Genomic DNA, 72,089 nt, shown 5'->3' with positions numbered 1-72,089 from the left:
TTTTTATCCTTCTTATATTCCTCAAATACATAGATAAAGTCATAGGTTGGTCACATCCGAATTTTTTTAACATAAAGTAAATGTAATTGGAGTTTTCTTTTATATTACGTGGATTGTTTCGATGAATAATTATTTGAATACAAACTATTTGTAAAAAACGAACGGAAAAAACGAAAAACGAAAATTTTAAGAACGTAGCCAAACTCTCAAAATTAGTACGCCAATATGGGAGTATTTTTTGCGTGAAACATCAGGAGAGTTTTCAAAGTGAAATTGAACGTTTTTGAAATATTAAAACATGCAATTGAACTTTTTTTCTAATACATTTGAAATCCCGGTGCTAGCACTGGGATCCCGGGATTGGAAATTCCCAGCACCGCAATCCCGGTGCTAAAGTAACCTTCCGGGATTGGAAGCACTAGTGCTGAATAAATGAATAAAACAATGAAAAAAAATTATTAAAAAACACAATTTGGAGTTTCATTTGTCCAACCAATGCGACATTCAAACCGCTTGTGTTATACATATATTATATGTATATATTTGACGACTTATCTTTAGACAAATTTCTTCTTGAATGCCCACCTTAACTATTAAATAATAAAAAAGAGCATAAATAATTTTCAGACTGCGCTCGTATATCGCAATCAATGACACGAATAAAACGGACATATTAATAATATGAAAAGTCTAAATTTACGAACGCGAGTGAGATTTCACATATGTACATATGTATGTATGTATGTATGTATTTTTTTATTGGGAAAATTTTAATCTCCCGTGTCGAATCGGTTGGTTACGCCTGATTCGCGTAATATTACGCCGTTCATACGAAAGTATTCAATTTAGTAATCACAATATTTTACGCGGAGCAAAGTTGTTAACTGGACGGACATCACAGGTGAGTTCAACGCGTTGGTTCGCTTTTGATCCCGAGCTCACTCACGTACGCGGCCGGTTTAATCATACGGCGTTTGCCTCAATTATTCACTATTTATTACGGTTTGCTCGCCTTTAATTTATTCTATTTACTTTGCCGGTTGTGTCTGATGTGTTTATGTTTGTGTAATTCAATTGAAAATCCGTCATTTTTGGTCGTTAAATGTGAAAGAAGTCGATTTGAGTTTTTCTCTCTATGGTCATTTTCATTTGCTATGTATATATGTCCTCGTTTCGATTGGTGTGTAGGTGGTTTCATCATATCATAAATATTGCTTAAATGTATCTAGATTTTTTATATACTATTAAATATATATTTTTTGTAACAATTTATCCAATAAATACAAAAAAACATTACTTAAAGGTAATACAAAGTCTATTCACCAAAAATGTTCACTTATTTGACTTATTTGCGATGGCTTCAATTTTCATTTTATAACATTAATTTTTAATTATAATTTATACACAAATCTAAAAAAGAATAGTAATTTTTATAATATCAATAATATTGTTACATATTCAATTTAAAGTAATAAAGTTTTTTTCATACATATATAGGTATGTCGTGTTGTAAAATTCTCGGTAATAATCTTTTTGAGAATTTTTTTTATTTTTTTTATTTTTTTACATACATATATACAAATATACCAGGAAGGCTTAACAGGTAAACCCCAAATGCGCCTTCCTGGTCCACATAATTATTACATAGATACGTGTAAATCTAAACAATATCTGACATCTATCGTCAGATATTACAAATATCGTATTAATACGATAAATAACGATGAATAAATTTCATGTAACAATACGAATTTTATATTCGATAAACAACCACAGAGACATCTATGGTGAGCAATATGGCGAAACCTAAGATATAACAATAACTAAAGGTTCGCAACAGAAAATTGGGAAGGAAACGCCAATTTTACAGGAATCGTTTCAATGAAAATCAGAAAAATTGGCAAATTCTGATCAGAAACGATCGACCTTGACAAACCAAGGTCTGGCCAATAGCGAGACTTGGCGGGAATCGAACTCGTAACATCAAGTACGAGATAATTCAACATTCACCACTAGACCACGCTACTGGTTATAATATGGTAGAACTGGTAGAATATTCTCCAAACCGAGAATTTTCGAGAATATTATTTTTTAGAGCGTCTGGAAGGGTTTTATACTATCCCGTTGCAATTTCAAAAAACGATCGGATAAGAGATAAAAATGACCACTGACACGAAAGCCATGTGAAACGTAAAGGAGGTATGTAAAAATGGATAAATTCATGTGAACGGTAAGATGAGGGAAGACACGAATAAAATTAGCTAACTAATGCAAAAAACTAATTAATAATAATTTTTAACATTTTGCATTTCAAATGTACAGAGAGAGGGTAAGCAAATGTGACTTTTGAGCAGTTGGCGAAACACAATAGAAATGTTACGCCTATTATGTAGTTTGTGTTAAAAGATTTAACGATTTCGGAGAAAAGCTCAAAGCTTTATTTATAGATCTGGAAGCAAAAAAAAAAACCAACTGACATTTTAGTGTTAATGGTAACTCGCATTGTTTATTTACCAATTTTTATCGTTTCTAAACTTAATAAAGTTACGTTTTCATATTATGTAATGTGTTTAAAAAGTACGTAATGATGTGAAATAACAATTAAAATACCCAAACTCATACAAAATTTGTGTTAAAAAAATATGTATAATTTATTGCTCCCAAAATTAATAAGCATTGCATTCCTGTAAGAATTTCGCGTAGTGCGCGTATGTTATAATTAAATGACGAAATGACCCATTCAGCGTCGTCAGAATGAAAAAATGTCATTCAAAATGCTCACAGACATTCTAGAAAGTCCTATTACTCCTATTATAGGGTCCTGAAAATATCCTAGAATCATCTAAAAAGCTAATTAACTATCTAGAGATGTTTTATGACCAAGAAAAAAGAAAATTATCGAAAATTCTCGGCGAATAATCTTTTGGAGAATATTCTCGACTTACAACAATTTCATTTTGAATTTTTAATATTTTCACTTTATAATTAATAATACGAAAAAAAATTCAATATATCTATTATATCCATAGAGAGTTTAATATAACTAAATATTTACATAGATATATATTGTTATATTTAAGTAATTCCGTTATGTAGATTACGCCAAGTTAAAAAATGAATAAGAAGGTATAATGTTTTCATGTATTTATTTCTTAATGTAACTATTTATAGTAAAATTTTATTTGAATAGATTAATTAGATATGTATAATAAAGCAAAATATTAATTATATACATATATTATGCTTAATTTCACAATAGAAAGCTCATTGGAAAATTCAATAGAAACAGTTACATCTAATCTTGTTGGAATATTTTAAAAATAATTACACAAAACTTAAATTATGGTATCCGATGGTTTTTTTTGTTGTAATTTTATATGAATATTAAAGGTATTGAAGTACAGTAATGAAGGCATAAAAATTACCTTTGCGGCTTTTGGCTTGAAAAATCAGCGGTTTCGTTTCGAAACTTCTGCCTCGTGTAAAGTGGTTTCGTTAAATTATAATTCGACTATAAAAAAATCCATTCTGTTTGGGGGAAAATCTAACCCGGCCATCGGAAGATAAAAAGTGCGTAATAAGAGCGTCGGTGATAACTATTTATTTGTTTTTGTGCGGGAAGCAACACGTCCGAAACCGCATGTTTTATACTGCGTAAAAACGTACTAATACTAATAATAAAATAAAAAGAAATAGATACAGATGATATGGCTGATCGGAGACATTCCAGATACAAACCGCGGACCTCCTACAAAGCGCGTTTTTCCCAAACCAATGATTTTTTGAATTACGAAATTATAAAAAGAAAAGAAAACGCTTCCGATCGCGCGTGTTCTCGCGTGAGCTGTAATTTTATCGCTTTTCTAATTATCATTATATCTAACGCTCGGACGTTGATGTGTTAAGTTGTTGTAATCGACTTCTTGCCTACTTGAAACAGTATAAATAATTGAATTTCGTATAATTTCATGCGGTCATTTTTTATATTTTATTTATTTCAAAAAGGGGAACTTTGAAGTAAGAAATATCGATTATATTCAAATTAAAAGTAAATAGCAAATTGTGCAAATTCAATAAAGAATTACCAAATTTGGTGGTTAGATATAAAGTACATACATATTGTGTGTCCAGTGTCTCTAACTTACATGTGTACATGATATTTTATTTTCTTTGCAATTTTATATTTTCTGAAACTTTTAATCAAACAACCCAGGAACTTTACACGTTAATATTTAAATATTTATGTATAGTTATGAATATTCAAAATAATCAAGGCAAAATAAATAATTTATAGGAAAAACTGAAAAAAGTTTGATCTCCGTTATGTATAAATATGGGGTCTCCGTGACGAGCCAGAATGTTAAATTACAGAAAACACAAATATCGGAAGGCAAAGATCGAAAATCGAAAGATCTTAAGTCGAAAGATAAAAAAAAGGGTGCATGGTAAACGGTACATACTCACTTAATTTGCGCGAGCAGGATACAACAGGAACAAGAGGAACAGGCTTTTCCTCTCGTATTAATGTACGCGCGCAGAATACGAGCTGCCACTCGCGAAATATTTTATCTTTACTTTGTGGAGTGCGATGGAAGAGAGTTTTATCTTTTAATTTATACCAGGAAGGCCTAACAGGTAACCCCAATGCACCTTTATGGCCAGAAACATTGTACATTTGATACAAATATTATTAGTACACTCTGATAGGAAACGATCGACCTGGAGTCACAAATCCAAAATCTGGCCAGCAGAAACCAGTGGGATTTGAACCACTCTGTTCAAAGTATTATATGCTAACCACTAGTCTATTCTGTTAGTTCACACGCTTCCATTCGCCTCTGTTTTGAGCAACTCTCATTCATCTCATTCCACCATTTTTTTTTATTTCATCCACCCATCTCCCCTGTGGCCTTCTTTGAACCCTTTAACATTCTCTCGGGTACCATTCGAGCACTTCTTTCTTCTATCGTTCATTTTTCTAGCTAGGTGACCCACACACCGCCATTTCAATTGCTTTCCTCTCACCGTTACATCAATCACCCAATGATATTCCAATCTTAATCATTTGAAATTCATTTTTCACACTTTAAAGTTTTAAAACATATTTTATGAATATAATTTCTTTCAGAATGGTATTATTCACCTTTGATGAGAAGGCTTAATTATGAAAATTAAAATTCAAAAATAAGTGCAATATTTTTCCATAAGATTTTAAACATTACCATTTACTTCAACTCGTATCACGACATAAAATCCAACGACAAGGGCACCACGAAAGAAGATCCATCCGATAGGATGCCCACCTGATAAGTAGAGGTACACCTGTTAGGTAATGCCCACCTGATAACTAGACACCGGATAGTCACAGTGCTCTCCATTGTTCCATTGTTGTAATTTTGTAAAAAAGGTTCGGCAAACCTTTAACAATGCATTTACAACCTTTGAACAATACGCGGCACCTTCTGGGTCCGGTGACTACTGATAAGTGATCCAGACGATAAAAAGCCCAGATGATAAAACGTCCGACCGAAAATCGTCCAACCTGTTAAAGGTCCAGCCACAAAAAATCCGAAAACAAAATACAAAACATAGATAAAGTAATAATGTTTAATAAAACGCTCCATATTTACATAAATCGGATATCGAGTCAATTTTAATCGATACTCGATTGAATACTCGGCGACTCGATTGAATACTCGATTGAACCCTTTAACAGGTTGGACGATTTTCGGTCGGACGTTGTATCATCTGGGCTTTTTATCGTCTGGATCACTTATCAGGTGGGCATTCTATCGGGTGGATCTTCTTTCGTGGTGCCCTTGTCGTTGGATCTCATATAATTGGACCTTATGTCGTGAAACCACTTGAACTATATACATTTACATACATTCAAACCACGAATATTTCAAAATACTGTCAATCAAAAAAACCTATAAAACATTTAAGCACGTCATCCACAAAGCGAAACTTTGCAATTGTACAAACTTTTATTACCAAATAAAAAAAGTAAAAAATCCATCACAAACATACAATCGCAAACACATTCGCTGAATAATGAAAACATTTACCATTGACCGTTGCCGCACAATAGCATATATAATATAATAAAATACGTACACATATCCCACAAGCGTACATATTTATTTGAAGAAGTTCGTACCTATTGGGTTCAAATCGATTTATTATCGTTTTTATCGCTTTTGTCGGATTGAATTTTGCCAGTGAAATCGTTTTCCATGTCGAATATGGCTATTGAAACGTTGATCGACCATAGTAGACATGGACACGCTCATTGAAAAGTTTAAACACTGGCTTTTCATAGCCGATTGTTCTCGACACGCGCGTGAAAATGTAAAGAAAATTCAACACTGGAAATTTTCCACATTATAACGTGAAAATATTCCACTTTTACGGCCGTTTTACCCACTACTGGTGTATTAATCAATTTAACGTGCTGTGTGTGTATACCATTCGTCTTGATAGCACTGTCGTTTTATGGTTGTCTTATCTTTATTTCTGTATGTTTTTAAAGCTGCCCGAATAATCCTTTTTTTTCGGTACAAAACGAAAGTAAAATATCAACGTTAGGCATTATCAATATTGAGACCCTTTGTTGTTGGCCGTTTCTATTTTTTGTTTATTTTTTCGTACAACACTATTCGTCCATTATAATTATGTGCGGTGTAAATCATTCGAAAGCTCTTCGTGCAAAATTTTATACATTTGATATGAATATATATATATTGTATGATGTTCAAGGTTGGTATTTAATTGTGTTTTTTTATTTATTATTATTACTTCGAGTGTGCAATTTTTGTCTTTAGTAAAGTGTGGTGTGTAATTTTAAATTTGATTATATGATTAAATGATTAAAGTCTATTTATCATTCGGTGTAATTATATGGATTCAATTTCTTTATCGTAAAGGAAAATCTTCATTAATTGGAAATTTTTAATTTCCTACTGAGAATCATCCTTAATTAATATTCCATATATATGTACATATTTTAATGAATAGTGTTGTGCCCGTTGATGGTTTGACGGCTGGTTACTTTTTGTATATTTCAATATATTATATAATATAAAATACATAAAGCCGGTTATTTATTTGACATATTTTATACGAACGTACATATGTCCATAAAATACTCTACAGTTTGACCGTTTATAGTTCAAACTGAGTACTTAATGAATACAATCTTGCATAACATGCTAAAAATGAATAGCCGACATGGTATATCTGAATTCAATACATACAATATGTAGTAATTTTATACCTTATTTTATTTTATACTTTTTAGTTTGATCAATTTATTGATTTTTTAATTTTGATTTAAATTCACCACTTTCTTGCAAATATTTGAATATGTCTAAATATAAAAATTGAAAGTTTATATAGAAATCTATTCAAAACATTCGTTTTGAGCTTAAAATTATAAAATGTTATGAATAGACTTATGTAGGATAAGGATCAAGGCGGAAGGTTTTTATATTGCTAATTTCGTAGAAAAACCTTTTTTTTTAACAATCTTTGTTGCTCTTTTGCTTTAAATACTTATGGAACGGTCAACTGTTATTTAAAATTTCCCCAATGAGTTATGAAAAATAAAACGTGTGAAAACGATTTGTGTTCAGGAATCGATACTTGAATACAAATCAGTCAAAATATAATATGAAGGCCGTAAATATCTATCATTTTTTTATATTTAACTAAGGCGAACGATCTGTCCAGGAAATGATCAAATCGTATTAAGGCGCAAACAAATCGTACGGCATGGCATACTTAAGTAGACTCCAGCTGTAAATGGGGGTGTCTTCATGTCATTCTTAATTCGCACAATCTTATTATTTCGACAAGTTTATCATACATTTCTTCAAATATGGGATTCACCGTTATCAATTACTGTCAAATCTATGTCAATAAAAGGATAAAATACCACCGAAAACACTCCAGAGGGTGAGTTTTGGGAAAATCGCAACGGTACAGACTAATCACGCGAGAGCCTTTGTTTTGCATATGCAAAATTATCTAAAAAATACACGTACCACGATTCTGTGTTTCTTCACCTTTACTATCTCATCATCTACAGCCATTCACATTCAACACTGGATTTATTTATTTTACATACATATATACCATGAAGGCCTTACAGGTAACCCCAATGCGCCTTCCTGGCCAATTACAAACATTGCAGCATTTTTTTTTTCTTATTATACAAGTCGCTGAATTACGAAACACTGAAAAACTCGCAAATTAACGAGACATCTGTGAATTGTACATAAATTTTATTGTACGTTAATCAATCTCAAATAGTGGTGACATAGTAGGTAGGAAGGATATTTAGCCAATTTTACCGGGAACCGTTTCAACAATGAAATCAGAGAAAATTGGCAAACTCTGATAGGAAACGATCGACTTGGAGTCACAAATATTCAGGTCTGACCAGCAGCACTACAGATATACTCAGAAAAATTCTTTTCAATCAAGGTCAGATCATGGAATCGAAGCTGGCGCCTCTCCACGCTAAGGGCCGGGCCGCACCGTGCAACTTTGTCGGCTGACTTGTTGCGCGACACGAAAAATGTATGGAAATGTGTGCGACAAACAAGTTGACGAATGCGGCATGTCCCATCTACCTGCATGCATTGGTCTGGTCGCCCTCAACCAAGTTGTTCGCGAGTTGAGCGGTGCGGCCCGGCCCTAAGCAGAAGCTTAAAGACCGAGTTATGCTGCTGGATGAAGGCTTCTCCAACACGCTTCGTTGTATATTTGTTTTGTATATTTGTATATTTTGGATACCATTTACATATTTTGACCATTTTTCGTCCATTATTTTAGCCCCATTGCCATTTCAATATCTTTACTCTATCCACCACTATCTAAATGCGATTAAATTTCAATTAATTCAACATTCAAATAAACCGTACAATATTTTTATTTCGTTGACATATTTTCACATTCACAATCAATGTGAAATAATTGCATTTTAGATACAAAAAAAAAATTGAAATTTATCAAAACAAATACTTCGTTAGGAAAATCAACATATTTTAGTTCACACAGCGTATAATCATCATATACAAATAAAACGAATTCGCAGATCATCATCGGTCAAGGAATAATGAACGGTAATTAGCCAGAGTATACCTACTTACTGAGGCGTGCGGGCAAAGGGTCAAATTGCATTAGTCACCGCTGGAATGCAACCCCTGCTCGATGATGCAGGTCAACGGTCCATTCCGACAAAAAATTACCCAATTCCCAACTTTTCAAGACTTTTATTACGTACTTACATTCATACAAAAACAACAAAAAAAAAACAGCTCAATAATAAAGATATGTACACAAGCGACGAAAATCTGCATAAATATGACACACATATGCGTATTGAAATGTGCGAGGAATTTTGTTGCTATTTTTCTTTTATTTTTTTTCTTGTTATTTTCTCTCCGTCAATGTGTGCACAAGTGATTTGACAACGTAATCGATTATTTCAACTGTGTACGTGTATATTTGTTTATTGTACGTGAATGTGTGTATGGTGTTTGTAGTGCTGTTGTATGGGAGCGTTCGCCAGCTTGGGTGGTCCGAACCACCCGTCCAAGAACGAACGGTGCTCTACACACAAACACACACATACACGTACATAAATTCAAACGCAAATTAGTGATAATGCAAGCTATTAGCATCGGGGAATCACTCTGTGTCCCAAAATTCAAAAAGCCATTCGAGCCGACAGCGCGCTGGCCGAACGTGTGGCTTATCCAGTACAGGTGCGGCAATGAAACGGGCGATTGCTATCGTATTGATGTTTTTTTGCACCGATGAATATGATTTCAATAATTAATTATTCATATTTAATCAATTTGGGAATTAAATTGTGTTTAAATTGCGCCATTTTGTCGTAATTATTGTATAAATTTCGACGGACTCTAGCAGGAAATAGTACTGAAAATGTGTCACATTATTGAAATTAATTTATCAATAAATCAAATCGACAGATTTGACATGATTACTTATTAAATATAAAATAATATATATTTAACATTAATAAAATGCAATTGTAAAAAATATAATGTAGTATATAAAAAATTAAGTAATTTAATATATTTTCCCATTTCTTTGCCGCATTTTCGACACTATCACGTACTGATCAAATAAAATTCAAAGGCTTTAATATCCACTTAAAAATAATTATTTTATATAAAATATATAATAAATAAAAAATATATACTTATGTTAGTTTTTAAGGTGTAATTTCAAATTAAAAAATAATTTTTTTATAAAAATGCTCGAATCACTGTTTTTGCCCATTTCTTTGCCGCACTTGCGCATTACGCGATATAGACATTTATAATCGTTGCGGCAATGCTATCGTCTAATTTGCTTTATTTTCGTGCAAAACTGAAGCATTATGTGACTTTTAACAAAATAAAACAAACAAAATTGCGTTCAAAAACATTTAAAGCAATTGAGAACGAAAAAATTTCAAATACAATCAAATATATCGTCTTATAAAATCATTCCATTTTTCTGCTGCACTTACGCATCATTAATGTAATGCGTTTATTAAGACAATACTCATTCGATTCCGCCAATCTGCATACCGAAATAAATTGCAAGATGACGGTTTATGGATATACATATATACATATGTATATATGTATAGCCTCTTCGAATCATCCAGTGTGCATTCCACCTTGGAGGGAAATTCGACTCACTTAATTGCCTCGTTAAATAAATAAACAAAATCGGAGCATCCCAATTATGGGTATTATTTTGTGTTTTATTTTCAGTCAAAACCAGCTCTACATGGTTTCGCCTATGTATGCTCGGTGTTTTGATTGATTTTATCACGTCAAATGATATAGAGACAATCTGGCGAACGACTTCGCGGGGAATTACAGTGGAATTAGAGGCGACAAATCAAAAGAGAACGCATTCAGTATGAGCCGATGCAAATTGTCATGCAATTTTGTATTACTTATCAAATTTGCAACGTGCGCAATAACGTTATTGTGTGCGCGAACTGCAATGCAATAATGCACGTGTCGTGTACCGCTCGATCGTAATAAAGTGCTTAAGTGCTTACGCCACTGCCAATAGGTTTTACAGGCACCCGTACACGTTTGTATGTACCCTGTGTGTATTTGTGCACTTATGTGGGTATACTTCGACTTTTGTATAATCTCGATATGCGATTATAATCCGATATTATTAAATGAACATGTAACAAAGTTGTAAATTTTTCATTGATTTCATTATAAGGGTAGCGCATCATTCATATTCATATTGCAGAAAACTTTAATGTTCATATAATTGTACAAAATGCATCAATTTTGTTTAAAAATATTATGCAGTTTAATTTTTTGAATCAAATCATAACTTTTTTTAATTTATGTGACATTTATTCATCTTCGAATTCAACAGTCAGTATTGCGTAATTTTCAATAGTAAATTGACCGTTCTGGCTAAGAGGCATAATTTTGTCAAGAACAGACTGTGTCACCAGAAAGTTGGAAATTTCCAACTAGAAACTATTTTTATTAAAAAAAACTTACTTTTTATCGAGAAAAGTGGCAAATTTTGAATGAAATGACCATCATTAAAAAGTCGAAAGTATTCCATATCAGAAAGTTTTATAGTTCAAGAAAAGTAATGGTCGAAATTTAATCCTAGCTGTAAGTTAAGTGTGTAACAATTTCACTAGCGGTAGTAATTCTTTATTTTTACTATAAAGATCTATAGCAGTGTTTCTTAATCTTTTGTGCCTCTCCCCACTTTAATGTCTCAAAAATCTCCATGACATCATGATTATACATATATAGCTCGCCAAATTCTAAAATAAATGTAGTCATTAATACAAATAAGTCATCAATACAGTCTCACTGTCTCGTATAATAGATTCATCCATCTGTATTGAGAATTTCCAATAAGTTGTTCTGTATCCAGGGCTGTACAGTCGGATCAAATTTGAGTCCAACTTGAACGATTTTTTTGTAAGATACACTTCTCTTGTCAGCATATAAAATTGTTAGTAGTAAAAATAATAGCGATTTTCAGAATATAAAAAATTAAAGAAGTTAAAACATCTGGAGGAAACTATCGGCTTTGGCCACAACACATTGAAATACGTGCAACAATTTTATTTATAATGTAATTCATGATTTTCATATAGAAATTATTCAATTTCAATTTATTACTCAATTTACTTCTTTTATAAAATTGGAGATTCTTTTTCACATATACCGTAATACAATTAATTTTTGATTGATTGATTTTTTTCTTAATGAAAAGCCCTGGTTTTTTCCCTTAGCCATCTCATCTAGTCTAGTCTGTATGTATTACTAACATATGTAATTATTGCTCAGTGGCGTTTCTTTGATATCGTTGTCATCTAAATATACATATGTTTGGAAATACATATGTACTAAATGTACATATGTATTTCCAAAAGTTTTTTAAGAAAACTTATATAACTGGACTATGTAAATCCTGTCCTATTTTTTTTTTTTATAGACTTCGCTATAAGAAGAGAAAAATCATAATTAGCATCAATAGTACGACTTTTGCTAGCATTTCGTGCAATGAACAATGAATTCACCCTTGATCTCTTCAAGTTTCTCAACAAATAGTAATGATTTGCTCAATGCCCCCCTAAAAAATTAAAATTATTCCACGTTGGAAACAAGCTACTGTTACAATTGCGATTTTGAAATTAGTTTGCGTGGTTCAATGCCGGTTTTAGGGGGGGGCTAGGTCAGGCGGTGCTCGAGGGCGCCAAATAAGTTAGGGCACCGAACGATGTGCCAAAGGCGCTTTAAAATTTAAAATTAGACCGCCAAAAGCCATTAAAATTTTTAGATTAGAGCGCCAAAGGCGAAATTTCTTTCTAAGGGTGTTTAGAAAAAATTGCCCGAGGGCGCCATCAGGTGTAAGGCCCTGGCACTGGCCTGGCACGGCACTGGCGTGGTCATATTTGTCACAAGATCATTGCCTTCGAAGGGAATACATTCACTATTTTACTCTATCTACATATGTATATATGTATGTATCACGTAGTAACAATCACGTGTCAATTTTTTGATCGCAAAAATTCAACCTCGAGATTTCTTTTTAGTAATATACTTATATTTTTAGATGAATATTTATATCATAGATACATATTTATATTACATGCATTAGATAAATACAAAATTCAGTGTATATTTTTAAGCTTTGTTTTTAGTATTGAACATCCAGGAAGAGGAAAAGAACGATAGATTTTTTATGTATTAAATATAAGTAGATATATGTATTATATAATTCTTTTATTGGGTAACTTTGTAATAGTTTGTAACTTACTTTGCATTTTTTTTTTGTTACAATTGACAGATTATTATACATATATGAATGTGATAATTAGTGGTGACCACTTAATCATACATACATAATGTACGACTATCACTGTGATCTAGATGTAATTTATACTCTATGAATTGATGGATATGTACATATGTATAAGAGATTTTAAAATCGGATTAGGAATACGCTTCAAGGGATGCGGTCACTTATCTTTTATTCAAATTGTGATTTGGAATCATTCGTTTGTGTAAAATAAAACGCCAAAAAGAAAAATTGATAGATATCAGTGGCGCCCGGTGATCTAGTGATAATATTATACGAGTAGGTGAGACAATGGCCTATCAATTTGGAGTGCCATTGTCTTTGGTTTTGTGTCGGGTCGTTTTGGATTTGAGCGATCGTCTGTCAGTCGTGTTAAATGCGGACAACACTCGACTTTGTCGTCGCTAATTTATCACCGAAATGCGAATTTAAACGGTGAATGTTCACTTTAATGTGCAGCTCTCAGTTAGTCATAATTACACTACGATTATGCACTTTGAGTAGAAACTCGTCTAGATATGAATACAGAGCGTTTGTATGTAGCTACTTATGTAGTAAGCAGTCGTTACAAACGTCATTGTTTTATTGATGTTCATTAAGATTGAGGAAATAAAAATGGTGTAATTAAGATACGATCCTAGTGAATGTATCGAGATAAGAAAAGTGTCGAAAAGTTTATAAAATAATCAAAAAAAAAATCATTAGAGAAAGTGAATGGTTAATTATCATCCAATTTGCAGTTACGACTTTCCCAGTTATGTTTAGATGTATATATGTACATATATTTTATGTTTATGGAAGTTCAACTTAATTATATAATGTCGATCATTGAAGACTTGTAGGCTATAAAAAAATGACGAATCAAATGTTTTATGGGTAATTCCGTCGAGTATTTATGCGGTTGCAATAAACTATTTGTACTTTTAGGAGCGCTCGTAAAGGTCAGAAATGTACGTCTATAATGGAAAGTTTACACTGATGAGCAAAACATTCCGTCCATCATATCAGATATGAGATCGAGCTATCGTACTGCTATCAATAATTTACGACATATAAAGTCTGGTGTATCCATAATAATATTATAGGCAGGGCTCGAAATGGAAATTTTCGCGAATGGGAGCGCTCAATAGTTTTCAAAACATCCCTTTGATTTTTTTATTGTATTATACACTATACATTATATATATATATATTAGAGTCGGGACTAGACATATTGTCATCCGAGTCAAAAGGAAAAATTTGCGCCCCTATGTAATTTTATTATTTTATTTTAAATAAGTATTTCTTAAGCAAAAATAAGAAATTTCACATAAAATTAACTGTCTAGGAAGGCGCATTGGCGTCTAAATACATATTAGGTCTTCCTGGTATATGTAAAATAAAATAAATAAAAAATACACATAATATTTAAGGGAGGGTTTAAGCTTTAATGGTGGGGGGTGATAAATGATGTACTCAAATTAAATTAGAGCGTCGAAAAAAAATTTTTCTTTATTCAATTTGTTCATTTAATTAATAAATTTAAAATATTCACATAAAAGTTGAACATTCTCTTAAGTAACAAAACAGTTACATCAAGTAATATTGTGTTATATAATTAATGCATTTAAAATAATGTACTTTAACTTTGATTTTTAAATGCTTTTTATTATTACGAAAATATAATGTTCACAATACATCTTATATCTATTTTAATAGCTATTGATCTACTGATCATTTTCTATTTTACTATTTTAATTTAATTTTGTTAGTAATCATAGTATTATATTATTCTGATGTTAATGTACAGCATTAGAGGTAAAGGAGCTCAAAAACCTATTTACAATACTTTAACTTTCGTCAATAAAATAAACTATTAAATCAACCATTTCCTAACTAAATCGTAGAGGTTTAATCTTACTATTACATAGTACTGATGTAATTATGTAACTCACCGAAATTTTCCAAGTCCACCACTTTCAATTATAACGAATAGTATTTTATTTTATTTTATTTTATTAATTGAAAAATCAACAGACAGGATGTACAGAGATAGGTATAAAAAACACAAAAAGTAAATAAATAATATATGTAACACCCGAGTCCAATAATAGATTTTTACAAAAATGAAAAAGATAAATATAAGGAAAACAAATTAAAAAGTAAAGAATAAAGGCATGACAAAATATGTAGTACATTGCATAATTAAACTATAGTATTAAAATATTTGGAAAAGGTTATAAGATAGAATATAAGAAGAAATTGAAATTTACAAATATAAAAAACAAATGAAAAAGGTAAATACAAAATAAACAAATGAAATGGAAAGGAATGAAAGCTATAATATGATTAAATAGCACATTACATAACTAAACTAAAGTATAAAAATAATGGAAATATTGGAAAAATAGAATAGAAGAAAAAATGAATCAATCGGTCAAGATTCTCTTGATGTTAGACCTGAATTGATGTAGGGAAATACCAAACAGATCAACCTCATTCAGCTCTCCGTTAAACATACGATAAACGCGCTGCAGATAAAAATATTTTTGGGAATTAGTATTGAAAGTATGAACATAACTAGATGCTTAAGTAAACTTCGCTGAAAAGGCGAATACTCACCGTATGGTTCCGACCGAAATGACGCATATCCGAGTCAATCAAAGTGTTTTAGATAATAAATTTTTGAAATCATATTCAAATAGTGGTGACATAGTGGGTAAGATGGTTTTTGCCAATTTGGTGGAGGAACCACTTCAAATCAGATAAATTGGCAAACTCTGGTAGGAAAAGATCGACTTGGAGTCACAAATATCCAAGTCTGACCAACAGCATTCAAGATTATATTCAGAATAACTTATCGAGGTCAGCTCACGGGATCGAACCCGGTGACCTCTCGGTGCTTCATACCAACGCAACCACCGAGCCACACTGCTGGCTTGATATTCCGATTATATGGACATATATAACCAGCGTTGTGCCCGTTGATTTCAACGGGTAATTTCGGAAAGGAATTGATACACGAATTAAAATAAATTTATATGCTATGTATAAATATAATGTAGGGTAACTTGGTTCGGTGATTATTGCCCACAAAGCACTCGCCCAAAAGTCAATAAAATCTCTATAACGGAACATCTGTCAGTCGAAAAGTCCATCATATGTAATAACGATAACTATCATACTAACGAGAACTCGAGTGGCAAATATTCCGTATTCGTGATTTTCGTGGCAAAAATTGTCTTTTGGGCGATTGCAATGTGTGGAGTAATCCAATTCATTTATAGGCGCACGTGCGCACGTAATATTAATCGTAAAATGTGCGCGCATTATACGATCACCCGTTCGAAATGATGAATGCATATTTGTGTGTGTATATGTCACCCGTCGCTCAACATGACGTCACATGACGCTCCACATCCCCCCACTGCCTCACTATCACGATTCCCGCGTCTCCTCAACCACTCGACTCTGATTGGCTGTGTCTCCACGCGTCCGCCACAAACATATCCACATACATCACGTCCGTTTTTATATTTATTTATTTTTTACATATATACCAGGAAGGCCTTAGGGCCGGCCCGCACCGTGCAACTTTGTCGGCCGACTAGTTGCGCGACACGAAAAATATATGGAAATGGTGCGTCAAACAAGTTGTTCGCGAGTTGAGCGGTGCGGCGCGGCCCTTACAGGAAACCTCAATGCTCCTTCCTGGCCAATTACAAACTTTGCAGCATTTTATTTATTTTTTATTATACAAGTCGCTGATTTACGAGACACTGAAAAACTCGCAAATTAACGAGACATCTATGAATTGTACATAAATTTTATTGTACGTTAATCAATCTCAAATAGTGGTGACATAGTAGGTAGGAAGGATATTTAGCCAATTTTACCGGGAACCGTTTCAACAATGAAATCAGAGAAAATTGGCAAACTGTGATAGGAAACGATCGACCTGGAGTCACAAATATCGAGACCTGACCAGCAGCACTACAGATATACTCTGAAAAATTCTTTTCAATCGAGGTCAGCTCATGAGATCGAACCCGGCGCCTCTCGACGCTAAGCAGAAGCTTAACGACCGAGCTATGCTGCTGGCTAATATATATTATAGTCATATTCTGATACCTGTGATTCGTGAACTGAGCTATTTTTTTTTTAAATAAGTTGTATTAAAAGCAATGGATGTCGTTCTTTTAAAACTAAGCTATACATTTTATTTTATTTATGTTGCTATAAGGCCGGCTTGGCTTGTTCCGTTTGCGCGCCCACCGTTGACAATTAGTAAAATTGCATCGATGATAAATGGACGTGTTGTAAAGCCGTTCCGGGAAAACCTTTCATCGTCAACCTTTTACCGTCACGTTTGCACTTGACTCGTCGCAGTTTGAATTGCAATTTCTAGAAATAAACTGCATCGAGAGAGTGTCGGACATATTTGGCCGCGGCCGACGCGTAATTAAACGCGACATTCCGCGAACGGAGACGGCCTTTGTGGTGCAAAATGGCGGCTCATTAGACAGACGGACAGACGGACAGAGCAGGCCACACGGATCCACTCAGTGATTTATTGGGTACTAATTGGCCGCACAACTTCTGAATTAATTATGATATATGGGGGAGACTGAGTGCGGCCGGATGCGGTCGCCTGCAACGGAAACGGTCGCAAAATTTCGTCGCAGTTTTATCTATTCGAACTATGCCGATGACATTTTAAATTATAAGTATATTACATATAGAATACTGTTCGTGGTGATTGATGGCTGTGGGGGTGAAGATCACACCGAGCAGGTTGTAAATCAACTCACTGTAGGTCGTTCGTCAGACCAACACTTTACGTTCCACAGCAGATTCGACTCGTCCCCATTAAAAGCTGATCTATTGACAATAAAACCGAAGGCATTCAAATGAGACTTTCAGTACAAGAAAGTGCTACTGAAAAAGTTTTTAAACTTTTGATTATCCCTGATTCGAATTCAAAGTCTCATATAGGGTAGACGAAATGTTAATCCATTTTAATAATAATCATTTGGAAAAATAACTTTGCTCCTTAGATCGAATAATTTGCGCATTATCATAAAAGAAATTGCACTTTAAATAAATATATTCCTGTTAAATAAAAAATGTTGCACTGAGGATATTTTATTTGTAGTATGAAATAAAAAAAAATGTTTCGATCATTCATATGAGACTTTCAGTACAAGAAAGTGCTACTGAAAAAGTTTTTAAACTTTTGATTATCCCTGATTCGAATTCAAAGTCTCATATAGGGTAGACGAAATGTTAATCAATTTTACTAATAATATGAGGATACGATTTAACGGTTCATTTGGAAAAATAACTTTGCTCCTTAGATTGAATCATTTGCGCATTAGAATAAAAGAAGTTGCACTTTAAATAAATATATTCCTGTTAAATAAAAAATGTTGCACTGATGATATTTTATTTGTAGTATGACATAAAAAAAAATATTTCGATCATTCATATGAGACTTTCAGTACAAGAAAGTGCTACTGAAAAAGTTTTTAAACTTTTTGCTAGTCCTGATTCTAATTCAAAGTCTCATATAGGGTAGACGAAATGTTAATCAATTTTACTAATAATATAAGGGTAAGATTTAACGGTTCATTTGAAAAAATAGCTTTGCTCCTTAGATTGAATCATTTGCGCATTAGAATAAAAGAAATTGCACTTTAAATAAATATATTCCTGTTAAATAAAAATGTTGCACTGATGATATTTTATTTGTAGTATGAAATAAAAAAAAATGTTTCGATCATTCATATGAGACTTTCAGTACAAGAAAGTGCTACTGAAAAAGATTTTAAACTTTTTGCTAGTCCTGATTCAAATTCAAAGTCTCATATAGGGTAGACGAAATGTTAATCCATTTTACTAATAATATAAGGGTACGATTTAACGGTTCATTTGGAAAAATTACTTTGATCCTTAGATCGAATAATTTGTGCATTATAATAAAAGAAATTGCACTTTAAATAAATATATTCCTGTTAAATAAAAAATGTTGCACTGAGGATATTTTATTTGTAGTTTGAAATAAAAAAAAATGTTTCGATCAATCAACACTTAAAAAGTGCGCAGTAAAAAAACATAAAATGATTAATGAAAAATATGGTTATTATTAGAGATTAACGGAAAACAAGTTGCTTTTGCCCACAAAAGTTTGTTCATAAATAGACTCATGCCTCGACTGATCTATACAAACTACCTAATAAAACTTCCAAACTCAAAACAACTCAATTAACATTAAACCGAAAATAGTATGTTACGGTACTACCGGCAGTCTATTTTGTACTATAAGTAGTCTATTTTGTACTACCGGTATTATTAAAGATCGATTTTTGACCAAAACTCGGTAGAACCGGTGTTGAAATCCCTACTTGCAGCCTTCCTTTCACTATTTTACATTCTCTCGGGAACCTTTCCAGCACTTCTTTTTTCCCCGTTTCGAGCACATTTTTTGACCCACCCATCGCTATTTCAATATCTTCACTCTCTACAATAGATACATCAACCACATATTAGCCAGCAGCGTGGCTCGGTGGTTGCGTTGATACTAAGCACCGAGAGATCACCGGATCCGATCCCGTGAACTGACATCGATTGAAAAGAATTTATTCCGAGTTAGTCTTTAATGCTACTGGTCAAACTTGGTTGTTTGTGACTCCAAGTCAATCGGTTTCTGAGAGTTTGCCAATTTATCTGATTATAGTGTTGAAGCGGTATCTTACCAAATTTACAACACTATCCTACACATGATGTCACCACTATTTGAATATGATTTGAAAAATCTATTATCTACAACATTGATGTCTCATTGATGGCTAATTTTCTTTTATATATTAGATATTTTGTATTATGCTTATATGTACATATGTTTGGTAACAGTGACGCGTTCGTGTATTCTGTAATGTCACTGTGGCTAGTATATAAGTAAATAATTAATTATGTATATAGGATACTATATATAAAAACGGACTGTCGCTAAATATATTTGTATATTTGTATATTTGTATATTTGTATGTGACGGACGATCAACCATCAACCAGTATGGGGAACAAATTTTTTTTTTTTTTCATATTTTTCAGTTTTTTAATTTTTTTCATTTTTTCAGTTTTTTCATTTTTTTCATTTTTTCAGTTTTTTCATTTTTTTCATTTTTTCAGTTTTTTCATTTTTTTCATTTTTTTCATTTTTTCAGTTTTTTCATTTTTTTCATTTTTTCAGTTTTTTCATTTTTTTCATTTTTTTCATTTTTTCAGTTTTTTCATTTTTTTCATTTTTTCAGTTTTTTCATTTTTTTCATTTTTTTCATTTTTTCAGTTTTTTCATTTTTTTCATTTTTTCAGTTTTTTCATTTTTTTCATTTTTTCAGTTTTTTCATTTTTTTCATTTTTTCAGTTTTTTCATTTTTTTCATTTTTTCAGTTTTTCATTTTTTTCATTTTTTTCATTTTTTCAGTTTTTTCATTGCCGGGGGCGCTGGCGGCGCTGGGGGCGAAGCCCCCGGGGTGCCAAAGGCATCGGGGCGCTGGGGGCGCCGGAGGCGTCGGCGGCGCTGGGGGCGAAGCCCACGGGATGCCGAAGGCATCGGGGACGCTGGGGGCGAAGCCCCCGGGGTGCCGAAGGCATCGGGGGGGCTGGGGGCGACGGGATGCCGAAGGCATCGGGGACGCTGGGGGCGAAGCCCCCGGGGTGCCGAAGGCATCGGGGGGGCTGGGGGCGCCGGAGGCGTCGGCGGCGCTGGGGGCGAAGCCCCCGGGGTGCCGAAGGCATCGGGGGTGCTGGGGGCGCCGGAGGCGTCGGCGGCGCTGGGGGCGAAGCCCCCGGGGTGCCGAAGGCGTCGGGGGCGCCGGAGGCGCCGGAGGCGTCGGCGGCGCTGGGGCCGAAGGCCCCGGAGCGACGGAGGCATCGGGGGCAAAGGCGTCAGGAGGTCGGCGATGCACAAAACGTAGTTCGTAATTCGTAATCACTTCGTAATTCGTGCATCAATTTCTTTCCGAAACCAGTCGATTCAATATCTTTAACTTTATTTTTATTCGAGTTTCAATTCCTTTTCGAAACCACCCGTTGAAATCAACGGGTCCAACACTAGTTTAATATAAAAATGAAATCTAAATAGAATAACTTCATGCGATGCGTTTATGATATAGAAATTTTTGACCAATAAATAAATGATTTTTTAATATTTAATACATAGGAAAAAGTAAGTGATTCTCAAAATGCAATATACAATTACAATATAATCTACATAGGTACATATGTAGTTAATCTGAGAAAATTTTGCAATATCACTGTTTAATTATTATATTATATAATTCCATCCTACATAAGAGCTAAAATAGGGTCATCCCTTTACACTTCATTGCGTAAAAATCCAAGTTACAGTACGACCTGGCTTCGGAACAGGATAGTTTCGAACTCTAATCAAGTCAATGAGGATACAAGTATATATGTATGTACATACATTTACTACCGAGCTTATTACTTATTCAGTGTGAGGTTGAGCCAAGTTCTCAAAGTGAGAGACTCGACTAGTGTCTATCTTTACGGTATTGTAGGTATTGATCGCCACGAAAACGGTGACTAGACGTTTCTAGGCGATTGTTCCGCTTCACTCATTAAAATATGACTTGTCGAATAGTGTTGTGGAATTGACAAGTCATTCTAACAGTTTTCACTTCATTCAAGTGCCTATGAATCGATATTATTATTATAATTGTGAGCGAGATGGATTCTATTTGTATAGAACAAATCGTATAAGTTTAAGCAGCAAGCTTTTTGACCCACTGATTGAAAAGCTTAGGCCCCAATAGGCAATAGGAGGCAATAAATTTGCAATATAAAAAATCCTTAGTGAAATCACCACGTAGACATATTTAAGCAGTTCATTCATATTATAATATAAAGTATCACATCTTATGGAGAAATGTTGTGCAAAAACAACACGACAAACCATCATAATTATGAATTCCAATACCGGTATTACCAAAACCGGTTATATCGGTACTTCCGTTAGTACAAAATAGACTACCGGTAGTACCGAAACGTTATCATGCATAATTTCAACTTTGCGTCAGGTGAGTCAAGTTACAATACGTATAGTAATAATTAATCGGAATCGGAGCTAAAACAGGGATCGGTATCCGGAACTGAAAATGGAGTCCGTATCCGAAACAAAAAGGAATCCAGAACCGGAAATGAAAACGGAATCAGGATCCAGAACTGAAAAAGAAATCGGGATCCGGAAGTGAAACAGTAATCGGGATGCGGAACAGAAATCGAAATGTAGTACCGAAATGTTATCATGCATAATTTCAACTTTGCGTCAGGTGAGTTGTATCTAATAGTTTGTATGGGTAAGTCAAGGAATGGGTCAGTACTCAATATCCTTTTTGACCTGCTATTCAAATGAGTCACTTAGTAACTATATTATAAATAAAAAATTGAAGATACATAAAGTGTGCTGGAAATATCGTACTTATGTATGTATGTATGTATATCTGAGACTATTTTTTTTTGTTATTAATAAATTAATAAATAAAATTAATTAAAATTAATAATGATTTACCGACGATTAACCTATAATTAATTAATTATTATGTTTTATTTTAAAATGCTTAAATAAATCAATACCGTAGATACCGGTACTGGTGTTATCGTAAAATTTGATTTCTATAAAACCGGTATTAACAAGTACACATACCTATCGGTATTTTTGGTATAGGTACATAACCATAATGTAAGGTTTCACTCGAAGTGAAACTAAGCGTTACCTTCCTGATGACAGTCCTTCACTCGAAGTTAATAAAATGTATACTTTTATCTCGTCGTCTTGCTTCGCTATGTACGTACTCTTAGGTGAAATCAATGAATATGTCCTTCTTTTTGAAAATTATCAATAGTTCATATGTATGTAATGTAGATATGTTCATATGAATGTACATATGTAATAGATCAAATAGGCCTAACAGTCGAAAGCTATCTTCCAATAGCCTCCCACCAGATGTAGCATGAAACTTTCGTGTTGCCAAAAACCCAAGTATTTAAAAGGGTAATCCTATAGAAAACACATAACGACGTTTCTTTAATTCACGTATCTGTTAGTATTAAAAATATTGCAACCCAAGTTAAAAAAATATACATAGAGGATGGGACAAACGATTGACAATACTTATACCTAATATGTAGTTTATATACTAACATGGATATGTATGTATATGTAGTTCGATTGTCAATTTGTCCTTTTATGTATGTACAATATAACTTGGCCAGATTGTTTCGTATATGAAAAAACTATTATATTCATGAACGAACGAAAATTACACTTGGACTGAAGCATATATAAATAGCCAGCAGTGTGGCTCGGTTGTAGCGTTGATATTAAGCACCGAGAGGTCACCGGGTTCAATCCTGTGAGCTGACCTCGATTGAAAAGAATTAATTCTGAATATAATCGTAAATGCTGCTGGTCAGACTAGGATATTTGTTTGTGACTTCAAGTTGATCGTTTCCTATCAGAGTTTGCCAATGTATCTGATTTCATTGTTGAAGCGGTTCCTGAATCAAATTAGCAAAAACCATTCTACCCACTATGTCACCACTATTTGAATATGATTTCAAAAATTTATTATCTACATATAACATAGATGTCTTGCTAGTTCTTATAGGGGGAATATTTTTGGCACGGCTGTAAAATAAATTACACAACAAATGTCAAAACGACATTTAATGTCATATTAACATCTCTAATATAGCTCGCCCGTCAGAATCAGCGTTCGCCCGGCAAATCAAACGTCAAATGGGTTGCCAGTAACGAAAATAAAATTTGACGTTTCAGTGAAATCATACCATTTTCACTGGGTAATCGTAATATCTTAGCAGCCAACACTTATTTATTTAAGGGTTAGGTTAGGTTAGGTTAAGTTAGGCATTCTTTTGATACCCATTCTTATATATAGTTTTTATATTATGCTTATATGTACCTATGTCTGATCACAGTGACGCGCCACTGTATTATGGCAATGTTGTAAAAATACATATATAAATATCAATCAGCAAGTTAGGGTTGTAAAAGTCAAAAATAAAAAATAAAAATAGTTTAATAATTATTTATTAAATATTATAATATAATATGTACACTTAAAAAATACGAAATTGATATTTGGACAGGCTTTTCAGGTTAAAATTAATCAAACGCAACTTTCTACGACCGATTTCGAAAAATGAAGTCGAGAAAAAACTAAACTGTCAGCGAAACGTCGGAAACAATACAACACAATAAGTTATCGTCGATTATACAAGTACATACATATAGACAGGCACATAAATATTAATAGCACTTTTGTACATTTTTTTCTATCATTTTGTTCACAATACGCCGTTGATTGAAAGTCTCCACCTATTATACAATTATAATAGATATATGAAGAATGAAAAACTACCAAATTTGCCCTCGAGGAACAAAAAAACACAACAAGCAAGTCTACGCAGTTAAGAAAAAAACTGTACTCCAATTTATAATCTTACAATAGATTCGTTTTGGTTCTGAGCTCAGGTGACTTTGATTTCGTCTTCGTCTTCGGAACCACTGGCCGTCGTGTGATTGTAAAGTCCTTGGGCCATCAGCTGCAGGGCCAGGGGATTCTTGTGGCCGCTGGACTTCTTGATCTTGGCGCGCTTGTTCTGGAACCAGATCTTGATCTGGGCCTCGTTTAGGCCCAACTCTCCAGCCAACTGCTGGCGTCTCTTCTCGGTCAAGTATCGATTTTCGGCAAACTCGTGCTGTAGGACCAAACAAACAAAGCTATTAGTTCGATGTTTTCACGTTATTTATTCATGCAAATCGGAGCATATTGAACCAGTTCTGAGAATTGAGTTGCTTTGAGCCTCTCGAATGATACATGTTGCATAAAGAAAGTGAATAAATTAAGCGTGGTGTGTGCTTACCTTTAGTCTCGCCAATTGAGAGCCGCTGAAAGCCGTTCTTGGTCTTTTGTCTTCAGCTGCTACAGCGGCTGGGGTTTGTTGAGGCTTCTTGGACCTCCTCGATCGTGGACCTGGTGACAAAAAAAAATTACATTAGATATGTCAAATTTGATTAAGATTTAATATTAATGGCAACGAAAGAAAGAATTGCTCGAATGGTACCCGAGAGAATATAAAATAAGTTAGCCAGCAGTGTAACTCGGTGGTTGCATTCATGCTAACCATAAAGAAGTTCCTGGCTCAAGCCCTGGGTTGATTTCGAATAAATTCCGAGTATTATCTGTAGTGCTGCTGGTCAGACTTAGATATTTGTGACTTTAAGTCGATCGTTTCCTACTAGAATTTGCCAATTTAACTGATTTCATTGTTGAAACGATTCGTCATCAAATTGGCAAAATTATCCTACCTACTATTTTTCACCACTATTTATTTTATTTCATACAACATGAACATTCGCCTTTACAGATCGCTCCAAAGCGACGAGTGCACTTAAACAGATACAACACAATCAATATATGATACGTAAGTACTTTATACAATGCAAATTCATAAAAAACATCCACAGTGACATACATACATATTGTGGTAAATTTTTGCAGTATTTTATTATAGAAATTGGCGAAACTCAAGACGCTGAATAACTTGAGATTAGCAAGAGAGATAGGAAGGAGATGCCAATTTTACAGGAATCGTTTCAATGATAAGAAACGATCGACTTTGAGTCACAAACCAAGATCTGGCCAGCAGCGGGACTCTAGTGGGACTCAAACCCGTGACCACTCTGCTCAAAATCATAATATGCGAACCACTAGTCAATAGAATTTCAATATGATTTCATTAGTCATAAATTTATATATGCATGTTCAAATTTAATACAATAGATATCACTAAGGGGGCAACCCATAAAGACAGCATGGGAACATATACATTTATTTTGATAAAATAAGTTGGAAATATGTATATGTATGTACATATGTGTGATGAGTAGAGGTAGGATAGTCACAGTGCTATCCATTGTTCGGCAAACCTTTAACAATGCATTTACAACCTTTGAACAATACACGGCCCCCTCAGGCTCCGGTGACTAGTGATGAGATGTATGAGATTGAGTCACCCAAAATAAAGACATGTTACATCTATTTTAATATTATAACTTAGTCCACTCTTATACGAAACCACACACACACACACACACATACACAAATACATACATTCATAATCTAGAATAATAAAATAATAAAAAAATGATAGCACCACTAAGCCGCCACCGTAATCAAAACACGAATAAAAGACCGTGCGTAACAGTTGTTTACAGTGTGTACAACGAACTAGGGTGGGTTTAGTTAATTCGACAATGATACAAAAGGGCGAAGGGCGAGAGAGAGCCGTTTGATTAACTGTTTATTCTGTCTGTCTGTCCCGCCACCCTTCGAAACCCTCCCCCACACCCGGCGAGCGCTAAAATGGCCGCTTGTTTGCTCACCCCACCCCCGAGACGAACACAAACGCGAGGGTGTTAACGAATCGCGAACGAGACGTTCAATTAATAAGCATGGCGGTGCATTGTTATTACCGCGGGAGATGAGGGGGTGGGCGGGGTGGGAAAAGTCGCGCAAAAATCGGGGAAACTCTTTTGTGTGTGCATTTCGACGACGGGGTGTGAATGCTGGGGCATAAATCAACCCGTACGACCGAAAAACACGCAACTCTCGGCGGGAGGTTGTGGGAATTAAGGGTGTGTCACTTATTGTAATCAAGTTTGAATTTTTTAATGGAATCATTGCAAATTTTATATAAAACGATTATATTAGCCTAATTTAACAATTAGTGCAAACATTTCATTATAGGCTCTCATTATCTCTCATATATGTAGATATATGAACATTTCATTATAGGCTCTCATATAGATATATGTATGTACATACTTTTACTTCACTAATAGGTTATATAAGTGGTGTAGATTAGTGGTGAGCTTATTATGCTTTCGAGCAAAGTGGTCACGGGTTCGAGTCCCACTTGAGTCCCGCTGTTGGCCAGACCTTGATTTGTGCTCCAGGTCAATCGTTTCTTATCAGATTTTCATTGAAACGGTTCCTGTAAAATTGACACCTCCTTCCTATCACTCTCTTCCTAATCTCAAATTATTCAACGTCTTGAGGTTCGCCAATTTGATTATAAAATGCGGCAAAAATTTTTCCTTATGAATTCGGATTGCACAAAATGCTTATGTATGTATGTATATTTATTTATTTTGTTGGGAAAATTAACAATGATAAAAATACAATAAATATAAAAACAGATGCGATGTATGTTTGTGGGTATGTGGCGATTTAAAAAACAGATATATCTCCGAATCTTGAGCCAATCAACATTTTTATTACCAGATTCGTGTTTACTGGGCATATATTCTATAAGAAAAGTCATATCTCATCTCTGAACCATTTTTCGTGTCGAACGATGTAATGATTGATCTGAAATTGTATCATCAATATAAAGTTGTAAGAGGACTGCCACCAGATCTTCAATATTTTGTAAAAATCCAAACTGTCAATGGTTTATTCATTATTATAATAACTGCCACCAGGACAGGACGATAAAATGACATCTACTTATGACGATGCTCGTCATGGGCGATATTTTCCAAATATAATGACATACGTATACAGCACATTACAACTAGTCATATCAACGTATAATAGCTACTCAAGCTGATTAAATGTTCCGTATTTTTAAAGCTGTCATAAAAACCTCGGGGGAGACATTTATATTATCACAAGTAAGTACCATTGTCTGCCCGTGTACAAGCAGTAGTACCCGAGTACCGCATTTTAATGTCGTTTCGGTGGGTATGTATGTACCTATACAAGCCATTAGTCGGACATAACGACCGGCCATATATAACGCGTTAAATGCTTATCAGTCATGGCGAACAGATGGCGCTAGTGGCGCACAGTCTACTCAAGTACTCGCGCCTACGCGTATTTGCGTACTTAGCGACATGAAAAAGTATCCGCTGTCTAATATACGTAGTTGTGCTAGTTATGAATCTTCAATATATTTGGTTTGACGTTTAGTTTGGTGATTAATTGTAAAGTTATCAGTCAAATTGTAGCCACGGTAGTGGCAGATCATCACTAGTCCTAAGCGTTGGCTGAGTGCTTTTCAAAAAGTCAGCAGTATGGCTCGGTGGTTGGGCTTTTGCTTAGCGCCGAAAGAACGCCGGGTTCTATTCCGATCGACCTCGATTGAAAAAAAATTATTCTGAATAATTATCTGTAATGCTGCTGGTAAGACTTGGATATCTGTGACTCCAGGTTAGACACCGGATAGTCACAGTGCTTTTTCTAGGAATCGGGGTGGTTTAGTTCTATTTACAAAGCTAAAGTCCAAAAAAAAAACGTTCGGTGAACCTTTAACACTGCAATGAACAATACACAGCACCTTCTGGGTCCGTTTTTTTCAAGACAGCACCTTGGTTATCCGGCCTTTACTCCAGGTCGGTCGTTTCCTATCAGAGTTTGCCAATTTTTCTGATTTTATTGTTGAAACGGTTCCTGATTAAATTAGCTAAAAACCTTCCTACCTACTATGTCACCACTTGATGAACAATGTGCAATAAAAAATTATGTTCAAATTCATAGATGTCACGTTGATTTCGAGTTTTCAGTGTCTCGTAATTCAGCGACTTAAGTAATAAAAAAATGCTGCATTGTTTGTAATTGACCAGGAAGGTGCATTGGGATTTACCTGTTAGGCCTTCCTGGTATATTTGTATATATAACCAAAAATAAGTACATACATACTTTTTCGAATAAACATAAGATCTCAACGTGACAATTATTCGGTAACAATTTCTCACGGTCATAACTAGTCACCGGACCCAGAAGGTGCCGCGTATTGTTCAAATATTGTATTGTTAAAGGTTTGCCGAACCTTTTTTACAAAGGATTTACAACAATGTAACAATGAGCGGCCCCTTGGCTATCCTACCTCTAGTCATAACTTAACTTAAGAGCAGACCAAGTTTGCACCGTTCTTTGCTTATTTATTGTTCGCTGTGCATTGTTCATTTTTATGATGAACCTTTTTTTGTTGCACCCTAGCTTTGTAGTTTGCTCTATTTCCTGGAAAATAGACCCAAACGCCATGTTTTTTGGAAAAACATGCTTCCGGTCCTACCTCTAGTCATAACACCGTCAAACAAAAATCCAATGATGAAATTACATAAAGATTTTTTTAGAATAAAATATGGAAAAGTATTCGCCCCACACTATTGGTCTATTTCTTGACAAAGATACGACTTATATACATTCAACAAAAAAAACCTCAATAATAATGGCGTATCATGTAACATACTCCATACAATAAAAAAAATATATATAAAATCGTTAACATCATATCATTTCATAGAATACCTTCAATTACCGTGACAAAGTACGCGAATCGTTCATTTGCGACACCTGCCAATTGAAATCGAGTAATTAAAAACAAAATGCATACACAGAGACAAGCAAGCAGAAAAGTGGTTTATGACCATATCGATACAATGTTACAAACTAACGGCTTACTTAGCAACAATGTATGAACACGATTTCAATAAGAAATATAACATAACGTCACGCCAGCTACACTTTTAACGATATCTATGTATGTATGTAGTTGCGAAATGCAATATTTGATCGACTTTCCCTCCGTCTCGAATATGATAATCAATTACACGAGATGAGAGAAGCTTACCGATATATAAGTACATAGTTTAGGTTTAGATGCATCCGCCTATTCCATGTACCCGAGTATATTATGTATGTATACTTTAATAAAGTGACTTTTGGCGAGATCACGCGAAACAACAGTTAGGATACAAAATTGTCGGTTCTCAGCGTTGTGTATATATGTATGTATGTATGTATGTATGTAGATGGGTATCTGTTGTATGTATCCTGGGTCTGGGCCAGGGATTGGCTCAGTTTAATTCGCCGAGCGATTACGGGCGTTAATAATGGCCATCGTTTGATGGTGTCGACCCCCCTTGTGGGTTTTGAACGTCCCCTAAGTCGAGCCAGTTGTACTAAACCGGTTTTTGTACTAATTTCAGGATTGGTTCTGTCTCTTGATTCGGTTTAATCAATATATGTATGTATATATACACGTATGGTGAATTTGAACTGATAGATATCACATTATATATGTGAACAAATTTTGTCAGACAAATACATCAACCTTTCATTCGTCTTTGTTTTTCGCAACTCTCATTCATCTCACCCTATACATTTTCCTAATTTCATTCACATATCTTCGACACAGATTATCTGCTTTAGATTGTCGACTTTAGAGAGTATTTAATTAATATTATGTATTAGATGTATTATTAGCATTTGTAAGAATTGTAAATAGGTTTTTGAGCTCTTTTTTCCTATTATGCTGTACATATACATTAACATTAGAATAATATAATACTATGATTACTAACGAAATTAAATTAAAATTGTAAAATAGAAAATGATCAGTTGATCAGTAGCTATTAAAATAATTTAGTAATAATAAAAAGCATTTAAAAATCAAAAATCAATTCACCTACATATCTTCTATATATCGTTCATTTCACTGTTTTAATTTATTTTAATTCAATCATCCACACTCGTGATTTCAGATTGCTCTAATTGACGAGTCTACCATACATATCAAGAAATGTCAATTATAATTATAATATATTACATTAAATATGACATACATATGTATATAGTCAAAGCCAAATACAATCAACATCCACAGAGGCATACGTATTCAGAGAAATTTGCAGCATTTATAGAAATTAGCGAAAGATTTAAGTAGATACTGAATAACTCGAATATTAGTGAGATGCTAATGTGTAGGAACCGTTTGAATAAATATCAAATAAATTGGCAAACTCTGATGGGAAACGATCGACCTGGAGACACAAATCCAAGGTCTGGCCAGCAGAAACCAGTGGGATTCGAACCCGTGACCACTCTGTTCAAAGCATTATATGCTAACCACTAGTCTATTCTGCTGGTTATATAATATTTTATTTGATTGCTCCAAAGCGTAGAGTTTGCTAATCAGTTTAAGACTCGAGAAATTATATATTACATATACGTATATTAAATACATAATTATTACATACATACACATGTAAATCGAAACAATATCTGATATCTATGGTCAGACATTACAAACATCGTAAACAATACGATCAATAACATTTTTCATGTAACAATACGAATTTTTACATTCGATAAACAACCACAGAGACATCTATGGAGAGAAATCTGGCGGAACCTGAGATATAACAATAACTGAAGGTTTGCAATATAAAATTAGAGAGGAAAAACCAATTTTACAGGAACCGTTTCAATGAAAATCAGAAAAATCGGCAAATTCTGATAAGAAACGATCTACCTCGACAAACCAAGGTCTGGCCAACAATGAGACTCTAGTGGAAATCGAACCCGTGACACCTTGCACGAAAGAATACAACACTCACCACTAGACTACGCTGCTGGTTAATATATAATATTTAAACTAAAGACTCTTTAAAGTTGACGATTTCCAGTGTTTAGGTTATTTGTGTTTATACCTGAAGGGTATAGGCATCTTAATGTTGGTATTAAGGGGACAATTCGTATATAGTGAGATTGTCATCATCGATTTGAAACAGTTGAAAACCCCTGCCGGAAAGCTCCCAGTCTATTGTCGCAGAGTCGGTTTCACAACCGCGACGTTTCGGCAACCGTTTGTGGCCCCATTATCACACCCAGAGGGGATGATGTCTCGAAGGGATGCTGGCGAACAAAACCGAAAGCTTGCGGGGGCGCAACGAAGCAGAGGACGAACCGTTAAAGCCGGAAAAACAATTAAAATTCATCGTCCATCCGAACCCACCAGCTCGCTAGGGGACGATACAACAAACCCAAGTATAATATAGTACGTAGAGAATTGAATTTCCCGCAGTGGAAAATCGTTCGATTTTTCCTCGGAGCTAGTAGCGTGATGACGACCAATCTCGAAGGCAATTTTTGCATTCGAAAGCCTCGTTTTCCGGCTAAATGAGACATGTCTGATGGACATCTCGATGACTATGTATGTATGTACACGTCTCGGACAAATTGCCGAAGCTTCGTTATTAATTCACGAGGCTCGTTGGCCCTCAAACTGTGGGGCGCGGGCACGCGATACGCCTATTCGCGCTCGTTATACGACACACGTCGTAATTATTATTTGAGTGAGTATAAAAGACCGAAATCACAAACCGTCAAATACATTATTAATCGCGTTTTTTAGCATTAGTTTTTTTTTTTTTTAGTAAAATATTATACCATAATCGCACCCATTCGACATTATATGCTTTTTATCTGATTTTGATTTTTTTTATGCCTGCTTTTGTTCCACATTGAAAAGTCTTTACAAAAATGGAATTGTGTTCTTCTTTTATATACACGTGTATACGTATATAGATCTGTAATAAATTCGAAATCGATATGAAATTAGTGCGGGTTCGATTTCAGTCAGTGATTCCTCATTGTTGTTGTTGGATTTCTACGGCTCGTAAATAATGTAAATTTACGATCCGTATGAACAATATACGATCCGTATGAGCTCACGTGAAAGCTTTTCGATATTTATTAAAATCGTCGGAAATATTAATATTTCCGACAAATGGATGAGAAATGGGATCTAAATCATGATTCTAGTTCGGATTACGTGAGCGCAGTTTATTTTCGAATTAAATTGATTGTATGAAATTAACAGTCGAACAATGAAGAATGTAAATTTAATGGATGTAAAATGTATGACTTTTACTTACGAATGTATAATGGAAGCAAAAATCGCTTTTATTGTTGGAATAAAATAATGCATACAATCACTGTACACATATAACTTTTAAGACTGGTTAAATTCAATTTTTAATATTCAAAATACGTATCCATTAAAGGAACTTCACTAGATTGATGGCATTACTTTAAAAACAGTATGTTTTTAATTTTAGATCATTTTCTATCGCTCTATGAAATCCAATTTTTTTTCTTCTTAGTAGACTTTAATTAAAATTTTAAAAGTCTAATTTTCAGTTCCAAAAACACTATTTCTGTTTGACTTGATTCACAAATTGTTATCTTCTTTTAATTCGATATGTCCAGAATCTCTGAATAGGATAATAAACGTATTTGAGGCCACCAGTATTTTTTTAAATATTGTCAAACGCAACACATTTATATATGTATATAATGTTTTGCGAAATATTTCTCGAAATGAAGAAAAGTGTCATTTCAAATATATCGGCTATAAATAAATAAATTTCAAATATAACGGCGAAAATCAGATAAATTGGCAAACTCTGATAAAAAACGATCGACCTGAAGTCACAAATCCAAGGTCTAGTTATAAGAAACCAGTGGGATTTGAACCTGTGACCACTATTGTTCAAAGCATTATTTTAACTTGAAAAATTATTTCAAAAAAATCTTATTAAAACTCAAAGGCCAAGCGGAATTTGTCATCATCGCAATCACGACCCAATCTTCAGTATCTTAAATGATAATAAAACTATTAATTTCCATTTAATAATTGTAAATAGCTTTTTAAGCTCTTTTTCCTATTATGCTGTACATTAACATTAGAATAATACAATACTATGAGTACTAACAAAATTAAATTAAAATTGTAAAATAGAAAATGATCAGTAGATCAGTAGCTATTAAATAAAATAGATATAAGATGTATTGTGAACATAATTTCGTAATAATAAAAAGCATTTAAAAATGTCAGATCTGACATATTTGGCCAAAAATCAATATATATCGTGTATTAAATTACATGAAGCTTGACGCCAAATTTGAAATTTATATATACATACATGTGAGAGTTAAAACTATAAATATTTAAATATTAGAGATAACGAGAACCTATAGAGCAAATTTTTTAAAATATAGAGTGAATTATAGGTGTTTAAACAATTAAAATCTGATATGGCCATATCACGGCGAAAAGGTTGGAAGACACGGGACGAACGCTTGTTAAACGTCAGGAAGGTCTACGGGCCACGTTTTTAAAAAGCGTTGTATACGACATTTTATCTAAAACGTAATGGCAGACGATACATTAACGTATATTGATGACCAAAATGAGAAATCTGGCAAAGTATGAAAACGATCGGATAAGAGATAAGAGATATAAAAAATGACCACTAACACGAAAACCATGTGAAATGCAAAGGAGGTATGAAAAAAATCAAAAAATTAATTTCCAATTATTATTTAAAGTTATTTCAAATATCAAAGCTCCTGCTTTTAACTTCTAAACTAGTTACGATGCAATAAACAGTAGAAAATATGAGTGATTTGTATTTTAAGTTGTCATAACCACTTTGGCAACTTCAAATGCCGACTATTGCCAGAACTCATCGCTTGTTACAATGTATATAATACATAGATATAACTTAGCATGAGCTAAAGCTGAAGTATTTCCCACTGATTGTGTCACAATCAGTAAAATGATACATGTACATACATAATATACACAATACTATAGACTTTTTACAATTCGGCGCGCAGTGCAGTTGAGAAGCGCATGACGAGTGTGCGGCAGAATGACACGAATAATGCACTTACCGAGAAGTGCATTGAAAATGAAACCATTTTCCCGTAATTGTATGCAATTTAGCTGTTTGTTGAGCAAACAGCAATGCGCTGAGTTGCCCACAAGCCAGAACCGGACGCCCAATTAAGTCGCTCGCGCATCAAAACGCACGCGCGCTTTCCCAAAGACCTTTTCAATACGCACATCACAATAACTAGCTCAATTTACATGACAACGACAAAAAAACGATACAAATATCCATCGCTAGCCTATAATAAATCCTATGGTGAAGTTCAACCTTTATTCCTAGGCTTGTTCTATGCTTACGGCCCTTTGAAACGGGTGGAATATTGCAATTAGATAAATACATCATTAATTTATAATTTACAGAATGGTACAAATGGTTTTAATTGAAGCCATTTTTCATGAAATGTTGTTAGGTAATCAATGCAGCTTTGGGCCTGCATACACTGCATACAAAAACAATAGCATCAAAAGCTCAGATAATAACAGAAGTAGTCGCAAAACATATACATAATAATAGAAAAAACTCAACATTTGTTTATAAATTTGCTATACAAGATCTGACACGTGTAAGTACATTTGACAAAACTCAACAAACCCAGGGATATCGAAAGCTAAACTAAGCCCTGAGAAAATAATAAACACCGGGCCCTTTTTTTGCAGGGGGGGTTTATTTATATTTTATAATCATTATCATCATCATCATCTACAGCCGCTCACCATCCACTGCTGAATTCAGGCCTCTCCAACACACTTCCATTCGTCTCTGTTTTGCGCAACTCTCACACATTTTCCTAATTCGTCTACCCATCTTTCCTGCGGTCTTCCTTTTACCCTTTTACATTCCCTCGGGTACCATTCTAGCACTTCTTTTGTCCATTATTCTAGCCACGTGGCCCGCCCATTTCCATTTCAATCTCTTTACTCTATCTAGTACTACATATGTCCACTATCCTTGTTATACTTCTCATCAACGTATTCCGCTTCCTGTCTTTCCTCATTATGCCGAGCATACAGCGTTTCATTCTTCTTTGAGTGCATTGGACTTTGTGTAGCATCTTGGCGTTCATTGTTCAAGTTTCAGATCCATAAGGGATCACTGGCATTGATCGAAAATCTTTTTCTTCAGGTAGAGTGGTATTTTTGATTTAAAAACAACATTCATTCGTCCAAATGTACTCCATCCTAATTTCATACGTCTCTATAAGGAGAAAAATTAGGAATGTCTTGAAGGCCAATATGTGTATGCACACGAACTAGGTATTAATACAAAACATCCCCGCGAGGCCCGAATTGAAGAGGGAATATCAAAATTCACTAATACAAATAATGATGAGCGCAGGCTATCAGACAAATAGGCTTAAATAATCTCTGATCATCTACGCCCAATGATTGAATTGGAGTCACAAATATCCAAGTGTGACCAGCTGCACTATAGATTATACTTGGAATAAATTATTTTCAATCGAGGTCAACCCACGATATCGAACCCGACAACCTTTCGGAGGTTAGCATTAATGAAAGCACCAAGCTATGCTGCTGGCTTATGAAATTTATCTGAGGATTCATATAAAAGATGATTCTAACTAAATATATGTATGTATAATAGATGCATAAATCTGATAGAGAAATTTAAAGTTGTATTAAAAATGTCCTTAATTTAAAAAAAAATTGACATTTGACTTTACCAGTAAACAGGTTGTGGGTTCAAATCCCAGCCAAATTGAAAAAATCATTAGATTTTCTTTATGATTATCTATGAGTAAGTCTATGACTCTTAGCAAGATTTTGATGTTATTAAACACGACCATCTTCTGTTTGAATTTGCCAATTTATTTAACTTAAATGTGTTACGGATCCAATTAAATCAGCATCCTCTCCTCTCACAAATTCGCCTAGTCTAAATTTGTTGATTGTTGCAAGCAAACATGCACATACATTGTATAATGTGTTTGGATATGTATACAGATAGCCAAATTGTCGAATTAAGGTGACCTGCCATGGCACTATGGCATATGTGAAGAATAAAAACCAAAATTAGCGTATATTTGCAATATGTGTGTAGTTCTAACTTGCAAAATGGGGATCTGGCTGCACAAATACGTACAATGAAGCCCACCTGATATGTTGAGGACCACTCTAAATCCAGACGCTGCATTATAAATTATGTATCGACAGAATACACAGCGTATGTACATGTGTATATCATCGCCATTTTGTCACCGTTCTTTTAAGCTTTCAACCCTTTCGCGTCTTCGGCGCAATTTCTCCGTTAACGGTCGCATAAGTGACGCTCATTAAATAGCACATACGTAAGAGCAATTTTGATTTACGATCCGTTTTGCTGACTCGCCTTACGAGACGGCTGTCAGCAGCCAAAATAAAATTAAACAACGGTAAAGGCGCAAAAAGAACCTAATAATACTATATGTAAGTGTTCGACTCAAACCGACGCATTGTAAATCTCTCGTCGACTAGCATTTGCGGCACCCTCAACGCGCCGTTAGTGCTTAGTTAACGCCCGTTAAAACGGCGCGATGATGTATTCGTTTATTTTTAAAATTGTGTGTCCGTCGACGTTCACTTTCAAGTGGAAAGCTCGAATAAAAAGAATTGCGGTTTGAGAATGTATGGGATTGTATCCCGAGTGTTTAATGAGTTGAAGATTTGTATAGTAGATGCTAATCGTTGGGGTGATATTTATTTTCCTATTAATTTTTCACCAATAAGTTGACTAATTTATTTAACTTTGTTCTAGTAGGTACTAATTGTATTGGAGAAAATATTATACATATTTTTCATATAGAAGAATTTTAGTACCTGAATTTTTTATTTATATTTTTTAATTTTCACCACATCTCCGCCAAATTTGGCGTAGGTATATATTTTTTATCTAATCGGGAGGCTTTTGAAAAATAAGGTTCTATTCACAGCCATTCACCGTCCACTGCTGCCTTTCTAACAAGCGTCCATTCTTCTGTGTTTTGGGCAACTTTCATTCATTTCATCCATTGATGTATAATACACTAGATCCGCCCTCACGTCTTATACTGGTCTCCCTTTTGGCGCATGCAAAATACATGGCGCATGCACAGTTTCTCTTAGTAAGTAGGTAGGTACCGCTGCGTCGTAGATTTTTCCCAACTTCCCCGCTAGTTAAACCCCCCACACCCCTCAGTTAGTGAAGACAAGTTCTCCGACCAAAATCACACGTCAGGGCCCATCTATGTGTATTATACATCAATGATTTCATCCCAAACATTTTTCTAATTTCATCCAAATCTTCCTTGCAAACTTCCTTTCACACTTTTACATCCTCCTGGGTACCATTCGAACACTTCTTTCGTTCATTCTTCTAGCTTCGTGACATACCCATTGTCATTTCTCTTCACTCTCACTACTATATCAATAATACAATTTATCATCTATTATTTCACTACCTTAGAATTAATTATGTATGTAAATTCGATAAATGTCTGATCTCTCCACTAAAGCTAGTTTAATGAAACTTCAAAAACTTCAAACTTCAAAGTAAATTTGTGATATGAAGATGTATAGATACTAGTTTTATACCAAACAAATATGTGTACGTTTTAGATAAGATAGTTTTGCTAAAAAATATATGCTATATTGTTACAATATAAAAAAAGTTTTTTTCGTAGTCATTTTGAGCTGGGTACCTATCTGTAGAAAGATTGAACATAATATGTACCTGTACAAACTATATATTATGATTTTAACAAAACGTTAAATACATTTAGTTTCATTTTCAAATCCTATAAGAGCTGTGATAAAACAAACAATCGATTGACATCCCCTGAAAACAGAACACACGCACAGGTACCTGGCGCATGGGTACTTCCACATAACGAGACAATTTGAGATATTTTTACGGCGAGCGTCGCTACAATTACGAACGTAAATATGCAATTGTGGTATGAAAATATCCCATAGGTACCTTTAATACCTGAGAAGGGGGTAAGAGGGGAGAGTCAACACCACTAATTGGTCAATTTGTGACATCTGCTCAGCGAAATCGTGCGGTCTCGGCGAAATGCACGCGATATTGCACCCGAACGCGTAGTACCTATGCGTATTCGAGTGATTGACTCCGGCGAACCGGTTTCGAATTAAGCGGGCCAAGCGAGCAGCTGATGTGCAACGCCGCTTGACATATCTATCCCACCAGGCACTGCCCAGGTACCATCATAGGTATAAATTTATACACATAGTCGGATGATAGAGAGTGTACGCATTCCCCACCCCGCCACGACTCGTTATCGAGAAGTCGGTATTAGGTATATGTGTTTGAGGTACTTGTGTATTTATTCGCCATAAACGGAGATGGCGAACGTTCGCTGCAACAGATGCAATCGCGTTCTCACTATTGCCAAGTGTATCTATACAGCCACTTATCGCGATGCGCCCACATTACACAGATTGTAGGTACGTAGGTACTTGCTATGAAATGGATAATTTCATAATGACGTAACGGCGGTAGATTAGGGGCGTGTTTACATTGAGGAGCGTGGGCACGAAGTCGGTGCGACTAAACCCAAGGAACAATCGTGGAATAGTACCTGTAAGTACTTCATATGTGAATACAGATTCTGAGGCAAGTTTGATCGGCATTTAGATTTGATATGAAAGTGAGTAAACATTGAAACTTTTCTATGCAGTTCCAAAATCAAATAAGTACCTAGATTTATATTGAAAATTAATCAAAGCCTATGTACTAAATTTAAATAAATTTGAATTTAAAAATGTAAGCATAAACATTTAATTCCAACATGTGTATTCAATATCTATTCTTGAATAATTTAATTTTAATTAGTGGTTCTGTAATACTATATATATTTTTTCGATTCATTTTCGTTTTAAAAAAAAATTAATCAAAATCTTTATATATGTATAATCATCAAAAGAGAATGATTTTATATAACAAGTACCTATTTATGTTTTCACTTTTGAAATAAGCTTTATGATTATATAAGTGTAGTATATTCCGGTTAATTGGGTCATCATTATAAAAATAATAATTGGAAGTAAGTAAATTATGCACACTTAAATGCTTTGGACCAATTAGACTAAAACATTTCTTGCACGATTTGTCCCAATTAACTGGAATGTTCTCTACTCTCAGCTATTATTCAAAAATTGTTCCGAACGAACACATACAATATTTAAAAAAGCAACATATTTATGTATATATCTGTATTAGAAACATTGAGGAGAAGGGAGAGTAAGCATACATATAGCAGAATAGACTAATGCTTAAAATATAATGATTTGAACGAATTTGACAATAACCGTCTATGTGGATGTTAATTTATATGTATTTACTGAATTTCGCTGAATTGTTTAAAAATGCTGTAGATTTACAGATTTGACAAGTGTTAATTGATATGTAGGGATTTACTTTGTATAACACTAATAATACTTGTATCAAATGTACAATGTTTCTGGCCAGAAAGGCGCATTGGAGTTACTTGTTAGCTTTCCTGGTATAAATAAAAAATAAAATATAGATATGTATTGTTCTTTGATAAATCCATGAATTAATGTTTATTAAAAAAAACTTAAGCATATGCAGTTATAATGTCCTTTATATAGTTATAATAAATTTTATTATAAAATTGAAAATGGTTATTTTTACCTGAGTGCAAAAATATAGAAATTATTAAATTGCAATTAAATAAAGATACAATTTTCTAAAAAAAAAAATTAAACCAAATAAATGCTCAATAATGTAATTGCGCATCCTTAAAAATAATTTGCATTGTTCACAAACAAAATAAAACATCCGTTTCCGGGACATGCGATACGACGACCGCAAAATTACATCCGTTTGCTTCAAAAAATAAATAACAATAAAAACATCAAAAAAAATCGACACATCGATACGAACATATTCCAAAATAATTCAATTAAACACTTGCATATAAAAACGCACTGAACCTTCAAGCGATCAAATGCATCGGTGCATAATATTTATGTATTAAACATTACATTATTTGTCTAATTGCATTTGAAAGGCGCTGCCGCAAATACACACACTGATCATTATGCATCATTGTAATTACATGACTTCGCATTGATAATAATAAATAAATAATATGTTGCGTTCAACACATTAATATAGATATTTCCATAAACGGGTATTAAATTCAAACCAGACCGACCGGTTTTCGCGTGCAATGGAACACACCGAGCTTTGCGAAAAATTGCATAGGCGTACAAATTTTTCTTCGGATCGAAATTGAACGATTCTTATTGATTGTTTGTTTTGTGACGATTGTGTTGGATTCGCGAATGAATTCGCCCCTTGCGCAAAACCGGTCGCCGGTATTTGAAATAGTGCTCTTTCGACAAAAGGTTTCTCACGCCAATGTCAAAATTGAAATAATTAATACTACTGTTTTTCCGGACGTGTACAAATTAAAAAACGGCACCGTGATTTATTATATTAAAACGAGTGGCGAACGCGAAAAAATAAATTAAAATCGAAAAGATCCGAATAAAATGGCGCCTATGATTTTTTTTATTATTTTATAAACGATGTGAAATAACAGCGACTCGCCAAACTCGATTAAATCAAAATTAAAAGTCGCTGTATAATAGATTGTATAATTTTAATATGAAACTGCGAATAAATCAATGCCCAATATACTGCTCATTCTCAGTATAAGTAAGTAGGAGCGGACTGTGTAATTATTTCTCACTTTGTCGAAAAAATTGTTGTTTTTTTTCTTTGGTATTAAAATATACATACATATAAGACTTATAGTAAAAGTGGAAATACATACAAAAGTTATAAAGGACCAAGAATAAGGCCATGTTATATAATAATATATACAAAAGAAAGTTGGGCTGAAAATAGCAAGCGTTTTAACTGGAACTAATAGAATCTCATATAAAAAATGCTCTATATAAATTTAGGCTATTCCTCATAGTACCTACATACTCGTATGTACTTAATCATCGGTCCTCGTTCTTAAAAGTTTAAACAGCTTTGGCTTGATCGTGTTTTAAATGCACAATATCTCCCTTATATGTATGTAAGTATACATAGTATAGTCAATCATATGTATTTATATTATAATTAGAATGATGCCTTAAATAGACAGAGTTTACCAAAAAGGATCCAACATATGGAATATATGAAAGAGCTAATATATCGAGCAATTAATGCTTAATGTATTGTTTGAGAACATCAAGCAAAAAGAATCTCAATTATTACAACACTTCACCTATTGATACCTATAGATAAAGAAATAATTCAAAAGGCCTTATAAATGAGTTAAAAATACAAACATCTATGTATTGAAAGTATGAAAAAACCTACAAAAGTTGCAACAATGATTTAATACTACGAAACAATTAGCGAATAAATTGCACCTGTAACGATCTTCCGCAACAGAACAATTCATTCAATCTATTGTACTTTTATTATTATTACTATATTAATCACTTTACTATTTAATTGTGCTTATTACTATACTATGTAGGTATATCATAGTCTATTTACAATAGCAAACACGAACACGATCACTATCACAAAGTATCAACAATACTTGGAATCGATTACAACGTATGCAGTGAATTAAATCGTATTACAGTTATCAATACGAAACTTATTGCGAATTGAGAATGGTATTAAAGGCAGTCGTCGATGACTAAAATATTTCATTGGTGATATACTGCAGTGAATTAAAACGAGAATGGATGAATTTAATCATTATAAAGCCTTAAGTACCTATTTTATAGGTGTTTAAATCCTATTTGGATCAATAAAATAAATGCATTTAAATTTTGTATAATGAAGAGTCTCACCTGAGCTGGGTCTGTCGCTGTATCTCGTGCAATAAACCCAAGCAGGCCATTGTCGACCATCTCCAGAGCCTCCGCTTTTGGTAGCAGTACCTTCATCAGATCCGGTCGCATAGCTTTGAGCCACCCCTTGAGAAGAAACCGTAGATGAAGAAGTAGAAATGGAAGAGTTTGCCGAATCGGGTCTCTTATTGGGCACAGCCTCCGGACGAAAGCCAAATTCTTTCTGCTTGGCCACTTCCGGAAACTTTGCAACTTCTGGACTAGACTTGGTCAAGTCGTACGGTTTGTACGGGATGTTTTGAGGTGGGATCCGAGGCGCCTCTTTGACTTTGGATGCTGTCTTCTTAGCGCCGAATTCAGGTCTCAAGATGTTGTTGATGGAAAAAGTCAACTTCGGTTGGTCGACGGGTTCTTCTGCTATGTTTTTTTCCATGTTTTGATTGTATATGAAGGAGTCCTTTTCGCGTGGCACGTCTTTGATCAGGTGATTTAGTGGGTCGTAAAACGGTATGCTGTAGTCGAGGGCTCTCGGTATGCCGTTGATGAAGAACCCGTTGAGATAAGGATGATATAGTAGGCTTTGGTTGTCTTTCGGTGTTTCCAAATGGCCGTACATCGGCAATGGATACGATTGCGGCTTCTTGTAGGCCATATTTTGCAACGGCGACAATGGCCGCTCGTGTTTGGGCGTTATCGTGTTGCAAGTGTAGGGCTTCAAGGGCCTGTCGTTGGGGCTTGTGCAAGTGGTGTCTGATGATGGAGTCTTGTTGGGCACTGGACCTGGACTGTTCGCTTGGTTTGGGCTGCAGCGATCTTCGAATGCCATATTAGTGACGATTCATATGTGATACGTTCGACCGTACGAATCAATATAGAAATATATATATTGAACGATTATTCCAATTCCAATTGGATTCCAATACAAGTAAGTGTATATCTGAAATTGAAAAGATAAATAAAAACGCGTTATTTTTGCAATATGCAGTGTTTGTTGTGTGAATTTGTAAGTCTTGAGTAATTAGCACTATTAGGCCTAACGATCGGCGCTTACGTTAGTTAGTTGGGGTTCCGTCAGCTTTTAACCTTTACCGTTGTGCACTTTGTTAGGATTTAATTGATTGATAGATTGTTGCAAATAAGTGATTATAAGATTATCGTTCAAGGGCATCGCTGTCACGATGAAAAATCGATGATTCTATTATGAGTGCAAAAAGTTGCGTTGCAATGTCAATTATCGTTATTAGATGTGCATAGCTAATTTGTTAAAAGGTTATACTTTTAATATAATGCAGTCTGACATTTTATTATGTGTTTTAAAAAAGCTTTATACTAAATAGGTAGATTTAAAATGTTGCTTTAATTCAAACCCCACTTATGTATTTTACTGTCAAAATTAATAATACGTTGAAATAAACAATGTATAAAACGTTCTAATAAGCTATTAGATATGTTTAAATGTATTAAATGAATGGTATAAAAATCTATAATTTCAAAATCAACACTAAACGTTCTACATATGTAATAAACTGTGGTCTGTATTCATTTGGTCAGTAACTTCGTTTTATCTTGTCGGTAAATCAGCAGGTTATATTATCTGTCATTGACTTCTTGTATAGTTGTCAAATAATACGTAAAAATAATAAGCGGTTTAATGATCGTTCTATAGGTATATAATAAACTAGGATCTGTATTTATTTGGTCAGTAACTTTGTTTAATTTCGTCAGTAAATCAGCAGGTTATATTATCGGTCATTGACCGCTTGTCTGTTTGTCAAATAATATTTAAAAACAATTAACGGTTTAATGGACGTTCTATAGGTGTGCAATAAACTATGATCTGTATTCATTTTGGTCAGTAACTTTGTTTAATTTGGTCAGTTAATCAGCTGGTAATATTATCGGTCATTGACTGCTTGTCTGTTTGTTAAATAATACTTAAAAACAACAAGCGGTTAATGAACGTGCTATAGGTATGTAATAAACTATGATCTGTATTTATTTGGTCAGTAACTTAGTTTGATTTGGTCAGTAAAATATGATCAGCACATATCTGTCTGTCAAAAAAACAATTAGAATTTTAATGACCGTTCATATTTTTTCTATATAATACACTATTATAAAGTTACTAACCATTTAATTTGTCACCATAAAAAACTATTATACACTGTAGTAAAAAAATGAGTATTATATAAAAAAAAAACCATTCAAACAAGTCCATAATTTAGAACTCATTTCAAATTTTCAAATTTTCCTCTCCTCTTATCTATAACACATCTCCAATCTTCAAACTAATTCAATTATGCATAAAAAAAACATTCAAACAAACAAAATCTATAATTGATAACTCATATCAACCCCTTTTCGTCTCCCGTTATAAAAAAACACACATCCAATATTAAAACGAATTCAATTAAAATAAGACGTGTATAATAAAACATTCAAACACACAAAATCTATAATCCATAACTTTCCTCTCCTCTTATAAAAACGATCGGAAAAGAGATATAAAAAATTACCACTTACACGAAAACCATGTGAACTGTATAAGAGGTATGTAAAAAACACATCTCCAATCTCCAAACCGATTCAATTTAGACAGTAAAATAAACATTTCATGAAATGACGACGCATGAATCTTATTTACAATGTACAATGTATCATGCACAATGAAAAATTTGACATTACATACAAAATCAACTCAACAAAACCAACACACAAAATAATATAAAGCCTTTATTTTATTTATTTACCTCAGATCATTCACAATAAACAACCATCAAAGTAAAGATCCAAAATACACAACATTTCAAACAGACGGTATCCAAGAAACCAAACCGATCAATCAAAAAAACACACACACACACACACACACAATAAAAAAAAGTACTACAAAAGCATAATCACCTTTTTGTGGCAGAGTTCAATTAGTTCGTCGACCCAGCAAGCAGCATTTCATCCGATTGCGCAACAACACAATCACGGGCGGGTCTCTAGTACCTAGTCAAGGTACTGTGTGTGAGTATATCGATCGACGATGCGTGACGGTCGTAAAAATATCTCAATGGGTAGGAGATTCGAAGGCACACGAGATGAACACACTGATTTTACACGGTTTTGGGCTTGTTTCGATCGTTTATGGGGTTCGATGGGGTTTTGTGGTGGCGAGGTGGTATGCGGCGTGTGCGCGTGCCACTGGCCTGAACGCGAGTGCCAGTCGTTGTGCCAGTAGGCCACTCCTTCGGCTCTTTGGTGGGGTTAGTCCACGCCTCTTGATCCCCTCCCCATACTCTCTCCATTCATCGGTGGTTCCCCATTGACTCGTCACGCCCGCACCCGTCGTCGTTGTGCCGGTTGCGAGAGACCCCCCTGTACTATGGATTGAGATGGATTTGCCTGATGGAACTATTCCACGTTGTTGATTTTTCAGCCTTGTAAAACTTGCTGCTGCTGATTTTAAGTGAAGTATTGTACACGCATACAAGTGTTTGTATGATACTATGTACTTCTTCTTCTTGTTAATGCCTTGTCCGCATCCGGACGTTGGCGACCACCTCGTCGATTATTTGAATATATCCGCATCGGTCTTCAGCGGCTCGGAACACATCTTCGGCGCTCATATCGGTCCACATGCGCATGTTTCGAAGCCAAGATAACTTTTTCCTGCCAATCCATTTTTTTCCTTCTATTTTCCCCATGGTTATCAAACGGAGAAATTCGTATTTTGGACCCCGTATCATGTGTCCGAGGTACTCCATCTTTCTCCGCTTGATGACAGAAACAAGTTCCCTGCCTCTCCCCATCATGCCGAGGACAGCTTCGTTTGATATCTTTTTGGTCCACGGAATCTTCAGCATACGCCTATAGACCCACATCTCAAAAGCTTCAATGCGGCTGATCATCTTGGTTTTCAGAGTCCACGTCTCACATCCGTGTAGTAATACTGTCCAGACGTAGCTCTTCGCGAATCTCAACCGCGTATGAAGATTGAGATGCTTGTTTGTAAGCGCCGCCTTCATTTTTACAAATGCTGTTCTAGCCATCTCGATGCGGATTCTTAAATCTTCATCTGGGTCCATCTCTTCATTCAGCCAGGTACCCAGGTATTTGAATCTTTTTACTCTTTCTATCACCTCTCCATCCAAGGTTAGATTCCCGGTGTCTGTTTGCATTCTATCTACTATCATAAATTTTGTCTTCTTTAGATTTATGCGCAGACCTCTTCGATTGCTTTCTTGATGTACACGGTCTAGAGATCTTTGCAGGTCTGCTAAATTTTCAGCGACTAGTGCCGTGTCATCAGCATATCTTATATTGGTGATCGTCTCGCCGCCCACCTTGATGCCCTCCGCCTCTTGGAGAGCATCGTGGAAGATGGATTCGGTGTAGGTGTTAAAAAGAGTAGGTGATAGGATGCATCCTTGCCTGACGCCCCGTTCTATAGGAATCTCATCAGTGAATTGATACTATGTACATATGAATCTATTTGATTTATTTTCAATTTAATAAATACTAGTTGTTGTACCCGGCTTCGCTCAGTGTTTGTAATATAGGAGTATCATGGAATACGCCTCTATGATCTGGAATCCTTCCACTAAATCTCTATCTATGAAACTTGAACTTATCCAAAGACGCTTTCTTCGACTACTTTATAAGGAGCAAAATGGGATTTACCCATATTTATTTCATTCACAAATCGTCATGGGTATGGTCGGCTACGCTTCTCTTGAACACATGAGGAGTGTTGCCCTCATCAAGTTCTTGTTTTCCATATTTATAAGCTATATCTCCTGTCCGTCTATCCTGGGTGAGTTGGGCCTTCATGCTCCTGAGAGTGTGATATGGACGGATCTACGTGACGAGACTGAATGTTAAATTACAGAAAATGCAAATATCGGAAGGCAAAGATTGAAAATCGAAAGATCTTAAGTTGAAAGATCAAAAAAAAGTGGTGCATGGTAAACGGTACATACTCACTTAATTTGCGCGAGCAGGATACAACAGGAACAAGAGGAACAGGCTTTTCCTCCTGTATTCTGCGCGCGCACATTAATAAGATCTTTCGATTTTCGATCTTTGCCTTCCGATATTTGCGTTTTCTGTAATTTAACATTCTGTCTCGTCACGGAGACCGGATATGGACCCGTCATCGTCCTCTTTTACACACTCCTCTGGCTAGAACTGTGGCTTTTAATTATTCTCCCATTCCTCGTGGTTTCCGTTTCTTAAATTCACTGGATGGTGCTATTGACATTTGTCACATCTCTCGTCATTTTCTGCACCACTTCATAAGTTACGGAAGTCGCGACCATTTAGAAAGGTTGAGTTAGTTTGTGATGAATTTTTTTTGTCATTTTTATTTATTTGTCTTTTCTTTATTTAAGTATTTTTAATTGTAAAATTGCATGTACTTTTTTCCTTTCTTAATCTTTTGTCGCTTTGGAACAATCTGTTAGACGAGTGTGCTTGATTAATTGATGATGTGTAATAAAAATCAAAATAAAATAAAATTAAACAGCTCAAACGAATTGTAAATAGGTTTTTGAGCTATTTTTCCTATTATGCTGTACATTAATATTATAATAATATAATACTATGATTACTAACCAAATTAAATTAAAATTGTAAAATAGAAAATGATCAGTAGATCAGTAGCTATTAAAATAGATATAAGATGTATTGTGAACATAATATTTTCGTAATAATAAAAAGCATTAAAAATCAATTAAAATCAAAACAGATCAAACATGGCGAATCTAATAGTAAATATTCATTTGTTTTTTTGGTAAAAGTCGGAATTCTCGACAGGGTTGACCCTCTAGGCTAGAAAGCGAGGCTTGGTCGATCCGCTCCTGCCTGTCATTGGTTGCTCTTTGCGAGTACTTTAGTATTGCCGTTCCCTGAATTAACTCGAATTTTACCAGATGAAATACTCCGACATATATGTACATACCGCCTGGTTCGCAAATAAATTCGAACGGTTGGGCAGCGTACGGAAATATTCTATATATTGCGAATGGAATATATGTAATATATGTGGTTAAATACAAATTCATCTAAACATGAATCAAAACGGGCACGCGTTGTGCCAAATTGACGCCTCGTCTTTCTTTTCACATATTTTCCACATTTTGCGTATGTATTTCACTATCATTTGGATCCACGAAATTATCCTGGTGAACCATAAACGAATGCGTGTATATTATATTCGCAATATGTGGAATATTTTCGTACGCTGCCCAACCGTCCGAAATTATATGCGAACCAGACAGTATATGTCGGAGTATTTCATCTGGTAAAAGTCGAGTTTATTCACGGCACGGCAATACTCGACAAAGCAGCCAATCACAGCAATCACCACGTCCGTCTTGGTCCGCCTCGTCTATAAACCCGACTTTTACCGAACGCTATTATATTTTGAGACTTTTTCATGAATAATAAATATCTCTCTAAAAATACATTCAAAAGCTTTCCTCGCTAAAAATTGATCAATAATAAGAATACAGAAAAAGCTCCATCAAATTGTTTAGTCCATAATTTAAAACCATTGGGTTTCTATAACATCGAAACTTTGACTAAAAAATGTCATTCTATAACAGGTAACCTTTTCAAGAAATTTCATATCAATTCGGTCGTTTCGTTCAATCTTTAATATATGTACATATCTATATAGTATATGTACTAGGTGTTTTACCCGGCTTCGCTCAGTATTTGTAATATAAACAGCTTAAACACGGCGAATCTAATAGTAAATATTCATTTGTTTTTTTATTAAATTTATTTGAATCGAGAAAAAAAAATGTAGATATCGAATCGTGGTCATAGAAACTTTGTTTTGTTTTCGAAGTTCCCAACCAAAAATACTTACAAAACATACAAAGTCTCTTTCGAAATTATATATTAGATTCTGTTTGTTTCATTACTTTTTTTAAATTTGTCAATTCTAAATTTTTTTTCTTGATGCACAAGGAGATTTGAGAGTATTTTCAATCAATAATATTTAACACAAATTACATAGGTAGAATCTTATTGTCAGGAATTTACTTCTATTAGTACCTATTAGTTAAGTGGATATATGTATGTATGTACATACTTACTTGGTAAAGTATTTTTTTTATTTTTTTTACAAATGATACGTATGTAAAAATAAGTAAACAATTGATATAAGCAAATAAATACTTCGTAATTACGCACTATAATTCCAAAAAAAAGTGTCAAATGGTATTTGTATGTTATCCGAGGGTGCTAACCTTTTTTTGTGGAATTCTTTTACATAAGTTCTTTTTGAGCGCCTTCGAAAATGATGACTTCTCGAAACTGCGCTACTTATCAGTGCAATTGAGTGAATACATATAAGCAAAATATTGTAAGTAGGTTTTTGAGCTCTTTTTCCTATTACGCTTTAGATTAACATTAGAATAATATAATACTGTGATTACTAACCAAATTAAATTAAAATTGTAAAATATAAAATGATCGGTAGATCAGTAGCTATTAAAATAGATATAAGATGAATTGTAAACATAATTTCGTAATAATAAAAAGCATTTAAAAATCAAAAAAAATATAAGCAAACAATATGATATGAGCGAATAAATACATAATTATAATATTTTATATCGTATGTATCTTACTTAGGTCGATTGAGAATCGCGGTCCATTCTTGAATAACAAATTATTATATAAACATAAACGGGATATATGTATCTATATCTATATAATAATTTCATCTTACAATTATGATTACTTTCGATATTTTTCCTCTTTAAGTTTACAGCCCGTCAAAATGTGCCTATTTTATGTCAATGTCCTTAGTAATCATCAGTTGCAAAAACAACAACTTTCTTTTGCAAAACTAAAATTAATTCGTATTTTTTTACACTCACTCAATATTATGCTATAGATATATATGTATGTGAGAATTTTATGAAAAAAATATTCAAAATATACATGATTATATATATATATATATATAGGTAATCAATATGTCTATCAATATAACAATTAAGCAAATAATTTGAAGATTTATCGTTTAAAAATTATAAAACAGCTGTAGCGATACTAACAAAAAATATTTATACTAGAGAATAAATTGCCAATTTGAAACCGAGTGGAATATCGTTTCAGTTCATTATATTATACTTAAGTTTAACAGCTCATTTACCTAAAAAAAATGCAACAGTTGCAAAAAACGAAATAAACCACTCGCAAAAAAATCGATGGATATTTTTTAATACGATTTTTTTTTTCAATTTCCTCACAACACGCTTGTTATCCTCGACGTCCTTTCTGACGCATTTATACACGACGCGTTAATCGGCACGAAATTGACAATATAGACGTCTCCTTGCGTATAGACTGTCTTTAACGCGCGAACGAACGAACGGACGGACGGACGCCGCTAACGAGACGAGATAATTCGTGGAGAGCGACCGATTGAAATGTAAGAGCGCCATTTCCGACCAGAACCAGAGCCGTCGTCGTGTATAATATTGTGTAAGCGAGGTGCGTCAAAATGCGGACGAGATCAATTTCGGCAGATTAGCCGCGTTTATTTGCGAACGTCTGTCACGCTGTCAAAACGCGAACGGAAATATTCCAACATCGCATCGCAATCGCGATTAATGTAGGCAAGGCATTAGAGAGGTGTCTGTCTTTCCTCGCTATATTTATTTCGGAATAATGGGAGAGAAACGTTGCATTGCGTGCGCGTCGCGATTACGTTCGATATATAATACATAGGATGGGTATTAATCTTGTACGTGTGTAATGCGCTACGGGTAGTACAATAAGTGTGCGATGTTTATTGTGTAGGAGCGGTGTATACAATTTGAAGTCAGCAAAACCGCAAAACATAACAGACGCCTGGCGAACAAATGAATTCATTAAAATTTATCAATTCCTTGCGGTGGGTCGCCATGCGCTTCGAGAGAGCCCTTCGGTCGAGTCCCTTTCCTTGTAATTGAGGAGAATCAGCTGAATACAAAGCACTATTCACTCTCGGCGTTAATAGCCGTGAATACTGGGTGGCCCACTCGGTGCTGACCGTATTATATATATATTTTTTTATTTAATTCTTAATTCAATTGTACATATATGCATATTACAACAAATTTGTATATAAATTAAATCCTAAATAAAATTCATTAATATATTTGTCAATTCTTATTTCGGATTAAATAGTGTTGATTTTGAATAATTCAATATATGTAAATGTATAGATTCGTATAATTATTATGTAAGGATTTTTTTTTTGTGAATAAAAAATAAATGAAAATTATGCAAACAAAGACGATTTAATTATTTCTTGGATTTTTTTTTATTTCTTTTACTATTATTTCTAAATTTTTTACTAGATACTAATATACTGTTGATTAATCTATGATTCTCCAAAAAAGTTGTTCCACAAAAGTTTTAACAAATTTTAACTCACGAAATGATCAGAACTTTTAAAATTAAATTTTATACAGAAGTTGAATATCTCCACTATTGAAAGATAATATTTAAGCCGAAATATTTACGCCGGAAAAAAGTTTTTAAGACATATGTATATAATAAAGGTGAGCTTGATGATATTGACTAGAGGTAGGACCGGAAGCGTGCCGTCTATTGTTCCATTATTGTAAATGCTTTGTAAAAAAGGTTCGGCAAACCTTTAACAATGCATTTACAACATGTGAACAATGGACAGCGCGCTCTGGGTCCTCTTTAATAATAACTAGTCTTCGGCGGTGCAGCTTACATTTCCCAACAAAAAGGGTCCAATTATTATTGACTTGGTTGTCTTACAAAGCTAGAGAGCAATAAAAAAAGGTTGATAATAGAAATTGACAATAGTTAAACCATTTTTTTGGGCAAAAGAATCCTGACTGCCTTTCCTTAATAATGACACGTAACGAAAACTACCTATATCTAGATATATATTTCAGAGGATAGTAAAAGGTTTTATATTACCTCGAAGAGAATACAAGTGGATAATATTTGAAATTTAATTAGATGTCTTATTTACTAATTAAGTTTGTAGCCAAATTTTAATTTATGGAATAAATTTTCCAAGCAATAAATTTCAGAGAAATACAATCGCTTGATAACGACATTTCTGATTCTTACCTAACTTTGACACAATTGTATAAGCATAAAGAATTGTGTGAATGGTGGTTGTTAATAATGATTAGACACCGGATAGTCACAGTGCTTTTTCTAGGAATCGGGGCGATTTAGTTATATTTACAAAGTTAGAGTCCAAAAAAAAACCTTTAACAATGCAATGAACAATACACAGCACCCACTGGGTCTGTTTTTTTCAAGACGGCACCTTGGTTATCTGGCCTTTATTAATGATAATTCCATTCCGTTGATTGTACTTTCCTTTATTTCGCCATTAAAATGAAAGAGGGACTGCCGGCCGTGTATGGTAATTGACACATCACCAAGCTAGTGTTAAATGGACATTGCTGTACTAAGCGATCATGATACACTGACGGTAGCCCTCTATTTATACATACATATCAGTGGCGTGCGCTGGAATTCTCTCTCTTTTTGTCGTGCAGCCTTACTTAATGTGCACGAGCAGGATACAAGAGGAACAGGCTGTTCCTCTTGTATCCTGTTCGTGCACATTAAGTAAGGCAGTACGACAAAAAGAGAGAGAATTTCAGCGCACGCCACTGATACATATATTATATAATGGTGGGGAGTGGCCATAACAACTTGAAGATAGTCCAGTTTCAGTTTCCCACTTATTTTAATTAAAGACTAATGGACGGAAATACTTACTGGTAAATAACTACTCATTGACCACTAAATATCAACAAGAGTTATCTTTATAAAAAGCTCCTACAAATAGAACTCACAACAATATTCAATATTCAACAAAAAGCAGAATTTTTACACTCCCAATTTCTAAATCACCTTCTGATTCCTTAGTGGTATTAATCAATTTTTTTTAATACTATTTTTATAACATTGTTAACTGTGTCTTCATTTCAACATTTTTTAACTATAAACTAAAAAAAACAGCATCGATGATTATAAATTATATAAAAATTAAATCCCACAATCGGAAAAATTTCCTTGGCCATCCGATACAACAGAAAACAAAACAAAAAACGCACGCACACACACAAGTGTACAATATATACACATCTCTTTCTACCACACGATCCATTCGAGGAAGAGCGTTGTAAAAAAGCGAGACGCAAAACCTGATTCACACCGCGCCAGTTTTTTCCAACGACCAATCACGGCGACCCGTCACATGGCCCATCCAGCACGCGATTGGCCGACAGCTGAATGGAGAGCTGCGATTGGCCGACACACCGCAAAGAAGGCGGAGCCTACGAGCAGGGCAATAAATTGAGTTGTTGACACTGTCGACGGTCGGTGTGTGCGAGAGTAATAATTACCTGTTGTGTTGTTGTGTTGTTGGTGCGGCTCGTTATGGCGCACCAGCGGCACATGCTCGCCCCCGCTATCGATAAATACATCGTGCATTTCAATTATTATTTGCGAACGCGCGTGCACACGCACACGCTCTCGTTTCCGCGAAACCGAGTCCTTCTACAGTTAATCAAAGCGATCGAAAGAAATGCATGTGCACTTATGATGTATGTATGCGCGATGGTGGCGAGGTTCGCTAATGATAACATATTTCATGTTGTAAGTTTCTATTGTTGCCGTTTTTATCTGATTATATGTACGTATGTGTGTGCGAGGTGTTGTTTTTAATGTAATTTTTGTAGCTTTGTATGCTTAGTATAATGGGAATTTATTGCGCTTATTATATATAGTTTTATGCCCGTTGAAAATTCAACGGGTGGTTTCGGAAAGAAATTGATCTGATTTAAAATAAAGTTACAATACGAATAGTATTACTATTAATTGGAATTGGAACTGAAACAGAAATCGGGTATCGGGAATCGGAACTGAAACAGGGATCGGAAATAGGAACTGAAACAGGAATTGAGAATCGGAACTGAAAAAGAAATTTAGAATCGGAAATAGATACAAAAGTTTAGTTTACAAAATGTAATATGTACTTTCCGATTATAAGTTTAGGCTTTTTATCGATTCATTCGTTATGGTCGGCTAGCGTTAGGACACACAAACACGCACAAACACACACACACACACACACACACACACACACACACACACACACACACACACACACACACACACACTCACACAGAGAGAGATTAACGTCTTTATATAGGTATATACATATAATGTATGCAGGGAACTTTCAAGAATTGTACGTATGGATTTGGTGCGAAGTGTTATGATGAAATAAGTAATGATATTTTATCAGCTAAATATTTATTTGTTTGTAAATCTACAGTTTTAGAATGACTCCATTTGGTATAGGTAAGTACTTTGAATAAGACTAGACAGCTTTAGGAATTTAGGCACCTATAAGAGCTCGGCGAATTTCTTTCATCTGAATAATGCTGGACAATTCAACTAATTATCTACATATAATATGTATTTCAATTTTTCAATATGTATTCAATTTTCAAACATATGAAAATATTTTAAAAACATTTTGTTACAAATGTGCCCATCCCAATATATGTTAAGTATTCAATACTGTTTAAAAAAAACAGCTGACTGGGGCATATTTTAAGGATTCGTAGAATTGCTGCTGTATCAAATGAGAAAAAACTGTTGAGAGCAATTTCAGGCTCTGCCAGAGGAGATATACAAAGAAGCTATGATTTGAATGAGGCAAAAAAAATAAATAGCCAATATTTTAATCAATTTCTGCAAGTACATACGTTTATACATAAAACAGTTTTCAGCCAGTATTTTACTAAAAAAATGCTCAGTATAATTTTACAAAATGTCAGTATAAATAAGAAATGGACAGTATAAATCTGACGTACATTCGCCAGAACAAATAGTAATGCCTGTTGGATTGAATTGTCTATCAAGATCGTATCAACCTTTTGGTGATACCTACCAACCAAAAAGTAAAACTGGCCATTCTTCAAAATAAAACTTACCATTTTACATTAATACTGATCATTTATGTTTAAATAATGACCTTTTATTATTTATACTGACCACTTGTATACTGACCGTTTAATATAAATACTAATCTTTCATACTCAAATACTAACAAAAATATACTAAAATATATACCAGAATAATACACGCCTTTAATAAATACTCTTACAGTACATACTATAAGACAAAAAATAATAATGATATTGATAACAAATAACGGAAAGATTGATGATGAAATATGTATATCTTTGTATACTATCTATATTATTATCAAAATTAATGTTTATATGTTATCTTTCAGAATAATTACAAATCCATAGATATCTGATACAAGCTTTTAATAATCGTAAGTGAAACGTAAAGGAGGTTTGTAAAAATGGATATGGTTGTAAAAATAAAGTCGAAAAACTACAAAAAATATCAAATAAAAAAAGGTTTCAGTTTTCTACAAAATTTAGATAGTTAAATGTCAATTGTAACGATAGATATAGCATACCTAGTTATTTTTTAATTCTTGAGAAAAAAGTCGTTTTTCGACTAAGTTTCTTGGAAAAGGTATACAAACGGTTCAACGCAACCTTCTAAGAACGATATAACATTTTCCACTCCGACTTTTACACACCTGCGATAATCGAAACACAAACGCCGAATTATAGCTAAATTCAGATATCAACAGCTGAAGTTATTATACAAAATTACATCAATAAAAATTTAACACGGCCAACCGCCATCATGATATACATATACAAAACCACTAAAATGTCAAAAATATTAACTCATCCACGGCCAGACGTCAATTTATATTAAAATGCGAACATTCTAAGCGCCGAATCGAAGAACACAACCGCTAAAATATCATCAGATAAGATCGCCTTTACAAACTTCTACATTATAACACGGCAAAATACCTCTATAATTACCGAAGCATTCTAAATAACAATATTACCCATCCAATTGGCCCGCACTTAACATAGGTACACTATCTCGTCGAAAAATCAAACGCGTGTCCCGACATTACTGCCATTAAAATATTCGCGTCGAAAATTAAGACCGGTCGAAATCTTTTCGCGACGTAAAAATTATGGCGAAAATTTCCCCCGGCCTGGAGGTGATTGGCTCTCGTCTCGTTCACCTTATTATGTATCGTGGACGATCGTCGGCTTATTTTGACGCGATCGGCGTCTTTGAAAATATAGTTATTAAGGACTGGCCGGGCCGGGAACTGGTCCTGGCCTCGAGAACGTGTCCCGCTTCGTTGAGTTCTGGTCCATCGGATGCAATTGAGTTGCACCGCAATGCGGCTAATTCCGCCGCCGGCTCGGATCAATCTCCAGACAGGACAACAACGCCGGTACACGTTTGTTGCTTGTTGCTGTTGAAAAAGGAATACGAAAAAATTTACGTGGGTAAAAAAAAAAGAAAAAAGTACGCGTTCGCGTTGCGTCGGTGGCAAGATTCGATCGTCGATTTATTTATTTGCACAATTCCGATTTATTTATATAAAGGGGACGACGCCGACGTCTATATAATTAGCGGTTCTTGCGATGCTGTGACTGATAACCGCTCGTATTCTCCGCTTCGTTGTTCATTGGATGTCTGCTTGTAAATTGTATAAAAATATATATTATACTAGCTGAACCCGGCATGCGTTGCATTGCCACAATAACGCATTCCTGTTCCTGTGTCCGTTCCCGTTCCCATTTGTCGGAAAAACGCAAGCAGCGAGCACATTTGAAATTATTGCGTTGTAATGACACTCATTCCCGTTTTCCCGTTTCCGTTCCCTTTTTTGGGCGATTTTTTTTCACAGTAATCTTCCCAGACATGCATACAACAAATCTTGAAAGTTCCATTGTAATCGGTTCAGTGGCTTAGGAGCCTATATGAGACACACAGACACGCAGACATTCAATTTTATATATGTATATATGTATGTAGATATAGATTACACTGTTCGACATTAAAAATGGTTCAGAGACGAGATATGACTTTTCTTATAGATCTATGCCCAGTAAACACGAATCTGGTAATAAAAAATGTTGATTGGCTCGAGATTCAGAGATAATAACAAAAATTCGTTTATTTTATCTAGGTATGCCAGTTATCAATAGAATTTTTGTTATTAATCCACAAGAATAGTCGAAATATGATTTTTCTAAGTGAAATTTTATTTAATTATCATATAAAGATAATTTAATATATTATCCCTATTAATTCAATTCAGATTCGTGCAAATACGAGTAAACACTAATACGAGCTTTTTGCTCGCAATTTTACCGATTTAAAATTCAGCACACTTCCAATTAACCCATTTAAACGAAAAAAAATTGTGTGGCTAAAACACTATTCCAATAAACATGTTTCAATAGAAAATACTCAATATAAAATAGTATTAACAGTGGGAAAAAAATCCCAAAATGAAAATACGTACTTTTGACTTTTGATTTGAACTGGATGACTACTTAGAAAGATTTGAAAGCTGAAAAGTACTACAAATGGAAGATAAAATACCCGACTATAGATTCCAATATTCATTTTGAACAGAAAATTGACAGATTTTGAGACATCGACCGAACAACACCAAGATATAGAAAAATCGCGCGATTTATAAAACACATATACTATCTCCGAATCTCGAGCCAATCAACATTTTTTATTACCAGATTCGTGTTCACTGGGCATAGATCTATAAGAAAAGTCATATCACGTCTCTGAACCAAAACAAAAGTCGTCATTTGTCGAACAGTGTAATTTATTTATTTTTTGATAAAAGATAATTTAGAAAGTTTTCAATTATTATTATTAAAAAATAGTAAATCCAAATATTTGAATAACGGCTTCAATATACATTTCAAAAAGTAAAGTCAACATAAGCATAAAGATTAATATTGTGGATAAAAAATATTTGCATGAAATCTGTCAGTGAGTTGTCCTCGCGATGAAATAAATGGTCATGCGAAGAAATGTCCAGATAAGCTCTTTTACATATATTCTCTCGGGTACCATTTGAGCACTTCTTTCATCTATCATCCCTTTATCTAGCTACGTGACCTGCCAATTTTCTATTTCAATCTGTTTACTATCAACATTATATTAACCACATATCTTAATTAATTTAAAAATTCGTAATTTAGTTCTACACTTATTTGATCATACTATGCGTGATGCTTATTCATCTCAATATCCAAGTTGAATAAGATTGTATCAATTTTAAAATATTTTCCTCCTTGCAAACGTTAGTTGCATTCATAAATTGAAAACCTCCAATATAAATCAAACAAAAATTATTTTTCAATTAAAAACTCACATACAAAATCTAATGCCAACTTTCGGACAGTCTGTTGGGCAATTTATCGAACCGATAAACTATTAATGATTCAAAATAGATATACTACAAGCGCTCTAGAAATATTACGATCTTTTGTTATTAGCAAACATCGGACTATTACCAGGGCACTGTTCTTACACATAACACATTATATAATACCAAATAATACCAAAAGGTTATCGGAAATACAACGTTCTCTTCTTTTACTATCAATCTAAATAGGTATGTCCATGGTACATGCACTATTTTTTTTTTAATTAGTCAAATGGGGAACTTTGGTTTTCGCGGTTCATAGAAAGTATTCAACGCTAATAATAAATGGCCACTGATTTGGTACTTATAATTACAGTCAATATATCGACCCCTTCTTGTTTAAAAATAATTTAAATTGTATTAATTTCTTGAAAAATATAAAGCAATTGCACAGTTCGGCCTCTGAAGTGACCATTTTTTTCACTTGTGTCCTAATTTCCATTCGATCCTTGATTATTACTAAAATTATTATTAAAATTGTGAAAATTTAACAAAATAAATTTTTGACCTTTTTGGAGAAATATTTTGTGATGAAAAAGATTAAAACAAAAAATCGTATTAAAACCTTTCTTTAAATTTAATACATAGGTCTTTTTCACTTGAATAGGTTATTTTCTATTGAACGTGCATACATATGTTGGTATTAAATAAAATTTCGTTAATTTATTAATCATATAGAATTATTTTATGTATATAATTCAACGCATACAAAATAGTAAATAAGCACTTTTTATTACAACGTATGAATATTTTCCCATTGAAATATGCATGATATATTTTATGAGCAATTTTTACCGATTTTAATTAAATTTATTCCTAATAATATGTGTATGTTCAACTTAAGATTTAAGTAGCACATTTAAATACTATGAACTTGGTACCTACCTGTGCTATGAACATACGCATACGGTATGTATATTAATGTTATAATGGCGTGATAAGCGTTTCTATAAACATTTTGAATACAATTTATTTAATTTCAAATACATTAAATACAATGTACTTCATACGTTAAATACTTAGTAGGCAGTTTCACCCTTTAGGAAAATTACGCACACTATGTTGTTAACACACTTTATGCAACGTTAAATTTCATGTTCGAGTTTCACATTACTATTATTTTTAATTAAATGAATTAACTTTTACAACGGCTGTGCGTAATTTTAAATTGTTAACGCCTCTGGTGTAGAATTTCATTAACGATATAAAAAAACGTACCTACTGAAAATTGACAGTTTAAAAAGTAACATTGTAACAAATCTTGTAAGATCTTATCGAAGTCATAAATTCGTCAGATTTAATTCAATAAAAAAACGTTAAAATTCTGAAAATTTGAAAACATTTAAGGTTCTCCAACATGCAAAAGTCCTGACTAAAATCTAATCAAATTGATATATGAGTCTAAATTAAAACTCAATTTAGAATTCACATTTGATTTTGACAGCTTTATATATGTAATGTAGATAATAAATAAAATACAAATATGTACATTATTTTGATTGATTTCATAATACATTAATAATCTAATAATCAATCAAGCTAAGCTTATTTATCGATAAACCAGGTCATCAGGATGAGTATTCATTAAATATGTATATATTTCTAAAGTCATCTTCTTTATTACATACATGACGAAAACAACCAAATTTACACATACATAATTTATCCACAACATAGCTCACAGATTAAACAATTACAGTGACATTACAGATTAGCTCCAGGTCGTCACTATGGCTAATTTATTACAAGACATTGAAAGCTCATAATAACGACACATCTAAATACATAATTATTACATACATACACATGTAAATCGAAACAATACCTAACATCTATGGTCAATTATTACAAACATCGTATAAATACGATTAATAACATTTTTCATGTAACAATGCGATTTTTACATTCGATAAACAACCACAGAGACATCCATGGTAAGGAATCTGTCGAAACCTGAGATATAACAATAACACAAGGTTTGCAACAGAAAATTGGGAAGGAAAAGCCAATTTCACAGGTACCGTTTCAATGAAAATCAGAAAAATTGGCAAATTCTGATAGAAACGATCGACCGAGTCAAACCAAGGTCCGGCCAACAACGAGGCTCTTAGTGGGAATCGAACCCGTGACACCTTGCACAAAATAATACAACACTCACAACTAGACCACGCTACTGGTTAGTATATAATATTTTAACTAAAGACTCTTTTAAGTTGACGATTTCCAGTGTTTAGGAGATTTGTGTTTATACCTGATGATTGAGAAAGTGCAAAAAGCATTTCTTCGTTTCCTATGTATATAGGAAAGAGTATGGGTATTACCCATATCTCTACCCTACTCCTTTCCTTTTGGGCATGCTTGGGTATACTTCTCTTGAACTTCGGAGAAACTTCTCATTAATTCGTTTCGTTCTCCAGCTTTTACGTGGTAATACGTCATGCCCGTTGTTGCTGAAGCAGTTGGGACTTTATATCCCTTATCACTATGTGCGTGGTAGACATCATCATTTGATGGCTGTACCTCCTGCCCGCACAGTTCTTTTTCGAATGGCTCCTATTCCAAGAGCTATTCGACTTCTTAATGAAATCGTTGCTGCCGAGACTGGGTGTGATATTTTCCACCTTAGTGAGCGTAAATTGTCGGAAATTACTCTAACCCATTTATCTGGTAGTCTGCGCTCATCATTGTTTTCATGATTGATTGTGATTTATGAGTGAAATTTTGATTAACTCTCTTCCATTTGGGCCTTACAGGGATGTTTTGTATTTGTAGTTGTTTCTTACATATTTATTGGAACTGGCTGTAGGTGCAAGGCATTCCTTATGCTATATTTTTTATTTGATATTTTTACTTTATCTGTTATTATTAAATGCTATTTTTTATGTTTATGTATGGATGTATTTATGTTTATTTTCAAATGTATTTTTTTTATGTATAATTGAATAGTAGATATGTATATTATTTTCGTTATGTATTAATTTATGTTTAATTGTTATTTTGTTTGTTTTTGTGTTGTATTTTTTGACCATTGTGGCGCTTTAGTAATTCCTGTTATGCCACAATGGTCTGTTTAGAATAAATAAATAAATAAATACCTGAAGGGTATAGGCATCTTAATGTGGTGTTGAGGGGACAATGTGTATACATATAGTGAGACTATCATCATCGATTTGAAACAGTTGAAAATCCCTGCCGGAAAGCTCCCAGTCTATACGATTCGATAGTTCGATTCCCAACGAGACTTAGTGGGAAAATCGAACCCGTGACATCAAGCACGAAATAATTCAATACTAACCACTAGACCATGCTGCTGGTATATGTATGTATATGTGTACATATATGATATATGAAAAAAATCTAAATTAATATTTATTATAGGAAAATTGCCGATTTCCTTATGGCATAGTCCGCTATTCAATCCGATCACAACGACTGGGTACTTACACCGAAATTCAAATATGAGTATTTACCTTGTACTTGAACCTGCACTTACCTACGTTCGTTTTGCGTGCCAATTACATCCAATTACAATCGCGATTGCGATTACAATAAGCGGCGGCGACGAGTGCGCTAACGCCTCTTTGAAGCGAACCGCTCGTCTATTTTTTCCATCGGCCGCAAAAGCTCAATGCGCGGTCGACCGCATGCGATTGCGTTGTTCTCACCTTTGAACACCACAACTTCTCAAACTGCGCATCTCATAGTACGCATGTAATCCTAGTCGAGTAATGAAAAATGTAAAAACCGCCGAGTAGAATTAAATTGAGGATTTACATACATCTGTAGCGGTTAGCAACGTTCTTGCCAATTGGTAAGGCTTTTGTTCACAATATATGTATATATGCATATGTACAATCATTCGGACAATCCTAGTAATAAATGTTGTTTGAAGTTTCAAAATAAAATAAGCATTAGGAGTTTTTGGGCTTAATCTATTGTACGCATGATAGAATAAATTGGATTTACGCGGCAAAACACGTCACGAAACATTGCAAAGTTGAAACATTGTACGAAACTATAGGTAAATTGTAATGTTGGGAAGGTCCTCGTAGTTTCCCATCCCCCCTTCCCTCTCCTTGAGAATTGCCTCAAAAACCCCAACTTTTTTCTTACCTGATGTGTATTTGTGGATGTAGATTTTGCGTTAGAAATTTCACAATAACCTTGGGTGTGTTTCATGTATCAATTCCTGTAGAAAACCAACCGCTGAAATATCAACGAGCACTACACAACAAAATGTGCAATTGATAAAATACGTAAGTTGTTGACATTGTTAATTTATTTATGGAATACGTTTATATTTTATATTAATGGAAATTTATATTTTCTAGACAATAAAAGTAATTGTCAACGTCATGTTATGGACAGTAAAACTTACAGTAATATTATTAAAGTCCTTGCAATGAATAATATTATATAGTAAAATAATAAATAATTAAAAAAGGTCGATAGTTTCCTATCAGAGGTTGCCAATTTTTCTGATTAAATTGTTGAAACGGTTCCTGCATCAAATTGGCTAAAAACCAGCCTACCTACTATGTCACCAATATTTGAGTATGATTAATGTACAATAAAATTTGTGTACAGGTTTAAAATGCATTGTTTGTAATTGGCCAAGAAGGTGAATTGTGGTTACCTGTTAGGACTTACATATGTATATAATAAAAAAAAAAAAAAAAATACACATCGTGAATGTGATAGCACTCCGCCTATAAATCGACTATAGGCGGAAAATTCGATTTGAATAAATAATTAAATCAAAACTGAAAGTAATTAAATCAATTTCAACATTAGGGCGCAGACACACACAGTGGTATGTGGCACGTGATTTTTTAAAGATGGTTTTGCATATGTAAAAATCGCTAGCACGTCTGATCTATTCTATTGAAATCCAGGCCAAAAATCATCATCTGGGGTGTTTTCAGTGATATTTTGTCCTTGTATTGACATTAGGAGAAACTTGTCAAAATAACGAGATCGTACGAATAAACAATGATAAGAGCATACGCCCATTACAGCTGGAGTCTACCTAAGCAAACCGTGCGTACGATTCAGTGTGTCTGTGCCCTTACAGACACAATCTTAATTTTATTTTATTTTATTTCATAAATACTCGCCTTAACTGATTGCTCCAAAGCGACGAGTGCATTTATAAAGATACAATACAATCAATATGGATCTACCTCACGGAACCGAAAGTGAAATGGTTGAAAAAGCAAATATCGGAACGAAATGATCGAAAATCGAAAGATCTTACGTCGAAAGGTAAAAAAAAAGGGTGCATGGTAAACGGTACTATGTATATATAATATATATCAGTGGCATGCGGTGAAATTATCTCTCTTTTTGTCATACAGCCTTGTTTAATATATGTAATATTACACTATCAATATACAATATAATCATTATATAATATAATAGCATTTTATACAATGCGAATTCATACAAACATCAACAGCGACATATATGGAGAAATTTTTGCAGCATTTTATAATCAAATTGGCGAACCTCAAGACGCTGAATAACTTGAGATTAGCAAGGAGATACCAAATTTACAGTAACCGTTTCAATGAAAATCAGGAAAATTGGGTAAACTTTGATAAGAAACGATCGACCTGGAGTCACAAATCAAGGTCTGGCTAGCAGTGGGACTCTTGTGGGACTCGAACCCATCACCACTCTGCTCGAAATCATAGTATAATAACCACTAATCCATGCCGCTGGTTAATATTATATATTAAGATGAGATTCAATCCACATAAATATTTCTAAATGAAAATTGACAGTACTACATACTGACAACAACTGAAATAATACCCGTATAGGTATTTATGTACTTTCAAGCGTGTATCTGTCTTCATTGGAGTACTTATGGCAATCGTAACAAAATGAATATTCCAAGTGGACGACACCAGTACTATATTTTATCCGTCGATAAATTCCGGTCGGCAGTTTAAGGCTTAGACGTGTAAATAAAACCTCGAAGCGGATAGAGTTTCTAATATTGCGCTTTATCTAAATTGCTTTTTCACCGAAGCGGCCATACATTAGATTGACTCCTTTGTGGTAGGTGCTTAATGCCGGGCCTTAAAATGTCGATATCGGACGAAATAATGATGATTATTATAAAAGTAAAAAACATATTGGTATTAATGTATACGCATGTGTGTGTGTGTGTGAGGCAAACACGCAATATTTTCAATGCCTATTTAACTATTCAATCAATGTATAGATTGATACGATATGGATATTAAAGCGGCAGAAAGTATCTCAATACATTTTTTTAATGGATTTTTGAATAGTGTCTTGCTTTTTATGAACCAATGTAATATTGAATTGAATATTGTTTTACAGTTTGAGGATCACTATCAAGAGTGCATGTTTTATTATTATAATTAGCATTGAACATATTACGATAACAAAGCCTTTAGCGTGCATTTAGAAACTTTGTATGCATTTTATTACTTATCGCTTTACCATACTACAGCAACAAATATTCTCACACTATTTTCATTAAAAAAATGCGCAACATTTTCAAAAGTTGAAAAATATTCTGAAATTCAATATCCACTCGAGATAAAATTGATTAATGAAAATGAACATGGCGGAGATTTTTCAATCATTTTTTCCCCGGGTCGTGCGGTTTGTGCGCGATTTATATATATTATATATTAATTTTAGTGCGCCGTTTAAAAAGCAAGATGGCCGCCGTGACAAGGGTCGATCTCCGGACATTTCTCACCTACATCTTCATATTAAATAATTTCGTGGTAGGGCTGGTCAAAGCGGGTACGCGGACCTCGCGGTATTACTTCATCTCGTCGAGGGAGATAGAGAGAGAAGGAACGCCCAGATGAGGCGAACGCGGGCATCGAGATGAAAATAAAGAAAAAAAATATGTATAAAATAAAAATAAGACCTGTGCCGCCGGCCATGTTACACAAATAAATAAAATGGACGAACGACGGGAATGGAAACTCGAAATTAAGGGCCCCTCGCGGGGCAGCCCCGTGGCGCAAGGTCCATATCGTCCCGAGCATGATTGCGTCATAAAAAATCGTAAATATTTTCAAAATCGTATAAAAAGTGTCCGAAGCGAACATAAATATGTCGTATCTGCCATAACCGAAGTCCGATATCGGGAAAAAATAATCGTGTTAATTTTAAATATCATCATTTAAAATTTGAGATGGTATCTTTTGGCCCGCCTAATAGATGCCTTTGATCAATCAATCGCATAAAATTTAATATGCCTATTTATATTTTTTTATTTCGTTGTTATTAAAGATATTGTAATATTTTGAGTTTAAATTTTCAATTAAATATTTTATTTAAAAATTGATAAAAGAAAAGCATTTAATATACCTACTTGTAATGGTATTTAAAATAAATATATTTTTGGGAGACAGATATTGTCAGTTATTTTTATTCTGTCGTGAATTTTTATTATATTTTTCGTAAATTTAAGTACCTATAATTCATCTTTTCATGTTTGTGTAATATTTTCACGCTTTTAAATACATTTTTCCCGATGAAAAGTCAATTTTTATGTTTTAAAACATTGGTTGTAATATATGACCGGTAAAAAATACTCAAATTGGATAAAATTATGTTGCGTAGGGGTGGGTTCAGGATCCAAATGACAGGCCAAAGTCATTCGATACAATTTATTCAACGATTTAAGAGTTCCACAAAAATCCACCGCTCACTCCAGATTATTTGATATACCGTGTGTACCTCCTTATAAAGGACAAGTTGCCCAGTATAGCATCCCCTATCCGTTGGGGTGTATATTGTCTAGGCACGTAGGTCTACCACACTCACCCCGTTTTGTGAGAAGCCCAGCGTATCCTTTATTAGGGCATTTACCTAATCCGGGGTATCTGTTTTTCACCCACGAATGCAGTGAATTAAATATTTTAAAACATATACATATATGTACCTATAGGACCGAAAATCAGATGCCAAAAAATTTGGTATATAAAGCAATTTAAATAGTACTTCATTGAAATTGATTCAACTAACCATTTTCAAAGTAACTAAAATTTAACTATAATTTTATTTTATTTCTATATACTTACATAAGTTTTATTTTAATATAAGTACATACATAGGTTTTATTTCAATATACATATGTACATATTTATATGTATGTATATTAAAATAAAAACTAATTAGAAATCGATATTGGAAAAAAAAATCGGTCAATATATCAAAAATTTTCAAAATATCAAAAATATCAATATAATACAAATCTGTCCAAATATCAAGGTTGAATTTTTTCACAGCTTATATTTTTAACTATGTACATCTATGTAGGTATATGTAAATATATAAACGCATATACTTGATTAAAAATGTTGATCAGAATATAAACAAATTAATATATAACTTTCAAACTCATTAGAGCAACTTTCTTAGATTTTCGTTTGTAATAAAACACTTCATTTGAACAATTATATATATGATCGTAAAATATGATTTAGCATTACTTCGTCAAACCAAATTACACACAATAAATATATTCCGAGCATTTGTATGCATACATACGATAAGTAGATAACAATATCGTAGATATACGTATATTATTGTGTAGGTTAAAAAGATAATTGTAGCCTCATATGGCGAGCTATCTCGATAAATCTTATTCCCCATACAACCTCTTATATTAATAACACGAACCTCACGTTCGAGGAGGGTCGTCTCGAAAGTCACACACTTTTCTCGCTTCAATACAAACACACACAGGCGCATCTTTAATCGATGCTAATAATATTCGAATAGAACGAGCGATAGGTATCGAATAACCCATCATTGTAAACATACGTTTTGTATTATAAAAAAAGGCTACGAATTTGACAAAAAGATACATAAACATCGAATTCCCTTTAATTGTGTATACGACATTATCATAAACAATGCAAGCGTAGGTCGCTATCGTTGAATTTCCATATTTTTTTATAGATTCTGAATTAAAATTTCAATGGGATGCGACTACGTGACAAATATCTACTATTCAATTTATATTTCCATATTCTGTTGAGTAATTTTCGTTTCTATTTCAATATATTGGCTTTTTTTCGATAGTCAAAATCACACAATGGACCGATTTTGTGACTAAGATCGAAGGAATTTCCATATTCACGTTTCAATGGCATATAATATATTTTAAAATATTATTGCAGTAGTATAATAATAGTCATTATGATATCTCATGTCGATATTATGACGTTTGGATACATTAAAATAAATTCATCATACATTTTCATAAGTGTCCATGCGTATATCCGGAATAATTCGACGACTAATAATGAAATTGAATATTTTAATTTTTTATTGTACCAGCGCTTTATTTTTTTTTTGTGGAATTTTTACGACAGACGGAAGTTGTAGTTTATTTGGAACGGAAATAGAGCCTAATGCTAAGGCATAATATGCTCCAATTTATTAATAGAAATTTAGTCAATCGAATCAAAACAGATTTTGAATAAATGTATACATAGGTACTGTCATATTTGTCAAGTATATGATTATAAATTTAATAACATGAAATTTTGAAATTTCAAAATTGAATTGACTGCCTAAATTAAGTATTCTTAGTAAAAATTTAAGTTGAAATAAAAAATAGCAGACACATAGACACACACATTTTTTCTAGATCATGAAAAGTGGTCAGTAATCGATACCGAGTTCGAAATTTTGCATGACCGCAAAACTTCATCTATTGTTACTACGTACATATTTTATGTAGATAAAGTACAAATAATGAAAGTGCAAACTAGACTTAATGTCATTGTCGTGTTTTTCATTCGGCTAAAATTCCAACTAACTAAAAATAAGGAGAAACTTCAATCCTGGCTAAAACTCTGAAACATAAATTTTAAAACGACGAAGTCTCATCCATCAAAACCTCATCTTGAAATATGTAGTAACATTAAAATAATGAAATACTGACGATGTCTAAAATTCCAACAATCCAAAATTCCGAAGATTAAAAAATAAGCATATAATTAATCATAGTATTTAAATAAAAATTTTCCCAAAATTTTTATAAAAAATATACTATCCATCAATGGTTTTTCATTGAAAAAATTATATATAAAAAAAATACTTAACGAATATATTTTATTTTAATCAATGCTTCCTAAATGTGTTCACGAACAAACACTCCATGAAAATTCTTAAAGCTTTGATATAAAATATTGTTTGATAAACCAACATTTCCCAAAGATATTTCTATACGAAAAAACCTTCACATATTATTAAAAAAAAATCACCCACAGCACAATCTTCAAATTTTAATTTTTATAGATCAATTACATCAAAAAAAGCTTAGAGAATCAAAATTAAACAACAACTCTATCAGACCATACTAATAACTACACCTTAACACCCAAAATAAAACCAAAATTGACACAACGCCTCCATACGTAAAAACCGTCATTCCAAACACACCAAGATAAGCCCATCAATAAAATCGAGAACATCGACCCCGAAAAAAACGCACTCTAACCCCAATTTGCATACCACCACCGTAAATTACGCAATCTGACACAAAACGTAATATATAGAGGCGTGCATACATACATATATAATAAATATACAATCAGAACGCACTTTACGAGGTGCCCCTCGCACGCTGGCGGAGGCAGGAACGAAAGCAACTTACTCAACGTTATTCAACATGGCCTCTCAAATTAAGCTTCCCAGCAGGTACGGGGCTTACCTGTACAACCGTGAACACCCCACGTCCCCATGCAACTCTATATATGTAAACGTATATGCGTCGAAATAACCTCTACACTGCCGGCTAAGTTGTATGTAGACCCGCTCGATTAAGTCCCGCCGCACTACATATCCATTGGCTTCGGAGCCGCCTCGTGGTCTAATGGTAGCCACTTCTTATACCAAAATATGCACCATTGTGGACCTCAGGATGCCTTTTCGAAGGGATCTATTGTGTTTGTGGGCCTAGGTGAGGTTAATTTATCGAATTCGTCGCGCGGACGCTTCGGATTCTATGGTAATCTGGCACTGTGTAGATTTCGAGTGTGTGATTTGTGGAATTGATGTGTTATTCTGAATGCGAGATTGAAGTCTAAAATGTATGCATTTTGAAATTTGAGCTTTTGTGAAAGTATCAAGACGCTTTATTGCTTTTAATTGTGATGTAAATGTTAGTGTAATTGAATTTGTCGTTTGGTCGCGGTTCAACTTTTGGAAGTTATCATTTGGAATCATCGCTCTTATACACAATCTCTAAGTATTGTTGATCGCCTTTGAAGCATAGCTTCGAATTTCTTTTTTGATGTGACAACATACTATGAAATATATAAATATGTTCTTATTCTACATATGTACATATATTCTGTATAGTCTGATTTTTGCTTACATAGCTTTTGGCCAAAGAAAAAGCTTACTACAAAATATTTTTTTAATATTTTTTTAATTAACTATACAATATTATTACAATATAATTCAATGCAAAGTCTTTAATAATATTTCTGTAAATTTTGCTGTCCATAACATGACGTTGATAATTACTTTTATCGTTTAAAACAGATAAATTTCCATTAATATTAAATATATACGTATTCCATAAATAAATTTATAATATCAACAATTTACGTGTTTTATATTACAATTTTACTAATTTAAATATTTTAAAATACTAAACAAACTCAATATTAACAAAAAATAAAAGTCAAATTCTACCGACCGCTATACGCACGAACAGTGTTTTATTTCATGACCAAAATGTAATGCGAAACTGAAACGAAATGTAATTGACCATTGCGGGTCGAGTGGGGGGTCAATGCGATAGCATGTGCATTTTACATAGTCTCATGCTATATCGGTTCGAAAATAATACTTATTTTTGTTTTGATTGGATTAACAGTGTTGGAATTATTTCCAAAATACAAAAACACACATTTTAAAAACCACGAAAACATAATCAGTGACCGATTTTCAAAAATCAGTAAAAATATCAAGGCCATATTCATACATTTCATCTATTGATATTTGATACTACGTAATAATAAACATTAGACAGCATTTCACTAAAATGTTCATACTAGTCGAAATGATCTCAATTCAAAGACCATTAGAATGCAATGGCGTAAAGCTACGAAGCGTGCACTCGTGAGCAGCCACCACCTCCATATATATATATAATACACAATAAAATAAAAAATCCAGTCCGTCTGTGTGTTTTGGTATACGTAGAAGAAGTACTCGAGGCCCGGGCTGAGTTAATGTCGTAATTAAGCCGAGCTTCGAGTCCATCTTGGGCAACAACTTTTTTCAATACACAAAGCCCGAACCCACCAATGTTATTTAACTAAAACTTTATTTACTGCCCACAGACTTACTTACACACACATCGGACGGACACACTGGTCGTGGCGAGGCCTCTTTTGTTTCGTTGCTCTCTTTTCGTTATACGTAGGCTTATTTCTTCTGTGTGTAACAAAATATGGCCGACAGTCTCGTGCGGTGCACCTCTAATGACCCAATCTTAGAGAACACGGCGAAGACGCACATCTCCTACGTTCTATATGTACTACACATGAATAGGTTTCGTTGGGGTATTGTTTCTGTTTGATGTTTTGTTGTTTCGTCGGAGGCTGATTGATCTTTCGTTCCGCGTACGAAAATAGGCGATGGTATCGTGAGAGTTTGTGCGTTGATTGGACAATTGAACTATTAAGCAAAAATAAATTAGAGGAAGTTTGGCGCAGTTTGTACATCAACAAATGTACATATAAGTGTTAATTCACTTTGAAACATAACATGTATATTATATGCTTGTATTTATGTACTAAATGTCAATATGTGTGATTTATATAATCATAAAAGTCATAATATACATTGGGTTTGATGATATGAC

At 33.9% G+C, this 72,089-nt stretch overlaps 1 protein-coding gene across 1 annotated transcript; it reads right to left on the bottom strand.

The window, feature by feature from the left end:
- Positions 1-24,488: 24,488 nt before the first annotated feature.
- LOC143919683 (segmentation polarity homeobox protein engrailed-like) lies at positions 24,489-46,237 on the bottom strand. Its single transcript, XM_077442116.1, has 4 exons — positions 45,736-46,237; positions 42,832-43,768; positions 25,339-25,448; positions 24,489-25,173 (listed from the first exon to the last, which is right to left on the bottom strand). Exons 2-4 carry the CDS (start codon positions 43,655-43,657, stop codon positions 24,943-24,945), a joined length of 1,167 nt encoding a protein of 388 aa, XP_077298242.1. The 5' UTR covers positions 43,658-43,768; positions 45,736-46,237; the 3' UTR covers positions 24,489-24,942.
- Between the last annotated feature and the right edge of the window lie 25,852 nt (positions 46,238-72,089).

Source organism: Arctopsyche grandis, chromosome 12, assembly GCF_051622035.1.
Source record: "Arctopsyche grandis isolate Sample6627 chromosome 12, ASM5162203v2, whole genome shotgun sequence".
NCBI lineage: Eukaryota > Metazoa > Arthropoda > Insecta > Trichoptera > Hydropsychidae > Arctopsyche > Arctopsyche grandis.
Note: the sequence above shows the minus strand (reverse complement) of the source record. Positions and strands in the feature narration are given on the sequence as shown.

Coding starts and splice junctions, on each gene's coding strand:
- LOC143919683 (XM_077442116.1), bottom strand. CDS start 43,657: ATGGCATTCGAAGATCGCTGCAGCCCAAACCAAGCGAACAGTCCAGGT. Junction 25,449..42,831: donor CAGCGACAGACCCAGCTCAG/GTGAGACTCTTC, acceptor TTTTGTCACCAG/GTCCACGATCGAGGAGGTCC. Junction 25,174..25,338: donor CTCAATTGGCGAGACTAAAG/GTAAGCACACAC, acceptor TTGGTCCTACAG/CACGAGTTTGCCGAAAATCG.